General features: G+C 30.9%; 11 protein-coding genes and 1 pseudogene across 16 annotated transcripts in view; 2 read left to right on the top strand and 10 right to left on the bottom strand.

Annotated features, from left to right (window-relative positions):
• Window positions 1-2,490, bottom strand: part of LOC101260318 (SPX domain-containing membrane protein At4g22990) — a 12,341-nt gene extending 9,851 nt beyond the window's left edge. For 2 of the 4 annotated variants that reach the window (XM_010316181.4, XM_069292576.1), the window contains exons 1-5: window positions 2,224-2,490; window positions 1,801-1,881; window positions 1,242-1,362; window positions 426-737; window positions 1-84 (exon numbers count right to left, since the gene is read on the bottom strand). The exon at window positions 1-84 is cut by the window's left edge and continues 21 nt beyond it. In XM_010316181.4, the coding sequence (XP_010314483.1) occupies window positions 1-84; window positions 426-737; window positions 1,242-1,362; window positions 1,801-1,853 (570 nt within the window). In that variant the 5' untranslated portion in view covers window positions 1,854-1,881; window positions 2,224-2,490. The other 2 variants (XM_069292575.1, XM_010316182.4) reach the window with 1 other exon arrangement.
• A 5,934-nt stretch (window positions 2,491-8,424) lies between these two features.
• LOC101258539 (dehydration-responsive element-binding protein 1E-like) lies at window positions 8,425-9,483 on the bottom strand. Its single transcript, XM_026028642.2, has one exon. It carries the CDS (start codon window positions 9,046-9,048, stop codon window positions 8,437-8,439), a length of 612 nt encoding a protein of 203 aa, XP_025884427.2. The 5' UTR covers window positions 9,049-9,483; the 3' UTR covers window positions 8,425-8,436.
• A 4,421-nt stretch (window positions 9,484-13,904) lies between these two features.
• Window positions 13,905-18,615, bottom strand: LOC101262395 (lysophospholipid acyltransferase 1-like). Its single transcript, XM_004252530.5, has 8 exons — window positions 18,225-18,615; window positions 17,143-17,198; window positions 16,599-16,819; window positions 16,008-16,416; window positions 15,382-15,467; window positions 14,928-14,991; window positions 14,726-14,838; window positions 13,905-14,348 (listed from the first exon to the last, which is right to left on the bottom strand). Exons 1-8 carry the CDS (start codon window positions 18,512-18,514, stop codon window positions 14,208-14,210), a joined length of 1,380 nt encoding a protein of 459 aa, XP_004252578.2. The 5' UTR covers window positions 18,515-18,615; the 3' UTR covers window positions 13,905-14,207.
• A 1,359-nt stretch (window positions 18,616-19,974) lies between these two features.
• LOC101266314 (F-box protein PP2-A13-like) lies at window positions 19,975-22,480 on the bottom strand. Its single transcript, XM_004252544.5, has 3 exons — window positions 21,975-22,480; window positions 21,669-21,787; window positions 19,975-20,742 (listed from the first exon to the last, which is right to left on the bottom strand). Exons 1-3 carry the CDS (start codon window positions 22,302-22,304, stop codon window positions 20,322-20,324), a joined length of 870 nt encoding a protein of 289 aa, XP_004252592.2. The 5' UTR covers window positions 22,305-22,480; the 3' UTR covers window positions 19,975-20,321.
• Window positions 22,481-30,834: 8,354 nt separating this feature from the next.
• On the top strand, window positions 30,835-31,563 carry LOC138340520 (uncharacterized). Its single transcript, XM_069292247.1, has one exon. It carries the CDS (start codon window positions 30,835-30,837, stop codon window positions 31,561-31,563), a length of 729 nt encoding a protein of 242 aa, XP_069148348.1.
• Window positions 31,564-35,428: 3,865 nt separating this feature from the next.
• Window positions 35,429-39,206, bottom strand: LOC101263588 (E3 ubiquitin-protein ligase At1g63170-like). Its single transcript, XM_004252534.5, has 5 exons — window positions 38,164-39,206; window positions 37,387-37,509; window positions 37,146-37,278; window positions 35,973-36,140; window positions 35,429-35,870 (listed from the first exon to the last, which is right to left on the bottom strand). Exons 1-5 carry the CDS (start codon window positions 38,631-38,633, stop codon window positions 35,700-35,702), a joined length of 1,065 nt encoding a protein of 354 aa, XP_004252582.2. The 5' UTR covers window positions 38,634-39,206; the 3' UTR covers window positions 35,429-35,699.
• A 3,915-nt stretch (window positions 39,207-43,121) lies between these two features.
• Window positions 43,122-44,074, bottom strand: LOC104644305 (pathogenesis-related protein R major form). Its single transcript, XM_010316183.4, is given in 2 exon segments — window positions 43,122-43,865; window positions 43,868-44,074. Coding segments are annotated over 2 exon segments (681 nt in total). The 5' UTR covers window positions 43,956-44,074; the 3' UTR covers window positions 43,122-43,272.
• Window positions 44,075-46,450: 2,376 nt separating this feature from the next.
• Window positions 46,451-47,209, bottom strand: LOC101259133 (thaumatin-like protein). Its single transcript, XM_010316184.3, has one exon. The coding sequence runs from the start codon at window positions 47,181-47,183 to the stop codon at window positions 46,461-46,463; it is 723 nt and encodes a 240-aa protein (XP_010314486.2). The 5' UTR covers window positions 47,184-47,209; the 3' UTR covers window positions 46,451-46,460.
• Window positions 47,210-48,245: 1,036 nt separating this feature from the next.
• Window positions 48,246-49,430, bottom strand: LOC101259416 (thaumatin-like protein; annotated as a pseudogene).
• A 2,578-nt stretch (window positions 49,431-52,008) lies between these two features.
• Window positions 52,009-52,930, bottom strand: LOC104645134 (thaumatin-like protein). The gene has a single exon (XM_010316186.4). The coding sequence runs from the start codon at window positions 52,839-52,841 to the stop codon at window positions 52,155-52,157; it is 687 nt and encodes a 228-aa protein (XP_010314488.2). The 5' UTR covers window positions 52,842-52,930; the 3' UTR covers window positions 52,009-52,154.
• A 1,075-nt stretch (window positions 52,931-54,005) lies between these two features.
• Window positions 54,006-59,999, top strand: LOC101266005 (stress-response A/B barrel domain-containing protein UP3). 3 transcript variants are annotated; one of them, XM_010316188.4, is made up of 10 exons: window positions 54,006-54,175; window positions 54,268-54,385; window positions 55,425-55,552; window positions 56,081-56,220; window positions 56,334-56,402; window positions 56,774-56,912; window positions 57,254-57,316; window positions 57,392-57,435; window positions 57,837-58,056; window positions 59,669-59,999. In XM_010316188.4, exons 1-9 carry the CDS (start codon window positions 54,085-54,087, stop codon window positions 57,921-57,923), a joined length of 879 nt encoding a protein of 292 aa, XP_010314490.2. In that variant the 5' UTR covers window positions 54,006-54,084; the 3' UTR covers window positions 57,924-58,056; window positions 59,669-59,999. The 3 variants fall into 3 exon arrangements, with proteins under 3 accessions (XP_010314490.2, XP_004252591.2, XP_010314489.2); XM_004252543.5 differs by having other exon boundaries at window positions 59,240-59,999; XM_010316187.4 differs by lacking the exon at window positions 59,669-59,999 and adding an exon at window positions 58,523-58,832.
• Window positions 60,000-60,846: 847 nt separating this feature from the next.
• LOC101259722 (probable DEAD-box ATP-dependent RNA helicase 48) lies at window positions 60,847-67,066 on the bottom strand. The gene is made up of 10 exons (XM_004252597.5): window positions 65,969-67,066; window positions 65,772-65,878; window positions 65,456-65,511; window positions 65,138-65,362; window positions 63,353-63,559; window positions 63,055-63,138; window positions 62,794-62,889; window positions 62,444-62,659; window positions 61,746-61,928; window positions 60,847-61,334 (listed from the first exon to the last, which is right to left on the bottom strand). Exons 1-10 carry the CDS (start codon window positions 66,979-66,981, stop codon window positions 61,104-61,106), a joined length of 2,418 nt encoding a protein of 805 aa, XP_004252645.4. The 5' UTR covers window positions 66,982-67,066; the 3' UTR covers window positions 60,847-61,103.
• Window positions 67,067-70,962: the final 3,896 nt, after the last annotated feature.

The raw sequence follows: 70,962 nt of genomic DNA, 5'->3' as shown, positions 1-70,962 counted from the left end.
ATCATAAATTGACAAGTAGCTTCCCTCACGGTCTTGAAGGTCTGCAAGATTACGAGATATTGCACCAACAACTGCCCCTAATCCCTGCAATTATCATTGCTGGTCAGTGACACACGACTGACACAGTCGATAGACGACTTACTTTAGGCCAAAGAGAGCTATCAAATTGTCAAGGCAATCCACATTTTCTCATTTGTGTATAACATAATTACTACTGCTACACTCTACTCTAGATTTTTTTTCTATGAATTATGTTTTAATAACTAGAAACAATATAACTGAATCAACTGTAATATTGTTTTCAATTAAAACATAATTCATAAATAAAGAATCTAGACTAAAGTGTACTAGTAGTAATTATTTTTATTGTAGCAACAGAAGCTTTATTATTAGAGGAAGACACTAAATTGAATTTAGCATATTACCACATTGTTGAAGACTTGCTGAAGTTGGGAATATGGATGATTTGCCCGGGTTTTGACATAGTAATCAGTGAATTTATAGCCAAAACGTTTGTCAAATTTCTTAAGGATCTTCCTCAATCCAATGGCATTTATTTCAACAAAAAAGAGAAGCTTTAAAAGATCACGCCCTACATTTCTATAAGCTTCTCGTAGCTCAGTTACTTTGGATATATCAGGTTGTTCTTGAAGAGAATCTTGCTGTTCATTGAGTTGAGATATCCGTCTTGCAAATACCCCTTGTTGTTCCAGCAAAAATAGAACAACTTTTTCAATCTGCAATGTTACAAAGACAAAAAAAAAAGAGCTCTTATACATCAATACTACAAGCAATTAGATAAAATCAGACAAAGTCGAAGGACATCTTTTGCTCCAAGTCCCTATCCAAAATTCTACAACAACAAGATACCCAGTGAAATCCCACAAGCGGGGTTTGGGGAGGGTAGAGTGTACCCAGACCTTACCCCCTACCTCGTGGAGGTAGAGAGAGGTGAAAGGTTGTTTCTGAAGGACGCTCGGCTCAAATGCAGCAAATCAAAGTGGTCATGAAAAGGACAAACGACAGTGAAGAAAACATAGCAACTAATAATAAAGCAGTGCAGAGTATTCAGGAATGGAACATTAACAAAATTCTACTCGAGTGAAACAACTGATGTAAAAGAAAGAAGCAAAAATTAAATGTGGCAGTAGAGATCATCAATTGAACCATGATTCAACTCCCAAATAGTAATAGTATCAAACAGTTTAGGACTAACAGGTATGCACGTAACAAATGCCTACCTCCTTGTCCAGCATCCTTGAGAAATCCTTAAGTACATATCGCTGATTGAGCGCTCCATCCTGGATTTGATCAGCGTATTCCTTAACCTTCTTCTTCATTACTTTGTAATTGATATAGTATCTGAAAGTCCAAAACAATCCTTATCAATCAACATAAAAGGCCAAATCAATGCAATAAGCTCCCTCTATGTACAGGGTCCGAGGATCCATCACAAATGTAAATTAGTCCGACACTAATTCAAGATAGGAAATTAGACTCCTGCATAATCCCTACAGATGAATAAAAACTAATGCAATCTCTACTTGCCAACTATGTTACTAACACTCTTCAAAACCATCTCTATTCCGTGTTAGATCTTTCAAAAGTAGTCGATCCGACACATACATAAAACAACAATTTTGGAGAGTCTGAACAACAAAGGCGGGCGGATCCAAGCAAATAACTTTTGCACATACACTATACTTCAAATCCTAGATTCGCCTAACGTCGAGCAATATTATGTTCCAACAAGTTGAAATGAAATAAAAAAAATAAAAAAAAGATACAAAGAGTACATACCCTTGCCATTCTTGAATTTGTCTTTCCTTCAACTTCTTCCCAAAAGCAACCATTTTTCACTCTAGTTATCCCAAATCACAGCTGAGATGAATTGCAAATCACACAAATCCCAATTATCATATGATCTAGCAGAACACTATTAACACAAATAACAACTAAAATAAATTAATAGAGACGTGTTGGATTTTTGGGTGGAATTATCATGTCAAAAAAGTTGAACTAATTTACATAAAAAAAAAAAAAGGAATTATTAGTAGTCTCAACAGCTTTGTTGATAGTGACTAACAATAATGCACACATTCAATTAGATTAATCACTACATTTATAATTATTGTCACTTCAACTCTACCAAAAATTTATTTGAAAACCCTAAAATGATTTTTGACCCATATCTAGAAATTTTAAGCTGAAGAAAACACCTACCCAGATGGCAGAAATAGCAATGCATACATACATCAGTGCTAGAACTCTGATTACAGATCTGAAAACTCCACTTGTCTTCTTTTTTTTCACCTTTTAAGGTTCGATTAAATTTAAATTTAAATCGAAAAGTCTCATATTTATCTAACAAAGATAATTTTATATTCATGAATTTAAACCGAGACCTTTCGCTTAAAATATGCTCCATTTGGGGCAAAGTGCTTCCTATGGAAGGCTTTTCTATTTCATATGAATATAAGAACTGTGATTAACAGTATTGTACAAACCTTTGTACGTGCATTTTATGTAAATCGCATTAAACAAGTCATATGCGATGAATTAATCATGATTGAATAGCAAAATCATATTATTTATTCTTTGTCTAATGTATAGAAATTACAATAATATATTATGTATTAGCTTTTATGTCTAAGCGTTTATACATTTAACGTATATAGGTCATTTTTAATAGAAAAAATTATTTGGATGAATGTCTTTTAATAAATAATTATTAATTTTAGTGATATTTTTTTATTTATTATCATTTATAGCAATACTATGTTAAATCTGTAATATGTATTTAAAAGTTAATTAAGTATGCAATATATATGTATTATAAATATTTTTTAAAAATATATTATGCTTGTTTGGTAAGAAGTTGACACATTGTATTATAAGTGTATTAAAATGAGTGATAAATACATTATCCATCAATAAAACTTGTATTATATGTAAATAATAAATTGTTTTTTGTAATATGAATTAAAAATATATCATAAATGTATCAAAAGTGATAAAATCAAAAATAATATTATTACTATAATTGATAAATATTTCTTATTTATAGTATATTTACGTAAGTTTCCCTTTTTAATATGTTTAATGTATGTAAAAATACAAATATCTATGTTTTAGCTTTTGTGTAGGTGTCTTTACGTATTTAATGTATACAAGTCATGTTGTTGTATCATTTTTATTTTTAACGTTTAATATACTATGTATGGACTCACATTAATACTCCACATTTCTCCCCCACAAAAATAACAATAAGTAGAAAGAGAGAAAACTATTTTTACTTTTACTAGTAGAAAGAATTAAACATGTTGAGTAGCATGAGATGGAAAAAGAACATATATCAATAAAATATGAATTGATTCTACCTTTAACGGTGTTCTGTGTTCGTATTATTTCTGTAATTTTGATAATGAAAATAAGAAATTCTAAATGAAATAAATATCAATTATATATTATTTTATTTTATTATAGATAAATCACACTAAAATATTGAGTGTCCAGGAAATTCTTTTCATTACATTAGTACTCAGGAAGGTTGGGTTGGTTATGATGATGGATGAAAAGTTTGGGCTAAAACTCAAATACTCCCTTCGTTCTAAATTTATTGTCATGTTGCGTTTTTCGAAAGTCAATTTAATTAACTCTTGAAGTTAAATTAGATCACTTTAGTTCACTATTTTAAATTAAAAAAATAGATATTTTAAAACTATATGAAAAGTACTATAAATTTACAAATTTTTTTGCATATAATATGATGAAAAAAATACATTTTGAAATGTTAGTCAAGTTTGACTCAAAAATAGAAACTATGACAAACAATATCTGACGAGGAGGGTATCAAATTACAGTCTATCCCTAATAAGTTTCTAATTATGTTAATTCCTTAAAGATTAAAAAATTGGATGCAATAATTGAAGTTCGAAAGCATTAAAACTAGCTCAGATACACTGAATACTAGCTCAATACATTAATGTGTAGCTCGGATACATTAAATATTTGCTCTGATACATTAAAAAATAGGAAATTTTGGAGATTTGTAAAATTAATAGGAGATAATGGAAATAAATGAAGCAAAAGTTTTGTATTTCTATAATTTGTCCAGATAAGTAATGTTGAAACAAGAAGTATACTTCATACGTATATATCGTACGAAGAAAATTACATAAATAAAATTTCAGATATCATAATCTTAAAAATTCCTACCATCGAAAAGAATTACAAAAATACACTTTGGATACATCCATATACCCTCTAAGATAAGATACCATTGAAAAGAATTACAAAAATACACTTTGGATACATCCATATACCCTCTAAGATAAGATCCCATCTCAAATACATTTCTCTCATCTCGGATACATCTCTATCAATTCTTCTCGAATACATTCCTTCCATTAAGTAATGTATCATTTACAATATATAAGACAGTCAAGGAATGTATCCGAGAGCAATAAAAAATTCAAAGAAATTCGAGATAAGATACAATTCGCCTCAATTGTACGAGATTTTGTAAGTTTCCCAACTTTTTTTTTAGATAGATTGAATATATTGATAACCTTTTAAAATATTTTTCAGAGATACAGTACTCCAAATATATCAAATTTTTTCTAATAATTTTTTCAATTTTCATAAAAAGGTTTACTTTTTTCTACAAATAGTATTCAATATTTGTTAAAAAATAATAACTTATCACGTATTATAATTTAAAATGAGGCCCCTTAAATTTGGAAGTCTAAGACGCTTGTCTTTTTTTTTTAACATTGTCGAGTCACCCCTGCATATGCCAATACAGTACTAGAATTTGAATGCCCCTCAAATATTTGAATCGGTACAAAATTACCCTTCATCCACCTTTCTTCCCTAAAATATCTCAGGAGTTCACCTTTTGGCTCAAAAATACCCTCGATGTTAATCCTTTGATTCATATATGTCCTTGTTTTAGTAGCTCCCTTGAAGTATTTTAGTAGCTCCCTTAAAGTAAAATTATCAAAAACTTATTTATTGTGTTGCCTTATGTGATTGGTCCATATTGAAACCCATCTCAAATAAATAACAAAAACCAATTTATTTTTTTATATAAAACCACATATGATTCATTTTTGACCCGATATACTTGAAAATAATATATAAAAAAATAATTGATTTCATGATATCTTCCTATTGGCCTCTTTTAAATCAACACCCAATTTGTTATAACTCAACTCATAAATGGGGATCCAACTAAAACTCATATATACTTACCCCGTTTGTCTATGTAAAAAAAATTATTATGTTTTTTAATATAAAATTTTCATCAATTATCCAAATGTCTTATTCATTTTCTCTCATAATCTCTTATTCTTAAATTAATTAGGATGTCTGGAACTCAAACTTGAAATGAACTCACATGTTTATATTATTTTAAGACTTAAGACATCTATATTCATTCAAAGTTGTGTCCATAATTCACTTGAACACCTCAACTGAGGCTTATACCTATTGAACACCTGTCTTATTCAAAACATGTACGTGTTAAGTATTTTTTTATGATCTGGCATGAAAGGTGTATTACACCCTTCGAGAGGCGCGTGAAAAATAAAAAAATGGTACTAGTACAAGCCATTCACATATTGACATGTCCACATTTTAAAAGTTAAAAGCAAAAATCTAAAAAAAATAAAATTAAAAGAAAAACTTTCTTAACCAAAAGTTTCAAAAGAGTTAAAGTTGTGGAAGGAAATTTAATCAAGAAAATAAAATCAGATTGGGGCCAAAGTGGAAAAATCCGGTGAACCTCCATTTTTTCCGGCAAGAATAGCACAAATCTGTTTTTTTTCTTCTTGAAATTGTGAAAGATATCAACCTTAAAAGAATCCACAGTATAAAAAATATGACAAATTTTAATTGATGTTTGAGGAAGAGAATAAGATAGGGAGAAATAACAGCTATGCCAGTGATTCAGTGATGAAAATTGCAAATTGAAATAAGGCAATAATACATATATTTGACTTTAAACTTGGTTTCAAATTTTAACTTTGACCTTCAACTTTTATAATGCACTTTAACTATCCAACTTTTTAATGAATAAACACATGAGTTCTAAATGACACAATATACGTAGGACAAAACATGACATATAGAATGACATGTATGTTTATTTGTTCAATTTTATACAAGTTTAAGTGTCTATTTATGCACATCCAAAATTAAAAAGCATAAATATAATTTAAAACTAAATTAAATGACACATTTAAAATAAAAGGGAGAGAGTAGATGACATCTATGGTGGCGGGAGATTTCTGCCAGAAGGTTTTGGATTGGTGAGTGGGTTGTATAGGACTAATATTTATTTTTCTATTATTATTTTCTTTAAAAAAAATTATAATAATTTTCTTAAATAATGTTTTAAACTTGAATAACACATGTCACAATTTGATTCGTTATTGTGCCATGTCATTGCGAGTGTAACTTACACACTTTAAATTTTTTACTGATTATTAAAAAATATCAAAAAAGATATCAATTTCGAGAGATGGAAGTGTTAAATAGATACAAGCCTCAGTTAAGATGTTCAAGTAAATTATGAGGACAACTTTAAGTGATTGTTGATGACTTAAGCCTTCTTTTAATTTGTATTATTGTCATGATGGGATTGGGTACTGGGGATAGGATAATGATTATTTTATTCTTTTATTTTGTTTTGGGTACCACACAAATGAAGTAATTGTTTCTATACGAATGTCAATTGTTATTTTCTCCTTTTCTTCTCTCTCATTTGTCATAAATTGAAAAAAAAATTAAAATGGTGGTCCAAATCTAAATATATATATTTATTGAGATAGAAGTGAGGGAGAGGGGAGCGTAGAGAGAAATGTCCAATTATTTTAAAAAATATTAATATAAAATTCAAAATCAAGTCAATCACGTGAGCTCATATATTAAGTAACTTTAAATTATTTTAACGAAAAAGGACATAAAATACACTTAAATTATGAAATTTGTTATAATATTGTTCTCCGTCCTAATTATAAATATGATCCGTTAGACATAAGATTGACATTGAAAATATTTGAGGATCTAAAGATAGATGACGAATAATTTTGTACCAATTTAAATAATTAGAGTGACATTTTAGACCCTTTTCCATATAAAAATAAAATAATATTAATTTTCTAAAGAAATAAAAAAAATAACATAAATAAATTGCAACATATGAAATATAAATTAAACTGCAAAAAAAGGAAAGTTGACATTGTGAATGGAATATATTTTTTTGATAATGAAAGATTAAGTGTGTTGGTCGGTATTTTTGTACTACAAACTTACCAAACTAATATACCTTGATTTAGTCTAACATTAAACATTTGTCCAAAATTAAGAACAAAACAAAATAGGATTTAATTTATTTTATTTTGTCATTATATTATGTACCACGTGAACAAACTGTCCTAAATCATTGTATATATGATAGTACTTGACACAGTCAATTAAGCTTATTTGGCACCTTTAGCACACCTATCACCTTACCAACGAACAAGTCAATAACTAATTTATATAACTGGTATATAATCGGACAAGACTGAGTTGCTTCGATAGTAAATATTTTATGGTTGTAAATTTGAGTTATCGAGTAAATATATGATAACACTTGGGAAAATGTAACATTAAAAAAAGTTACTTTTTTTTTAACTTAATTACTTGTTTATTTTTGAGCTGACACGTCTATTAAGAAATCAATGATTGACATTATGAATTTACCATTTTATCTCTATTAATGATGAAGTGGATGAATTAAAAACTTAATATTTTCAAGAAATTATACTTTTTTAAAAAGTAATTAATTAAGTATATAATAGGTAAAAAAATTGTCAGCTATAAAAGGAATTGTGAATATGTAATTAGGGAAAGATGGAGTACTACTTTTGATAGATATAAAATTAATTCAAATATATAAATTAATTCACGAGAATTTAATAATTTTACAAAAATTATATACTTTTATTAGGAGATTCACAATATAGATAATATAGAGACTTTGATGTCATAAACTGATGGAATCTAACAACCTAACTACTAGAATATATTCCTCATGTCTTTTTGATAATATCAGTATTTTTAATAGACGTAGTATATAAATGGTCTCCTAAAATAGCCTTACTATTAAAAATGTGTGGCTAAGTGAAATATCGAGATTATACATTAGAAAGTCATTCACATATATATATATATATATATATATATATATTATGTGTTTTTATTATATCATGCTTAAAACAACTTGCTAATGGTTTGTGAGTTTTCAATATTGCAAGTTTTGAATTTTAAGCTAGATCATAACGACTTTGTATAAGCCACACCACACGCATACCACTAAACCATCTATTATTATGTTCAATTAAACTACGTATGACATTGTAGCTCCGCTCCTGATTGCATGTGAGATCAAATAGTATAATTCCACAAGGACACCTCAACATCACTTTCCACATGATCATCCCAATTGAAATGACTCCCAAATAAACATGGATTTGGTGAAAACAAACTTTCCTCTTCCATATTTGCAACCCATTCCTCTATCCCACATGAGTTACTCTTATCATTTTCATCGACCATCATATTACAATCTACTACGATATTATTCTCTTGTGGTGCTACTTCCCTCACATTCTCGAACGCCTCGACGGCTCTAGCAGCCGCTTGGCGTAACTCTTTCGGGTCCTTAGACACCGGAACTTGTAAACGCCAAGCCGAGTCCGCAAAATTCAGCTTGGCTAATTCTCCTTTAAGCGCTAATGCAGCTACGTCATGAGCACGTGCAGCCATTTCCGCGGTTAGGTACGTACCTAACCATATTCGCTTTTGTTTAGTGGGTTCGCGAATTTCGCAAACCCACTTGTCATTGTCTCTCTTTCTCACTCCTCGAAACACCGGGTGACGTGTTTCTTTGAACTTTTTCCTCCCGGCCGCTCGCTTCTTCGACTTGTTAGACGATTCTAATATAATACTTCCTTCATCTGAAGGTATCGAAGAACACGAATTACTCGAGTTATTCATTGTTATTAAAATTTCAGCTTCTGAATTTTGATTAATTGAATCTATCGAAATATTATTGATTTGTACGTTGTATGTTGTAAATAGTAAAGTGTTTCTTATATAGATTTTGGATTATAAAGAGAGGGGAACTAAATAAGGAACACGTATCTATAGGAAATGCATGTGAAAGTAACAGGAGAGAAAATGTGGGGCCTTCTTGACTATGTCAAATAATTTTTGAAACAAGAATAAGTTACTCCGTCCGTCCATTTTTTATGATAATATGGATTTTGAAATTCAGACGAATTTAATTTTGATAATAAGTTTTTTATAAATATTTTAAATTATAAATTATCACGACTTATAATATGAGAATCGTCATATAAATTGAGAAAGAAAAAATATTATTCAAACTAATTCACTAATATTATATGTTTTTCTCTAAAATTTGATAAAACTAATATAAAAGTATTTCCCATCTGTCTGTATCATTTATATGACATTATTTAACTTAGCATGATATTTATTGGATCATTGTTATCTATTGTTTGATAATGTATTGTATTGTATGGTAGATACAATGTTTGGTTAGACTATATTTCTTTGTTGTTGTTTACTACCATTTTAATAGTTTAATTTGATTGTATTGTAATTTATAAATTTATTAAAATATCCTTAATTATTCTAGGGTATGAGATTTGACTAGAATTAAATAATATGAGGTAAATGATAAAAAATATTATGTAAATATATAATTGAAAAAATCAATTAAATAACAATAGGAATACAGTAAATCCGTTGTTCTATAAAATAGGGTTTACATTATTACGTAACAATGAAATTTAACAAATACAATACTATACATTTTGAGTAACAATCAAAACAAACATTGTAAATATAGTAACAATATAATGTAATAGATAACAATCATCCAAATAGAATGTTAAAGAAAAAAAACTTTTGAAACGCAAATTTACGATCTAAAATAATGATTGAATAATCCGTATAAATTATTTCAGGAAAAAAATAAAATTATTTTTAATCATAATAGCATGACATTTTAAAAACAGAATTAAAAAAAGGGTCCACGTAAAATATGGGACGGGGGAGTAAATGAATTAAGAAAAAGAATGAGTCTCGTCTACCTGTCTTATCATTTGAGGAAAACAAGGTTTTATACATGTGTGTTATTCCACGTATAATATTAGTAACGATACGTTCAGATGTATGTATCTCACAATAGATTTAAATATAATTTATTTGACAAAAAAAAGGTTTGAAATATATTTGAGTTCTTATCAAAATTACTGTTACAATATTAAATTTTTTTTTTTTTATTTATACACTATTTAATATCATATTTTAGAGGTATATGTGTGTCTACGTAGACATAACAAATATTGCATAATTATAAATAATAATGTGTTCACGTGGGTACATATATATCTTTAGATACACCATGAAATAATTCAGGGGGTAAAAGATTCTCCACAAAATTTGGCCTCATAACAATAATTTCGGTCAAAGTTTAATTGAATTTATATGTATGAGATATATAGACAAACATTGCTTGCCTTTTTCTTATCTTGCTTGACATTTTTCTATGTATCTTGTATCTCACATAAATGAAATGAGAATCATATCAGATATATACAGATACGTTTATTAAGTGTGAATTCATATATCTGTGCCACATGATTATCTCACTTTGCATTTCGCTCGCCCCTCTCGATTTTATTGTATCGTATTGTAATAATATACGTATTTAGGTGTATCATTTTATGTGACAATGTGATGTAGAGATTTTTGGACATTAGTATTTGTAAAAGAATGGGTCTTGTTGGATAAGACGGAAACCTGTTTCAAATTTGAGGAAAGCAAGGTTTAGTACACGTTTTTTTTTTTTTATAAAAATAAAGTTTGATTCATATTCGATATTTATATTAGAGTTCGATTAAATTTAAATTTACATTAAAAAGTTTTACATTAAACTTTAAGGGTAAAGCTTTTCTTCACAAAAATAATTACGTATCCCCAAAATTCCCGATTTAAAATAAAAAATTACTTACCGCTTCATCATCTTAATTAATAATACACGTGTTATATTACACATAAAAGTAATCCCTTCAGGTACAAACAATTACTCCTCCATTTATTATTTTGTCTTTATTATTAAATATTTCATTCATTTCAATATTTTTGTTTTAAATTAATTTACGATATTAAATACAGAAAAAGACATTTTGTATTGGACAAACTAAAATAAAAAAACAAATTATGTCAATTTAATAAATAAAAAAAACGTTGTTGGGTTTTAGCGCGTAAAAGAATGAGTCTTGTTTCTCATTTGAGGAATAAAAGGTATAGTACACGTGTATTATTACACATATAGTAAAGTAAAATTTTAGGGACAAAAATTTACTGCTCCATGCATTTTTATTTATCCAAATTATAAAAAATAAATAATTTTTTTAGTATTTATTTTTATTTTTATGATTATATAATTTATTTATTTTAATTTAAATAACTCGCTTTGACTTTTGATAGATGTGTCTGATGTCATAATGTTCAATAATAGTTGTCCACTATTGATTTTTATATACCTTAAGAAACAATAAATCACATGATAATTATGATATATTACCTTTCGAATATATTAATTTAACGCTTTAAAAATGTATTAGATTATAGGTATTGGATAAGACTTAATAGCAAGAATTAAATAGACAAAAAATGATAAATTATCTCTTGATTTTTCAAATCGAATAAATATTATATGACAATTTTTAATATAATAAACAATAAAGATGGATAAAAAGAGTATCATGTAAAATAATGAAATTAAAAAACTTACTAAGATTGAAAGAAACACTTTTTTTTTAGACATATCAAAATTAAAAGTAAGACACTATAATAAAGACAGAAAGAGTACTATAATTTCTTTTTTTTGGTTTCCACTCGGTATTTGAATTTTATATTAGAACTCCGATTAAATTTAAATTGCGCACTGCAGAGCCCATTCGAAAGTGATGATCTTAACAAAATTTTCTTCCTACACGGGGCTCGAACCCGGGAAAAAGTACTATAATTGCTTTTAATACTATTAATGATTAATTGAGTCAAAATATCGTTGAAGTAAAATGATTCGATTCTAATTGATTACAAACTGACCGCAGATTTTATTAATTACATGCATGTGTAGATTTTATTGTATAATATTTAATTATATGATTTAATTCTTAACAAGAACAAATCAATCCGCTTAATTATATATTATACCCCACAATAAAGAAATCTTTTAATTAATAAATGACAGTGTTCAATTAATTATTTTTATGAATCATCAATGACTGATAAAATGTATATAGTTATATAAACTTTTTACGTATACTTACATATCTCTGATATATAATTATGTTATATATTATCTATAAGATTAAGAAGTATATCAAATCAAACATGAACGGATAAGATAAGAAGAGTAATTGATTTGTGGTGATATTAATATTTCATTCACGAGATGAAAAATACTCCTTTTATTTGTATACTATTTGTTGTCTTGATTATTCTTATAAACACAAAAAAATGTGTTTAATCATTTTATTTACGCCTTTTTGGAGTACATACAAATAGTTTATCATATGACGATCCGTAGGCCTTTAGCTAATTTAAAATTGACAAATCAATTGTTTGTCTCACCTCAAGTAATTATCAATGATGACACAGTCAATGATGGGCCTTTTAAGAAAATGAAATAAAATATATGTACAACGTCACAATTGGTTATCAAAATTTAGAGGTGTGAAAGTGGACGGTTGAGTTAAATTTGAATGGATTAAAATGGTTATAAGTGTCAAATGGATGGTTTAGTTGAATTTGAACAGGTCAAAATGAATTGAAATACTAATAAATTAATAAGTTATTGACCAGCCTAAAAGTTACTTGGGTTGAACTGAGCTAATATTATCGACTTATCGCTTTGTTTATATTATCCTTTTAGATAAAACCACGAAAAATGACAAAATACACAAGTTATTTATGGAAAATGGCTACCCCCCTCCCCCCTCTTTCTCTCTGTCCAAAATGTATTCTGTATCAATTATATTCAATCAAACAAATAGAGGTGGAGAGTATTGTATTTGAAAAGCTATATTTTGAATTTTTTTTATTTGTATTCATACGAGTGCAATATGTATTCATTCTCCTGGTCACATATATTTGTATCAGTGTTTCAAATCAAATAAAGGATAAATACTGTTGTATTCATTGTGTTTCAAATACAATGGATACAAAATACAATTGATTCAAAATAAATACATAAAACAATGCAAATAAATATAAAATATAATCCTTTCTCCTCCCTCTCTCGATCTCGCTCACCTCTTTTCTCCCTCTCTCGATCTACCTCGCCCCTCTTCTCCCTCTCTTAATCTACCTCGCCCATTTCCTCTCTCTCCCCTCCCCCAAACGTTTTGCTATTATTCGTAATTAAACAAAGTATAACTATTGAGTCCTGTTTAAGAACTAATGTTTGCTATTTTTGAAAGTTTTCACTTTTCTAATAAATTTTAGTACCTAATAAATCATTAATTTTTCTTATATTATCATCGTATGTATATATATATAACATATCAAATAAATATTATTTTTTTTAACAAGCCTAAATCATCAATTTGTCAAAATAATAAACTCCAACAAACTCGCATTTTAAACTTTTGATTTTTCATGTTGTCTACACTCATTCATATTTAACTGAAATACATATTTAAATGACTGAAATTTCAAGTGTATGTGTCGTCTGAACTCTGAACGCATAATAAAAAAAAAAAAAAAGAAACAACATATAACATATATTAGTTATATTGGACCAACCAAAATAGGGAACCCCGTGAATTTTTTACTTTTTCTAAATAACTTATGCCTCACTAAACATACGTTCAATTGTTAACGGACAAAAATTAAAGATCATAATTTCTAACTGTTGCCTAGAGACATAAAACATAATTGTGCCTCTCTAAGTAACAGGCTTGTTCATATGAATGGACCAAATGAACTCCAACAGCTACACTAACTACTCTACATCTATCAAAATTGATGATTTCTACAAATCAAAAAATAATAATAAATAGAGTAATAGGAAAAACACCTCTTAACTCTTCCACCAAAAGTCAGATTCTGACTCATTCATCCTTTTTTGCCTTAGATCTTACTGGTTTTGCTGGCTGAATCATTTTACCAAGCAGGATCACTAGAATTGGTATAATAGTTCCAATATAGTATACACTTCCATAAGCTGTAACTGTTTCATGCAGACTTAGTACCTGTAAAAACATAAACAAAAAAACTAATGTTAATTTATGTCAAGGATTTTATCTTATATTCCTTCTGTTTTCATTTTATATGACAATGTTTGATCCGATACGATATTAAAGAATGAGATCATTGCTGTCCAATGCCTTTCAGTGATCTAATATATACACACACACAAATACATGCATAATCAGTGTATAGTATAGCTATTGTATATTTTTGGCTAGCGCCTCTGATTATGTATGGCCGATGGGCCAAAAATGAAAGAAGCCCTATCAAATGTGGTTTTAAACATGTCATGATATTAAAAAACGTGTCATTAAAAAACACCAATTTTATAGAAAATATGTCGTGTAATAAACATCATTTCGAGAAATAGGCAACTAACCATGAATCCAACAGCAGAGTAGTTGAGAACTGGCAGTGTATATACAAAGTTCATGAATACCAGCGTCTTCTGAAACTGAATATTGCTTGTAGCTTGCTGCCATCTATAAATGACTGCTCATAATCATAGACAAATTAAGATTACAATTAGAGCATATTAGAAGTAGAGCGTATAAGTAAAACAAAACAAGATTTGTTAGTACCTCTTGATCCAGCAATCATCAAAGCAGACTGAACAAAGAATATGATGTACCCGGGATATAGCCCCTGCAGTGTAACAAAATAATCTTAAGTTAGACAAAATATTTCTTAAAGAATTCGATATCAATAGCTCTATGTATCATAAATGAATTTGTAGAGGAGTACATTATATTAAAAGATAAAAGTGTGACACCTTGTATTTCTAAAGTTAGAAAACATTTATAAGCAAGAGTTCAACTTCAGAAAGAAAAACAGAATTTCATAGAGTTTAAAGTGTATTTTAGTGAGATTCTGATGCCACCATAGGCAAAGTAATTTTTTTGATGCTGATTGATAAATGTTTTGTGGATACATGTTATAGTTCCATGAAATTTCATCTGGATACGATTATACGTTATTGTAGAAATCTTTCAGCAGATAGATTGCAGAACACATTGTGTAAAAATATTTCCTTACATGCCATACAGCACTAACAGTCTGTGTGACTAACAACTGGATGAAACTAGGCTTCTTTCCCTTCCGTATAAGTCTCTCATATACATCTGCAGAGAAAACGACAGAAAAGAGGAGAAATTTGATCATAAAATAATCACACATCATGCTTAGCTTTGTCACAAAGTTAATTACACATTCATTAAAATATGATGGACAAAGAAATCTAAGGCACATGTCCCTTATTTGATAACGCATAAAAGTTTGTATACGATCAGTTTCCTGGAAATACAACTCATGCAACATAACAAGTAGTCCCCGAGTCTCATTTTATATGCAGTGTTTGAATAAACACACTGTTTAAGGAGAGAAAACAAAGACTTCTGGGAAATATCACAATTCACAAGTGCCTTTTGACATTTTGATCTTGAAAATTTTATGACATCGCTTAAGCTATAAAAGCAGGTCAAGATAAAATGAGATGTTTAAAGTCAAAAGTGTCTAAATATAGAAATGTGTTATCCATTTTATAACAGGCTAGGCAAATGAGAGTGTCGTATAAATTTAAAATGGAGTAGGATATAGCTCACCAATTGTTCTTCTGAAAGTATCACAACATACAAAATGGATTAAAAGAGAGATATTCTTACAGTGCCTCAGCCATGTGCTAACTTGAATATTCCATGCAAGAGGTATTTGAACTGAGCTCTTTGCAAGCTCAACACCCAATATGTCGACATTTATAGCACGGTCCCATTGTGCTTTTGGTGGATTAGTCATGTCTGCCCAACCACTGAAACCGAAGCCAGATATGATGATAGCAACTTCCGAGATTGACCATATGAAATAATATTTACACCGTGCAGTAAAGCTAGCCATATATTGGTAACCCAACCGCGTCCAGAAACCCCATTCTTTGTACATTGGGTCCAAGAACATGGAAATTGGGAAAAGAGGCACCAAATACATGTACAATCCCATACAGAGAGCTGCTTGAAGAAAAGCTCTTAACGCTGCCCCAAAAGGCGATGGCTGTCCTTTGTCTGAAGGTTTCCAAATCTGAAAAGCACTTAGTTTAGTTATTGTAATGAGATGCAAAGGGATTCAGTCAATGCCAACATTTGGTATATATACATATATTTTTCAGAAACATATAATTCACACACATAAAAGAAAGATACGAAACAGTGTTGGATAGTACCCTTTGGCAGAACAACAATACAATGATGATATGAACTTACACCATTTCTCTCTGTCCATTCAAGATAATCCTTCATTTCATAAACTGGACCAGCAAAATGACTTCCACAACAGAGACAATAACCAAAGTACTCAAGTAATGATGGCAACTTTAGCAAACGATTTTTCTTTTGCGCCTCACTTAAATCTTCCACCTTCAATAATCCATCTTGGTAATTGATCACACTTGAAATTATTTTCAGCGAAATAACCATTAAAGCTCCTAAAATTTTAGAAGAGGGAGCCAATTAAAAAAAATACGTACATTGAACCGATCATAATGCTGAATCCATAATTTTGTTTCTTGTTTCTAAATCAGTAGATTTTTACATATAATGTCTGAACTCATCATGAACTGTGGTTTTATTCTATTTCTATTTACAAGAAATATTTTTTATCTAAAGAAGTATCATATGCTTCATTTGCCTCAAATGCCAAGTGGATTGAACATATTGACAAAAATGAAAAGAGTTTGAGACTGTGATTTGTTTTGTTATGTTTTAAAAAAGAAACCAAGTCTAGGACAAAGAGGAAGTTTGTTCTTACCTGTAGCATCCATTCCTCCCTTTTTCCATGCATCCCCGCTCATGTAGTATACATGGCTGCACCGAAATGTTTGACTATTATCATGGAGTTCAAAAGGTTTTCATTTATAGAGTTATAAAAATTGTAACCAGCTTAGCAAGGAAACGGTTCAAGAGGGAATGATTTTTTTCCTATTGGGGGAGATTCACCTTGCAAACAGTTCACAAAGCAATAAATAACATCAAATGTCTGCTAAAAAACTAAGCTTTTCCTCATTAGCACAAGATCAACATAAAAATACAGCTCAAAATGGTTTGTTCAGGTGGTAAGAGCTCACTGATGCACGGATTAAGCTCATGTCATGGGTTTGACTATCTTTAAGTGGAGAAGGATAAAGGGGAGTACCCATGGACAGGAGCTAGGGGGTGAAAGTGCGTTCATGCGTATTGTCCTTCATGAAAAAATACATTGTATCTATACACATAGAGTTAATGGTTAAAAATACAGCTAAACTATCTCTTTTTTGCAAGTTTTATACCTAAACTATCTATTATTCTCTTTACCTATCTAAACTATCATGAACACATATGCTGAGTTGGCTAAACATTTGTTCTCAGTCGACAACAGGCGCACGTAAGCCAACTCAGTATTAAGATATCAACTACAACAAAACTCAGTTTTTAGCAGCAATAGATATGCACATTAACAAAGAGTGCTAAAACAACATTAGTTATTGTCATTGGATCCAATATCATTGTAGGCTTTAAAGACATTTGCAAAGAGTGCTAATTTCCATTAAAAATATACACTTATCTGCAATTAAGTTATTGACGTTAATAAATTGCCGCTAAAAAAAGTAATAGTTTAGGTAGGTAAATAGAAAAATGAATAGTTGAGATATGAAACTCGCAAAAAAGTGATAGTCTGGGTATATATTTTTTACCATTAACTCATCCTTACCACTAGAATTTCAAAATTAAATTGTATAGGTCACCATCAAATTGAAGACATCGAAGATCGATAATGGAGTTTTACTGTAATTCTAAAATCAAAAACAGAGATCTGAAATGAAAATAATTTTAGGAGAGAATTAATGAATGTACCATCCAATTAGATATCCGAATGCGAGGAAGAAAGTGATGATCCCGCAATAATGTCGACATAAAACCATTGAAGCATAACCCAGAAGCATCGGCACCAAAAAATGCAAATTCGAAGAGAACCCAAACGACAAATAGGATAAAACAGCACCAGATAGGGCAGCGTAGAAATGCCTACCACTGACACAAGGAACAAATCGATGAAGAAAACTCACAGGAATAGTACCGACGAAACAGAGTAAGAAACGGAGCACCGGAATCGATACTCCGATCGCCGACGCCATTGATTCCATCTCCGGCAAACTCAAAATTTTCGAAAGTCAATAAGGAACAAAAAAAGAAAAAAAATGAAGTTAGTTATTTTGCTTTCTGTTTTTTCATTCTCCAGTTAGTTAGTTAGAGATTACATTTAATTTTCCTATTATACCCTCGTTCCTCAAATTATTTTTTAACGACAATAATTTTTTTTATAAAATTAGAAAAACGATAATAATATACTTATTAAAATTCTACAACTGAAGTTTGATAGAATATACTATATTCTAACCTTGTCACTGTCTTATGAAAATAAAGAACTTATTTTCTCGAGTCTAATTTCTTATATATCCCTTTAAATTGGGATGTTTTAATGATAATGTTTTTAACAAATCAATTGCATAGCTAAGATATTTCACAAACAAACAAGTGATAAAAAAGTTGGTTGTAGCTCATTGCAATACACTTGGACCCAATTATTTTCAACCAAAAATGGAATGATTGGTGTCAAATAGGCGGGTTAAACTGAATTTAAGAATGTTAAAATGAATTTGAGATAATATATAGGTAGGCTAATACTTAAATATTACTTGGACTGAAGCTGGTTGAGATGAAATAAGTTAAAATCCGAGTCATAGCTCTTTCTAAGTTTTAAATTAAGAGTTTGCTTTCTAACGATTTTTCTAAGCACCTAATAATATTTTCCCTTGATCGAACAAGAAGTTATTTTTTAAGAATATTTAGAGGCCGAACTAAACGGGTCAGAATGAGCCACAATTAATAATGGAAAAACTAAGTAAATACAACCATAATAAACATATACTCCTTTACATTCATATCACACTAAATAACTGTACTGCAATCATTAAGGTTAATACTGATTTAATATCAGTTAAGCAAAAATTATCAGCCTTAATAAATGGAGGGGATATGGGGCTATAACTTTTTTTTTTTTAGCATGAGTATTCCTTGAATTACTTTGATTGGTATGAACATGTAATTATTTTGAGTTTTATGACCCATTTATGTAGTTTTTCCTACTAACATGGTGGAAATTTTATGATTCGTACCGACCTGTTCCAAATCCACTTGCTGACCTCATATGAGGATGAAAAACTAAGACATCTTATCCATCGGTGAATGAAGAATCGCGAACATAATAATTTGTGATTGACTAATACTTTCGAAAAAGGACGAGAGAAGAAGAGGCAATACACAATGAAAGTTTTAACAATTTGAGGAAGCACTTGTGAGTTTACCATATTGAGGCCTTCCTGTAACAATAACTGCAAGAAGTTCTTTATAAACAAAAGAACGAGCTTAGCTTCCAATCTAAGTTACATGACTCTTCACTTTCAATATCGCACCCGTATCAGATTCTTCAAAAATACACTATTTTTGAAAAATTCAGAACGCACCTATTGACATTTTTAAAAATCCGAACAACATAGCTTCCAATCCAATTACAATCATTCAATGCAGGAAGAAGAATCCAATATTTCAATCAAACCCAGAGAATATTTGCTTCCACTCGTTTGTTAACATCAAACTTCAAAGTACACATGAACAAAGTAGTTTCATTTAACATACACTAAGAACTCGGTCCAACAACCACCTCGCGTGAGGGACATATCGTCAACTTCAAAGATAAAAGCCCTACGATACCTATTACCACGTGTAGTTGGGATTTAAAAAGCCCGCCATACGCGTGTACACACACATTGACTCGATCTAATATAAATCTGATCGCCGTTCCTTACTAACTTCTCCAGAACTATGGATGGATACTGCTAACTCTTGATTACTTTATAAACTCTTTCCTAAAGAGAAGGCTAACAAAGCAAACTAAAAACGCTTTAACCTCTTCGTAAACTCGCTCGGGCATATTAACACAGAATCTACACAAAGTCCACCTTTGGTATGGGTGCAATCGATTTGGGTCATGGAGAACTTAACTTTCGTATTTGCTGCAGACCCTGTAACTGTAAAGTCTCCTACATGGTGGTATTTCCATTTTCCAGGCTCTTTCATGTAACACTGGGTTGTAGCTTGCTGACCATCGGAAGTTGAGAGCTGGAACTGCACTGGCTTTTTATCCCATCCGTGAACATGTTCGGAGTTGCAAATTCGCCGTCCAAATCTCCGAGAGGAACGTCCAACTTGCAGTCTGTAGAAAATGCTATAGGACCCAGCTGGGAATGGGAAATCAACCTCTCCACCCACTTCAACCCACCATATCTGTTGGAGATACGCAATGGACTGGAATCTGCAGATAAGGAAATGAAAGAAATCCTTAAGTATTGGTATGTCTTAAGATTTAGTATGTTCAATGTGTACAACAAATAGCAGTATCATACTCGAAAAGCCACCGCTAGAAGGCAATTTTTCAACCAACAGAGATCAGTTCTTTAAACCATCTCTTTGGAGGCCAAGTAAAAGGCGTATTCTTGACTAATTTACTGGTCATAAGATGCCATACTATGAAGAGAGTAACGATTGATAACTGATAACCACACCAAAGCCCTTTATGCATCTAAAACACATAACTATCAATCAATATTTCTACGGATGTGTCAAATAGTTCGTATTACTTCTCAAGTACCAAAACTCTCAATACAATTCTACAAAGCTATTCCACTAGATTTATACTATAGCAAGAAGGCAAAATGAGAAATTGCTAAATGAATTAAGGTATCGAGTACCTGAATTGCATAGAAAGAATCACTTTACTACTCATGTTTCAATTTCCAATAATCATACAATTTCCCTTACAGAGGAAACAAGGAGACATAGAGGACCAAACTAAACAATCTCAACACATACAGTCGACTACGATGTAAAAAGGAACCTCTTTTTTTAATGACCAGGTAGACCAACTCATGTGGCAAGCCTCATGAGACGAGCTTGACCAAGAAGGCCAACCCCTGCTGTCACAAGCAAGGGGTTTCGAACTTCAAACATCCATTATGGAACGAACCTGAGACCTCCATCACGAAAGTCCCAAGCCAAACCATCTGGGCCACCCCGAAGGATTGTAAAAAGGAACCTTTTTACAGGAAGATTCATCAAAAATGCCTGAAGAATTGGATTCGATCAGCCGATCTTAAAAACATATGGATCAATACACACACATACAAATATACATTCTGCTATAACTTGATAACAATAATAGAAACATTTTTCACCCCTCACCTCGATTCGTCAGTTTCGATACGACTCCAATATCTCCTGTCATCAATGCCTGTTATCGCTAATCCATTTGCAGATATTGATAAACAAACCCTTCCTGTACCCTTATCTAACCAAACCTTCTGCATAAATCCCAATCAATAAAAACCCATCAGAACAAAATCTCATTTTTAACAACCCCAATTCACCAAATTCAAAATTTCTACAGATTTAATGAATTTATTAACGCAAATATACTAATTGAACAAAATCTATACAACCTCTAGAATTTATACAAAAAAAAATGGATAAAAAGGATAAAGATTTTACCTTTAACCCATCATCAAAATAACTAGGTCGACAAAGCCTAGCATAAATATCCCTTTTGCACAAATTATTAGAAAAATCATCAACCCCACCAAAAACCCTATCAATAAGCAATTCATAATTAATCGGCAATTTCGATTCCCATACAAAATCAGCAGAAGAAGCAGCCCTAAAACCACGACTAAGCACCGAAAGACTACAGATCTCCGATGGATTTAAATAAACCATAACTGAAGCGACACAACTCTCCGGCAAGTCACCCAAACCAGGATTCGCCGGCGGTACATCAACGGAACCATGTGGATTCAAGAAAAAGGATAAAGAAGAACCCATTTTGAGAATTTGATAGATTTTTAGAAGAAAATTGTTTGATATGAGACCATTAATGGAGGATAATAAAGAGGGAAGAAGACAATTTTGAAGAGGTGGAGGTATAATTGGCGTATATATAGAGAAAAAAATAAATAAATTGACGCGTACATTTTGTTTGTTCTAATCTCGGATTTTGCGGGATATAAACAAGGAAAAAATCTATATACGTATAGACATAATTTTTAGATTATGTTAATACGTATGGTTTAACTTGATACGAAATCTAGAAATAAGTAAAAAAAAATATTGTAATTTAAAAGTTACTCAATATAGAAAATATTACTCTCTTGTTCAATAATATTTATTTATTATGTTTTTTTGTCTATTTTATTTTTATTGTTAAATGATAAATTTTTAAGTTTAATTAGGTTTTATGATAAAATTATTGTTGGATAGTAGAAGTATTTTTTTTTATAGTGATCACAAAAGAAGGTCCGTCACATAAATTGAGATTAGGTTTCATTCAAATTTATTTGTCAAAAAAGTATATTATTTATATATGGTTAAAATAATTTTGTATGTATGTATGGTAGATGTCAAACCTCTTTAGACTACTTTATGTGTCTATTTCTTTAGATTTTGAACCATCTTATTAAAAGTTTTGATTCTATCACTAATTGAGATATATATATACAACAAAAATAACTACGTAATTGATGAAATTCCACAAGTGAAGTGGAGGATTGAGCATATACAGACTTTACAATACTTCTCGAAGGTGAAAGCCGAAAGGTAAAATGATTATTTTCAAAAGATTAACGGCTCAAGAACAACAAATCCAAATATAAGGAAGAAGAAAGCAATGGAAACAAAACTTAACAACTAACCGGGGGACAATGTAAATCCTACAAGAATTAAAGTATCAAGAAAAATAAAATATTGCGATCGTCTAAGCACAATAAACAATAAATGGTGGTAAATGACACAATCAAAGAAGTATGATAACAAGTCGCTAGTACAACGATGAAACACTAATATGCCTAAATTTTTGGGGAGCAAGACAACACTCTACTATCTACTGATCTTTCTTTTCGTGAGCCAAGTGGCGTTGATATTCGATTTCAAAAATTTTACCTTCTCGAATACCATGTTAAAGTTTGTCATCATCTAGTCTAAAAATTTAAACTTTTAAAGAGAGCACACTTTTATTAAACGCAAAACATCTCAATCTCACTTTTCTCATCTTATCCTCTATGAAGGTTACTCTCACCATATCTCGATTAATCTCACGTCTGATCTTATCACTCCTTTTATGCTCATACATTCACCTTAATTAGCATTCTCATTTCTGCTACATGCATCTTATGATTATATAACTTTTGCTCCTTAAAAGCTATTAATAATTCTTTTATAATTCCTATGATATATGATTTAGTATACTCAATTTTTAATTAAATAAAATACTTTTTGGGTCTGCTAATGAGAAAGTATGTAATATTGTCTATTTCAAAAAATATAATATTGTTAAAATATTGGGTAACAATATAAATTAACATGTTATTCTATAAATAATTTAGTAGTGAATGATGTAGACAATTGTGTATATTTATAAGTGAATGAATTAAAAGTGCACAATTTAATCCATTAACAAAAGTTTAATATACTTAATTTGTTATTATAACAATTTTTTTTAATGATTATGAAATCTAAATCAGCTATCGCACATTTTAATTAATTTTATAGAATATTTTTCACTTTTCATCTGTAACAAATACTAGTTAAAATTTTATTTATCCACGTTAATATTTCTCTTGACTTAATATTGTTATCATATATTTTTCTTCCCTTTTTGTAGCAATAATTATATTTTTTTCCTTTTCAAGTTATGTATCCATTGACATGTGATACATCATACACGTACAATGCCCTTGATCAAAGAATTATATTACACATAAAATGTATAGTTTAGGGCTTAAGGCTCAAACTAATAATGTGATTAACAATTGTTTCCATTAAATATATAAGAGAAGGAAAATTATCATTTTATGTTGAGAGTAAATTAAGAATTTTAATATCATGAATTTTAAAAAATAAAAGATACATACCATGTAATTTCTTGATTTATTATTATAAAAAATAGATAAAATAAGTGTAAAATTCAAATTACGTACATATTGAAACATAATTTCAATTTTATATCAATTTTTACTCAGATGAGTAATTTCAAATCATGGTTGCAAGTTTGTGTCTTATTTAATTGTAAATTTAGAATTTTTTTCTCTTTAATTTATTGTCTAGTCATAACTATTCAAAGCATAATCAAACTTTTGAAATGTCCATGGATTAGCTTTTAATGATATTTTTCTTTAAAACCAAACTAGTATTCTTCTTGGTTGACTTTTTTTTTCTTTTCCTTTTTTCTACTTTTCCAATTTTGTTATTAATTATGCTATCTAGAATATTCAAAAGTCTTGTTGAATAAATTAGTTACTTGTCAGGAAACTTCTTTTTTACTAGAAATTTCTTTTATTATTTTTTTCTAGTATTAATAAGAAATACTAAGCAGATACATTATCTTTTTTTCTAATTAAACATCTAATATTTAGTTATAGGAGTATTCAGATTAACATTTACAACCACCAAAATCTTTGTAATAATTGATCATTACTAACAGATAACTATCTTACACATATATATGTCTGAAAAATGACCAATTATTTTTTAAAATTCATTATTTTATGAAAAAATGCATAAGTATTCCCTTAATTTATGTTCAAAATTTCAGAGACACATTTATAATATACTAAGATTCTATTATCCTCTTGAACTTATTTATAAATAATTTTATACCCCTTTTCGACCTACGTGACACTAACTTAAAAAAAAATCAACAGCGTTGAACCCACAGAATAGTGCCACGTAGGTCGAAAAATGCTAGAAAATAGTTTAAGAGGTTATAGGACCTTAGTATAATGTAAGTGTATCTCTGAGATTTGAGACATATGTTGAGAGGGTACTTGTGCATTATCTCTTTTTTTATGCTAAAGTTGGTCGGTCAAATCTGATTTTTTTTATCAACATGTTTAGCAAAATAATTAATAAACATATGTGTAGTGTATTAGACTAATAATTCACACACTAGAACATATTTTTGTAGCCTTTCTGTTTGCTGAATTATTAATTTGTCCTACTTGCTGTTGTTCATGATGAAACTGATTCCACGTTGGATTAATTGGAATGCGATTTCAGACATGTTATAAAGTTTTGACAATTTTTTTTTTTAAAATTTATTTTCGAAGCGTGAGTTAATTATAAGATGTAATTTAATATGATATTAGAGTTAGATCCACTGAGGATCTGGCATGAAGCCGACCCTCGAATTGTATGGGAATTAACTTGTCAATATACTTTCGGTCTTTGAATATCACACTCTAGATCAGATAATGAAATTTTAAAAAAATAACTGAATTCATCTACGAGAGCAGGTGTTGATGAGAACAATTTCATTAGTATATATTAAGATAAGATTTCTGAACTTTTTAAAAGGCTCGAGCAATTTTTGAATCGAAATAGCTTTTTTCGGGTGAGTTAGACTTAAAAACAAGTTGACTACCATTACCTTTTAACATTTTATATATTCATATATAATATATAATACTAAGTTTTATAGACTTCCCTTTTGTGCACTTTTCAATTCAATTAGTGTGAAACCATGAATGATGTTTGATGGTCCTCTTAAAACCACTAGCTATAAAATAAAAATTAATTATATAAAGCCAAAAGATCTTGTTATAACGCTATCATTAAACTTACATATAAATAAATTGAATATATATATATATAGTAGGTTTGTATAGAAAAGTATTAGTTTTGTTGTTTATTTAATTATCAATTTAAAATAATAAAATAATTTAACGTGTATCCAAGTCAGCATTTCCTAGTCAAACAATTTGACGTGTTTTCCAGCCAAAATTTGTATGACTGCATGGCTAAATTCACCACGTGGAAAAAAAACTAAACAAAAAGTAATATTAATTTAATAATACGACTAGTAAAAATCGTCAATACGTCTTTTATCTTATATTAGTTGATTATTATAATATCGTTATCAAACCTAATTACTCCTTACATTCTTGGTACTAAGACTGGTAAAACTTACTCGCACATGGTGTTTATATCAGGTGAATACATGCATGATACGTATTGAAATTTATAGTTCATTTTATTCAATCATAATTAATTGATATGTGTTTTACTTTATTAAATCACGTAATAATAAAAATTATATTGACTTAATCTGAATCCCAATAGGGATAAATTTTTTCCCCACTTGGACTATAGTGCAAAATGAAAAGTCTATTTTACCTTGAGAATGCATGTGAAGCTAAAATTAATTGGTTTTATAGTTTAAGACAATATACATTCTTATACACTAATATTATTGCTTTAAACCAAATTCCAACTAGGTTAATTTGGTTTGTTTTTCATTAGAAAGTAGATTATAATTCTAAAGAATCAAAAGAAAAAAAATTGAAAATTATAAATTAATTTAACAAATACTTACAAAGCATATTACAATTTAAATAATAATTATGCATTTAAAAATGGACGACTTTCACATATAGCAAATAAAAAATTTATATTTGTACGTTATAACAAAGTTTGCATAATTGCGCTCCATAGCAAACATAGAAACTGTATAATTCACTATACATATACAGTTGAAGCAAATTGTATAAAACGAAGTGTATGAAACAAGAAAGAGAAAGACACTTGGACAGAGAACTTATAAAAACGAAGTGTATAATCAAATTGTGTTATTATAAGTGTATAGAAGATTATATACAATTGAATTTGTATAAAATGAGAAAGAGAGAAAGACAAAAGAGACTTGACAAGGAATATACAATTGAATCGAATTGTATAAAACGAGAAAGAGAGAAATTAGATACAATATGAAAATTGTATAAAACGAAAAAGAGAAAAAAGGCAAAAGAAATTGTGCAGGGGAGTATTTTTATTGTATAATTATAAGTGTATATGACGAAAATATATGTACTTGCATGTGCATATATAATTTTCTCATGCTTTTTACAAATAGAAACGTAATTTATACATTTCGCTTGTTTGTATAAGTGAGAAAGGCGAGGGTGGCGAGCGAGATCTGGGAGAGTGGCGAGCGAGATCTGGAAGAGGGAAGAGAGGGGAACAAAAATATATGTATTTATACAATTTTCTCGGCTTTATACAATTAGATACAATTTTTACACACTTGTGTTTGTATAAAAAGTGAGGAAGCAAGCTAGAGATTGGAGGAGAGTGGCGAGGGAGATATTTGGGAGAGAGGCGCCTAACAATTTTTTGCAAACGTTTGCTATAGAACACAATTAAATCGAACCCTAGCTACTCAATTTATTTTAGATTATTAGTTTGCTATTTATATATAATTTTTCCTTTAAAATTACAACCCTATTTGTATAGTCATTTGGTTTGTAATTGATTTAATTTTCTATCGTAAGTTATCAAATCACATAAAAAGATCTTTTCTTTCTAATGTCAAATCAATCAAATCAAATCATAAATCGATTTATTTATTAATTTGATTAAACCTGATGATTTAACCTATTCGCCCTTAATTCCAATACTTACTAAGGTCTAAGAAATCCATATCCTAAGCTTCAAAAAGCCCAACTAATTTTTGGGTAAGATTTATGATGGTATAATTTGTACTCAAAATATATGGCCATATACATTGAACTAGTCCATTTATAATGTATAATTTAATGGGACCAAAATGAAAAATATCAGAAAAAAGGTAGGGGAGCCTAACAACAACAAAAATATTAAAGTTACAATCATTTATATATATATATATATATATGAAATTTGAAAGCTTGCTTTTTCATAGAACTGACACTACCTGTCTAGTCTTTTTTGTTCTACTTTTGTTGTTGTTGAAATTACAACTGGATTGATAATGATATTTTCACTCAATTTAAGCCGTTTATTTTTTTTTTTGTCTAAATAAAACGATAGAATTCAAATAAAAACAAAGTTTAAAAGAGAATGTAGTTATTGAATATTGATACAATTTAAAATATCTAAAAGAGATTGTGGTTATTTATTTATTTATTTTCTGATGATTTTGACGTTACATCAAAGTTGTGGTTGCTATTTATGAACTATTGGTTTTATTTGTGATTTTAACACTTTCAACTCTTTTTAGGATTAAAGTTTAATATTTCTTTGTCTCAAAATAATTGATATTTTAACAAAAATTACCTTATTCAAAAACAAGACGAGAGAAAGTTATTCGAATGGTAAGCACTCCTTATTTTCAACTCAAAAATTGCGAGTTCGAATCACCAAAAGAGCAAAATTGGGTGAAAGCTTCTGAATTAAAAAAAAAAAACTTATTAGAAAACAATAAAGAAAATATGTAATTTATTAAACTATCTTGTTTGATATATATTTCTTAAAAAGTGAACATTTGAAATCGATGAAGTATAAATAAATAATTGAAAAAACATAATAATTTTTATCTTGAATTTTTAAGGTAATACTTAATTTGAGATAGAGACTAGAGAGAGTAATAGCGAAAGAAATATAATATAATATAATATAAATATCTTATAAACAATACAAAAAACACGTCACTCGTTTGATAGTGAGAAATGGGAAAAATGTACTTGCTCTGTTTTAATTTATTTGTTGTACTTTTCTTATTTTAGTCTCTTTAGAAAGAACATTTCTTTTCATTTCTAACAATTCTTTTAGTTTTAATTTTTCGCGTGATATATTAAAAATTAAGACTATCAAAAAAATATTTTAATATATTTGACATTTATTTATTTATTAATATTAAACAATATAATCGAAAAGTCATTTTTTAAAAAAAGAAAAATAATGTCAAATCAATATATAACAAAAACGAAAATAAGATAAAATTTGTTAAAAGCTGCATAAAGCAAAAACGTTTCAGAAAATGACCAAAATATATAAGGTCATATTGTAATTGATTTGTCATTTGATGTTGTAAACATATTATTGTTTTAATTATGTAAGCTGCAAATATCATTTCAGACCAAATATCATTGCAAATATCTAAAAAAAAAAAAGATCTTTCTTTAACCACAATTAATTAATAATAATAATTTAACTATTATTAAATATATATTTTAATAGTAATTAACACATTTTATAAATGTCCTTAAAATTTATAACCAGAGACTGAATCAGAATTAGAAGTTTGAGGATTCTAAAATTCCTTTTAAAAGATTAGAAGATTGGGGGCTTTGAATTTTCTTTTTTTTTAAAAAAAGAAAACTTCTTTTTGATAGTGGAAAGAAAAAGTCCACAAGTTTATATATATATATATATATATATATATATATATATATATATATATATATTTATTTTTAAAAAATAGCCCCTATGTTAGCGAGGAAACATTTACACAATCATTTCATTACTACTAAAAATTACTAGTCGGTTTTGACATTTTCACAATCATTTCATTACTACTAAGTTACTAGTTGGTTTTGTTAGGGGTTTATGAATTAATACACGCACGCGCTGATGCATGCGCACACATTTTTAAAAGGACAGAGCGTGAAGCGAGACATTTTGTATAGTATGGGGCGAGGCGTAAGCCTCGAGATTCGGGTGTAAGTCCCGTGGATCTACGGAGCGTAGTCTCATGTATATTCAATGTTATAATTTTATTACTAATAAAATAAGTAAATGTAAACCTCTCAATGATTTATTATTTCTATTTGGGATAAGTATTAACAATCAGAAATGAAGAAAAAAATATTATGATTACTATTTGAGAAATATCATTACACCAATAGTAAAAGTATGATCCAAAGCAAAAAAGTTCTAAAAAATAAATTAAAATTTCTCGGTGTGCGTTTTTATGTCCAGGACTTACGTTTTTATGCTCGAGGCTTACGCCTCAAATTTTAGGCGCCTTATGGATCTACATCTTCATTTACGCCCCTAAAAACATTTTCTAAAACAATATATATATATATACACACACACACACACACACACCTCTTATGCCTATAAAGACATTGTAATCACTATGGAAAACACACCAAAAATAAAGAAGATTCAAGTTTCCTATTTTATCTTTCTTCTCTCTTTAATTGCTATTAGTTCAATTTTAGTATTTAGTCTTTATTTTATAACATGTTATCAGCACGAGACTCTGTCATCTCAAAGTTTGAAGACTAAATTTGAAGGCTATGGTATTATTATTTTTCTTCTTTTTATTATGGCTAATCTTACTAAACTTGAGTTCGTTGCCCTTCAAAGTTCGGCAAGAACTACCTTTCATGGATATTGGATGCTGAAATCCATTTGGATGCCATGGGTCTTGGAGACACCATTAAAATTGAAAATAAAGCATCAAAATAAGACTGTGCTAAAGCAATGATATTCTTACGTCATCATATTGACGAAATTTCGAAAATTGAATATCTCACAGTCAAAGATCCACTCGTTCTGTGGGATAATCTAAACGAAAGGTATGACCATTTGAAAAATGGTCATACATCCAAAGGCACAATATGATTGGATGAATTTAAGACTACAAGACTTTAAGACTATTCATGAGTACAATTCTGCCATGTTCAGAATTACTTCTCAATTGAAACTATGTGGAGATACAGTTAATGATGTTGACATGCTGAAAAAAACGTTCTCCACATTTCATGCCTCGAATGTGCTTTTACAGCAACAATATCGAGAAAAGGATTTCAAGAATTATTCTGAACTGATTTCTCATCTTCTCGTGATTGAACCAAATAATGAGTTGTTAATGAAAAATCACGAGAATCGTCCCGTTGGATCTACACCACTTCCTGAAGTGAATGAGGTGTACGTCCACCAAGCTAGGTATAAAAAAAGACGCCATGGACGTGGACGTGGTCGAAATTACGACCAAGAGCGAAATCCTTTTCCCGGTGTTAACCATCCACCAAAGAAAAATAGTCATCAAAGGGAAAAAGGAAAAGATGAGAAACGTGAAACAATTAAAATAAATTGCTTCCGATATGGTAGAAGGGGTCATTATGTACGTGATTGTCGTACTCCTAAGCACTTGGTTGAATTTTATCAAGCATCACTAAAAGGAAAGGATAAAAATCTCGAAATCAATTTTATCACTGATCATGTTGACATCACACGCTTGGATGTGACAGATTCCTTCACATACCCTGTAGGAAAAATAGATCACTTAATTGGTGACGGTTTTGTGGATATGAAAAAATAATCCTGATTGATATTTACTAATGTTATTAATATTTGTTGTTTTGTATTGATCATAATGTGAAAAATAAATAGCTAAAGTGCTCATATTTGTCCATGCATATTCATTAAGTCCATTCTTTTAGAAACACCCAATGGAAAGTGAGTTGGAATGTTATGATTTAAAAAGGAATTGAAAAATATTAAAATTATACTTTCCTTTAACTTTGTGGCCATAAATGGAAAAATGTATACGTAAGACCACTACCTAAATTTGTAAGTGGAAAACACCTTTTCCTTTTTGTCATTCAAATGTCTTTTCAAGATATTAAAATTATTATTATATTAATACTTATATTATAGATGCTAAACTAAATCAAATTTAGTATTAAAGGTTTGAGTGATAAAAATCATATGCATTATTAATGATTCAAATATCATTTTAATACTTATACTATTTCTTAAATTATTTAATAGAATATAATTAATCATTTAATATAAATTTATTTTATTACTTTTGAAGATATGGATAATTCTCCAAGCAAATTATCAAATTATGAAGACATTTGCTTGAATTGATTTTGGTACAATACACACGATATTCAAAAATAAAAAATATTTTTCTCATTTAAGTATGTGCAATATAAATGTTACTACAGTATTTGGTAGTACTAATTTGATTTAGGGCTCCGGAAGAGTTATTATAATTTTGCCCAAGGAAACTAAACTCAAAATAAATAATGCCATGTTTTCTCCTTAATCTCGGAGAAACTTATTGAGTTTCAAAGATATTCGTGAAAATGGTATCATATTAAGACAATTGATGAAATGAATCTTGAATATCTTGGTATAACCAAAAATGTCTCCGGGCAGACATATGTTGTAGAAAAATTCACGGCCTTATCTTCTAGATTGTATTGGACAAAAATTAGTGCAATTGAGGCACACTCTATGGTGAACCGGGGGTTTACTGATTCCAATACTTTCGTACTTTGGCATGATCTTCTGGGACATCTTGGGTCTATAATGATGAGACGAATTATACAAAATTCAAATGGGCATCCATTAAGAAGTTGAAAATTCTTTTAAATGGTGAATTTTCTTGTAATGCATGTTATCAAGGCAAGTTAATTGTGAGACCTCACCAACAAAGTTCAAAATTGAGTTCCCTGCATTTTAGGAACGTATACATGCGGACATTTGTGGGTCAATTCACCCACCGAGTGGGCCATTTAGATTTTTTATGGTCCTGATAGATGTTTTCTCTAAATGATCTCACGTATGCCTATTGTCATCTCGCAATTTGACATTTACAAAATTGTTGGCATAAATAATACGATTACGGACACAGTTCCCTGATAATGAGTCAAAAGCACGCCTGAAGTGTGGGGGACCATTAGGATCAAAGGATCAAAATCCTAGAAAAAGAAAATTAAAAGATCAAAATGACACTATGAAAAAACCTCATGTAGAAAGTCAAGATGTGAGTCTGATATCCTTGGAGGAACCAATGAGCTTGAGACTCAAGGAAATAATGATCTATCCATAAAATCAAACGATCATGAAATAAATCTGAATCGCTCAGAAATAGCGGTGGATTATGTTTTTGCATACAATGTTGCATAAAAAATTATGCAAAATTGTGAGGACCTTGAACCTCACAGAGAAATGATTGACAAAAATGGCAAGAAGCAATTCAATCAGAATTGAATTCACTTGTCAAGCGTGAAATTTTTGGGCCTATAGTACAAACACCTAATGGTGTTAAACCTATTGGCTATAAATGGGTTTTTATGCGGAAAAGAAACGAAAAAAATGAAATACAAAGGTATAAAGCATGTTTTGTTGCACAAGGATTTTCTCAAAGGTCCGACGTCAATTATGAAGAAACATACTCACCCGTTATGGATGCAATAACATTGAGTTATCTCATTAGTTTGACGATCCATGAGAAACTTGAAATGCATTTGATGGATGTGGTTACAACCTACCTTTGTGGATCACTCGATAATGAGATATACATGAAAATTTCTGAAGCACTCAAAATTCCCAAAGCATACAGTTCAAAGCCTCGGAAAATGTACTTAATTAGATTGCAAAGATCATTGTATGGTTTAAAACAATTTGGACGCATGTGGTATAACCGTCTTAGTGAGTATTTATCGAAGGAAGGTTATATAAATGATGCGATTTGCCCACGTGTGTTTATAAAGAAATTAATATCAGGGTTTGTTATACTTGCTATTATATCGATGACATAAACCTTATTGCAACTCCAATGGAACTTCACAGGGCAATCGATTATTTAAAGAATGAATTTGAGATGAAAGATCTCGAAAAGACAAAATTATGTCTTGGTTTGCAAATAGAGCATTTGACAAACGGTATTTTTGTTCATCAATCTGCATACCAGAAGGTGTTGAAAAGATTTTATATGGATAAAGCACATCCATTAAGTACTTTAATGGTTGTCCGATCACTTGATGCAAATAAAGATCCATTTCGACCTCAAGAAAAGGATGAGAAAATTCTCGGTCATGAAGTACCGTATCTCAGTGCAATTGGTGCACTAATGTACCTTGCTAACACTAGTAGTCCAGATCTTGTTGGCTATGCTGATGCATGATATTTATCTGACCCACACAAAGCTAGATCTCAAACAGGTTATGTATTCACATGTGGGGGTACTGTTATAGCTTGGAGATCTACGAAACAGTCCATCGTGTCCACTTCATCAAATCATGCTGAGATAATAGCTATTCATGAGGCAAGCCGAGAATGTGTGTGGTTAAGGTCCATTATATACCTTATTCGAGAAAAATGTGGTTTGAAATGCGACAAAGTACCACAACCTTGTATGAAGACAATGCAACATGCATAGCACAACTCGGGGGAGGATTCATAAAAGGCGATAGAATGAAACACATTTCACCAAAGTTTTTCTACATACATGAGCTCTAGAAGAATGGTGATATCAACCTACATCGATTCGTTCGAGTACATCAAACACACACACACACACACGCACGCACGCGCGCGCGCGCACACACACACACACATAATTTTTTCTAATATAAACATGTTATCTACGAAAAATTTACTGAGTTCGTCCATATCCATGAACCTCCACCTAGCTTCGCCTCTGCATATAACTACATTAGATTCATTGACAATTAACTAATGTTGATAAATGCTTTAACAATCTTTGTTAACATATATATTTATTGCCACTAAAAACTATTTTTATTATATGGTATATAATAATACGCTTACCATTCACTTAGTTATTACCAAAAATATTAATATAAAAATTACGAAAACAAACCACTATGTACGTTAATATTCATTAAAAGTAGGAAATTAGGAGTAGCAAATTGGATTAAGGTATGTTGTTTGGAGTAAAAAATTATTTGGATCATTTTCCAACAAGCCCAACCAATTGAATATCATACACAATTTATTAGGAAGCTAAGCTTCAAATGTTATAATGTATGTGACCAAGTAATTATAATAGTGACTATGGGATTGCACATCAAAATTTCACCTAAGGTCACATTGCAAGTCCAAAATTTACCTTAGAATATGGTAAGATTGATGGTTAATGTAGCGTTATGAGAATATTGCAAGGCGAGAAATCAAATCCCTATTAACAAAATAAACATTCATGTAATCAATAAATTGAGAAACGAAGATTCTCCGTATTACGAGTCACGGAGTATCAGATAGATAAATATTTACATCCAGTTGAATGCCTCTTTTGTTGTATTCCTAAGATATAAAATCTTATCGGTAAAATATTTAAAGGACAATGTCATTGACACACCTCAAACTAGGAGAATTTCCAATGAATATTAATAACTTCAAGCCTCAAAGTTGATCTATGCACTAGATTTATACACAATATACCACTTTATTAAATACACTACATCTGGCTCTTTTTGCTACACTGGAAGATAACAAAAAATCATAGATCCTTATTACAAACAAATAGAATAAAAGAATAAAAATAAATATGAATATCCAGTGAGACAAATGACATAAGCCTAGAGAAATATGTGTATTTATCCAGCAGAAGCATATGTGTGTGTCTAAACATATGCTATAAAGAGTTGTATGTACAAACTCGCAACGAACACCTAATGTCTTGTCGAAGACACTCTCCTAAACTCTTCCACAGCAACTGCTAGCCCCAAAGACGTTGCGTTTGCAAAGAGGGCAGGTCGCGCTCATATATAGCCATTTGTCGATACAAGGACAGTGAAAAAGGTGACCACAGGGAAGTTCTCGGAGTTCATCTCCATCATCATAAGTAGACAGACATATGGAACATTCCTATTCACGATATATGGACGTGATATAAGCACGTTTTGCCAGAAGCAAATAACACATTGCGGTGAAAAAAGGCAAGGAAAAAAGAAAAGCAAGGCTACGTACAGAATCATCTACGGAAACTGCGTGTTCATCTGTTGGTGTATTCCCCCCACACAGGGTCATGAATCCAGCAATTCCTTGGTTCTCACTAGTACATTTCTTCTCAGTAAAATCATTGCGTTGGAATATGTACTTTGACAGTTTTTCAACGTCTTCTTTGGTTGCTCCTTTCTGCAGAAAATATCGAAAGAATCATTTACAAAATGTTGCATAAACATTACTATAGTTATAGAATGCGAAAAAAGGAAATTCCTTGATCCACGATTTCCATATATGTTTGCTTGTGAAGAGAATACAATGGGAGAAACCCAGACATGATGTTAATCATCAATTAACACGTGTGTTTACAAACAACGAATACCTTCTACGGAATGAGCTGCTGAAACTTGGAGCCCATTCATGTTCTTGAAATAGGTAGATTGATCTTGTTCTGCGATTCTACATCAACCTAATTACCCGACATAATGACAGTCTGCCACTATCGACACCAAGAATGAAGATCAAGCACTTCATTGAATTGCCAATTATCTTAATTAACTAAAATGTGCATTCCAGTTTCTTCATGAAAGAGCATCCCGAGGATCTCCTTTCAGAGAACGGAAAACATATATCTTCAGGGAAATGAAAGTCTATCGACCACTTCTTTAATACTCCTAAAGGAAACGTTGAATTCTAAGTTTCCAGTCTACCAATGGCAGCTTTAATGTTTCAACAACGTAATAAGCTGTTGTGAGCAGCCGAATTCATCTTAAACTTATCAATAGCAGGAACAAGTCAAATCTACATTTCACGACATTAACCTAGTCTAATTACGCAGGTTACTCATGCAACCTTACTTTTTTGCACGACTATTTCTTCTGCTTCATCCCAGTAGCTCTCGAATGCGTTAAGGGCATCATAAAACACAATCAATCTACAGACTGAATAAGAAATTTCATTAAGTTCAACTAAGATAAACAGGTGGATAGGCAGAGCACTTTCACATGGCATTCATAAGAGTCAGCACTCCAGTGGATCGAACCACAACAAGCTAATTACATAAGATTATCAATCATCTTATCGTACCTATATGGCAGAGATCTAGTTCAAATACAGATTCCCCAAAAAAGAATTACTCGTAGAGAAAATGATACAAAAATAAAGTTAAAGAAACTAGAAAAATCACGAGACCATTACCTTATCAGCTACAATGTATAGAACAGCAATAATACATGGAAAGCAACAGCAAATTCCGAGACCAATAGCACAAGCCAGCACAAGTAAGAAGATCACAAAGAATACATCAAAAGCCAAGAAAACAATGCAAAGCCTGCAGCATTCAGATTAAGTTATTAAAGATGACATCTTTGATTTGATAAATAAACAGAAAATAAAGGCCATACATTTTGCTTAGATAACGAAAGTTTTCCATGCATACCAGTACAATTGAGGGGATTCATCCACAATTCGCTGACCACCAGCACATACCCAATAAAATCCAATGACCCACCAGAATGACGATATCAATGTATTTGCAGTATCCATATACTTCGTCACATTACTGTACCATTTTTTCCCGAAAACAAAAATGTTATACACACCAGCATTATAACTAAAATCACTGCAGTTTCTCAGCTTACAACAACAACAACAACATACCCAATGAAATCCCACAAGTGGAGTCTGGAGAGGGTAGAATGTAAGCATTACCTTACCACTATCTCGTGGAGGTAGAGAGGTTGTTTCTCAACTTAAAACACATAAACAATCCTACCAACTACGACGGGATAAAAAGACATAGAAAATAGAAACAAGCAACATTACAAGGTAAAGAACTTCACTTTAGCTTCCAAATGTAACAAAAATACATTCCTATTCATGAAAAATCCGTTGTCTCCAGCTTTGAAACTCAGTGAATAATGGGTCGTTCCCTCTACCCTTCTTTACCTGGCTCACCAAGTGCTATCAACCAAAGCCAAGAGCAATGCATATATAAAAACTACACGGAGGCACATTCAGAATTTAAAGTTCATTTGGAACCCTCATCAAAGAGGGTAACAAAGCTTCAGCAAGTTCTATTTCTATAAGAAAACGAATAAACTACTTTGTTTATTTCTTCTAAATTCCTCGATATAAACACAAATATGCATGACTTTCAGTATATATTTGAAAAACTTAAGTAGCAATTCCAAATTCTTTGAGAATATAAATATACCTTGTTCTATCCGGGGTTAAATCAGCCAAAGTAATATAACTCGAATCTACAGTAGGTCTCAAAACCCCATCTCCAGTAAACAACGATTGCCCATAACCTCTTCTCTGAAACTCCAAATAAACACTAACAACATGAATCATACAAAGAAAACAATACCCAATAATCCAAACCCTTAAAGGCATTTCCAATTTTTCATTTCTACTCAACACCAAAACCACAACAGCAGCAATAATATACATGAAATTCCACAATAGATCAATAATCACAACAGGTTTTGAATATGCCCAATTACTCTGTCGATCATCAATTTGCTCGGACGGTTCATGCATCATCAATGCCCTTCGATTGCTAGCTCTTTGCATAAATCTAATCGTTTCACGAACACTGTAACGATTCGTCGATCGAAAAAGAGACAATCCGTCATTGCTTGATCTTAATAATGGTGAACTCGATGGACTTGGTAAAAACATATTTTTTCATATGATTTGAGAGAAATATTGTTGAATCAATAATAATAATTTATTTATTTATTTTTGTATAATTGTTAAGAAGAAGCAAAATGTTCAAAGGGACCAAATAATTGGATATGGTTTATGAAAAAAATCTAAGTGATAATTTATATAGACTTATTTAACAGTATTTCAAAAATTGGAAATTTCCTATTCTCCTTACTTTGTTGTCCCATGTGGCAACTTTATTTTTTCCGTTAGTTACTCGAACTCATAGTTTCAAGATTTAAAAGATTGTTTACTGAGTAATTTTTTTATTTTATGTGATAATTTATTTTTAGTGTGTTCTAAATAAATATTATGAATGTAAAGTTTGAAAGTTTTTTATTTTTAACATTGATTTTTTTAAACATTAAATTTAATAATATCACTTAAATTAAATAACGAAATATTGGATATAACAAGTGTGATGGTTTAGGAGTTAGGATTGATAAAGTTAATTTTTTTTTTTAATTTTTAAGATTGATTTTTTCTGAAAACATTAAATTAAATAGTATCACTTAAATTAAATAACGAAATATTGGATATAACAAGTGGTGGTTTAGGAGTTAGGGCTATTTTTCTAAAAGTTGAAGAAAAAAAAAGTGAGTGGAAATTATCATTTATTTAAAATGTTTCTTTTTTCTCAAAAATATTTTAAAATTTCAAAAATAAACAATTAATAAAGTAATAGAGGTATAAACCTAAATTACAAAAAAAAAAAGGTTTAAGTATGGACTATTTTATTTTCCACATATAACGCATTTATTTAGTGCGATAAATAAGTTTATTGATTATAACGATTATTAAGAATGATCCATAAATATATTTTATATTACACATTTTTCTCATATAACGCAATTATTTAGTGCGATAAATAAGTTTATTGATCATAATAATTACCTAGCTTGTTACGTACGTAGAACTTATATTTCGCATTGAATAAGTGTTTTATATGTAGATTTTATCAAACTTTAATGATTTTAATTACTTTTTATCTTTTAAATTACGACACTACTAAAGTGATCCCACCTAAATTCCATTTCAAAGGTTTATTTGGCTAAAAAAAAGTGTTAAAAGTACTCTTTAACTAACATATTAACGAGATTAATTTAAAAATTATGTACATTAAATGTCCTCTTTGATGTTGAGGGCGTTCAAGAAACAAAGCTAATTAATCATATCTACAAGGAAAGAGAAAAATAATTGTTAGGAATAAAGGTTGGAAAAATACTTTAATTTTAGTCGAAATTACTGTTATGAAATTAAATTTTATGAAGGACTTTATACCTCCTATACTATTTAAAAGTGTATTTTAAAGGTATATATGTGCTCACGTGGACATATTCTATGTAATAATGCATTATTTTAATGTCCATATGACACATATATATCTTTAAAATACACTATTAAATAGTGCGAGGGTGAAAAATATTTTCTAAAATTTGATATTGTTACATCAATTTTGATTAAAATATAAAATATACTATTAAATAGTGTAGGGATATAATTTTTTTTCTAAAATTTGATATTATTACAATAATTTCGATCAAAATTCAAATATATTTCTAATTGTCCCCTTGAATAAAAGCAGCTTTAAAAAAGTACTTTTGAAAATGCTGAAACTTATTTCTAAAATAAGCAGTTATGCGTTTGGATAAAAGTGCTGAAGTTGTTATGCCAAACGTGAAAAGGGGAAAATAGAAGAAAGAGATGTTAGGGTTATATGGGTAATTTGAAGATTGTATAAAAATATTAAGGGTAAAAACATAAAAATGTGGTCAACTTAAAACAGCTTATAAGCTAAAAAAAAACACCCCTACCCCAGTTTTTAACTTTTGGGTTAAAATAAGTTTTTTTTTAACTTAAAATAAGTTATTTTGAGTATTGTCAAACAGTTAAATAAGTCAAAAACCAGCTTTTAAGTCAGTTTGACCAGCTTTTAAGCTGAGCCAAAAAGGAATGATTGATTTGCTTATATCAACTTACAAAAAGTTGGATATATCTCTTAACAAAAATGATTATTTTGGTGAAAGAAATTATCATTTTTACCTATAATGTAAAAAAAATTCAAAACAGGACGAACTTAGAATTCTTAAAAAAAAAAGAGTAAATCTAACTCTTTTTTTTTACGAGAAGTGATAGGTTATAAGAAATATATTATATGCTTAAACTTCGACCGAATTATACAAATCTTAGTCTCATGATGAATGGAACTTGATTAAGCTAATTTAACATATATATTGAACTTAAATATCAAATATATCGTGAACGAAGTTTGAAATTATGTAAGGAACACGAAAAGTTAAATTTATGATTACTTAATAATCAGCTCAAACTTAAACGAATCGAACATGCCACGTCTTATACAAAACAATTTCATCCCTTTTCAATAACTTCAATAGACAAGTCTTTGTTAATCGATGCAGAGCCAGAAGTCTAAAATTTAATTTTTCCAAATTGTTGAATTCTAAATTAATAACATTCACATATTTAATTGAGATAAATATAAGATTTGATCCAAAATCATTACTAAGTTCGATCAAATCCATATATAATCTATACTCTAGCTCCGTCCCTGCTTGATGTAGCTTTATTCGAGCCAAATACGCAATTTGTTTGCGTGGTTAATTTTTGCTCCTAACTTCTCTTGACTACTTAATCTAGCCTTCTCTATTCACTAATTGTATTTTATTAGGCATGCTAATTCATTGACTTGAAAATAATAACTTAGCAAAGAATTATAAGAAATTTGAGGTACTAAAATGTAAGAACTAGGGCAAAAAGATACTTATGAATAATAAGAAGTTACTGGAGGCTTCGTTGGTATTAGGTTTCTATTTTCAGCCCATGTATCCAGATTAGTAAATCAGAAATAATAAAAGATGAAAGAAAAAAAACTCTTTGAATCCACAAAATTCACTGTATTCTTATAATTTTTAATACCTTCAAGCAATCGATGTTGTAGATTAATTCTTCCAAAGATAAAACAGATTAACTATTAAAGAAGTGGCGGTATCTCAAACTTCGATAATTTCATCGAACTCTAAAGGACAACAAAACGAGATCACACACAGACACAATTGATTGATCTTGTTTTCTAAGAAATTTATACAAAAGAAAGGAAAAATTCGATGCAGAAAAATGAGAGAAAGTCTTCCTATTAATGACCAACAACCAACAGAGATGATAAAAGTCACAACTTTTTCGGAAAAAGACAATCTTTCAAAAAGGTCGATCACAATCCTTTAAAAAAGGCATAACCTTTCGTAAAGTCAAGATCCTTTAAAACCCCACACATATTATCATGTGTCAAATCTTGATTGGTCCTACTTTTTAGCTCGGTTTTTATCCAATAACAAAATGACACCTCATATTCTTTCATTTCCAATAATAATGAAGTACTTCTCAATGATTTTTTAGCTCAATAGATAGTAATAATGATGTAAACCAAACTTACATTGAAATTTCAAACATCCTAATTTAGAAGTAGCAATTCAAGAAAATTATGTGTTTATTCATTTGTAAATTTATGGACAAAATTCCACTGGGATGTTGAAACCATCCTAATGTGTTGAAATTGCAATTAGTTCGGCCCCAAATACAAGCGTTTTTAGTTGTGTTTACCTCGATTTTCCATGTTCCATCGTACTCGAATTTGTTTGCCTCTGCTTGCGTTGTGAAGAGATGAGAAGTCACAACATAGAAAAATATGAAAAGGATTTTTGACCATACGATTACTCATATTTTCTTTGAATTACTTGTGACTATCTTTGGACTAGATATTTTTAAGAATGAATATATAGTCAATAGTGTTTACTCAATTAGTCAATTAAAATGGTGCTTAACTTTGTAATAGAGAGGAGAGGAAGACTTTGACTTCATTACTGAGAATTTATAGTAACCTTAAGACGTGTGGTAGGTAGAAAATAGACATAATGCATGGTGTGATTAGTATATGTCGCGTAGTTTACGTGTGTCAGTTTGTACACATTTAAAATTTGGATGTTAGTTAAGACTAAGCTAAATCATACATTTTTATAATATGTCTAGGAAATAGTTATAATAACTACATTCTCCGTCCACTTTTATTTGTCCACTATACTTAGATTGTCCATCTTTTTACTTGTCCAGGTTAGAAAACTAAGCCAATACTTGTAACAATAACTACCCCCCCTCTCTCTTACTAGATTTCACATATGTGCTTTTACTTATTCGATATTAATGGCGTGACATGATCTTGAAGAAATAATAGATAAAATGACAATTTTACTTGAGTATTAGTAAAGAGAGGCATGTTCACTCCATTTCCTATATTTTAAGATCATATTTGACTCTTTTTTTTTGGTTATTAATAAGGTATGTGCATCAACTAAGTTAAAAACATATTTTAACTAACCATATATATGATGTTTTATGAGCTAAACTAGTAGAACCATATTTAAAAAAACCATTGAACGACCAGGCATATAATTGTAAATATAATTTAAATAGTCGTGTATTTGTATTTTGCCTTATAAATAGCACATATTCTGACCCTTGCTATGTACAAAGGCCTTTTTTATTCAAATAGATATAATATGTAGTTCTTAGTACTATATAGTTCTAATTTTTGTAGCTTTCAAGGGCAAAAGACAACCTTGTAATTTGTTCCAGCAGGACATGTAAACAAACTTGTTGGATCATCTTGTGGATAACTATAAGCATCTGGGCATCTTTGTTTGAAAAATCTCGAAAAATCAGTAGGACCACATGACCCTGGCCCATTTGTACAACAAAATTCATTCGTCTTGAAAACCGTGCACGGGTTGTTACACCCGCCGGGTGCCCGTAATTCGTTTGGACATTGATCATTAATAGGTGCGTTGCATAGGAGATTACGACACCCACCGTTGATTGGGCTGAATTCCATAGGAATATTGAATCCATCGACTAGAGAAATATCGACAAAATCCAAGTTATTGGGCTGATTTAGAGCAAATTCGGCTAAAGTATTGGGTGGACTACCATAACCTTGACATTCTAACAGCCCATTACAATCTCCAGTCTCGCATTTGCCTCGGCCACTACCATCAAAGTTACAATTGGTTCGGCCCCAAATGCGAGCCTGGGTTGTTCCTGGATTCACATTAATGTTCCAAGTTTGACCCGAGTCAAGTCGTCTACCTCCCCCAGGGGAGGCACCGGCCCAGACCGGGTAGGTGCATCGATTGTAATGTCAAAAGTGGCAGCATGAGTGACATACAAATTGTATTGACCAAAGTAAAGGAAGACAAAAAGGGGGAAAAACTTGAGAAAATGCATACTTTAAAAAAAAAAAAAACAATAATAGTGTGTTCTAAACTTGAGAATGTGTTTATTTTGAGACACAATCTATGGGTTTAAATAGCTGATTTAATGTCCTAGTATGATGAACTTTCATAGATTCTAACTTCTAAGAGCCTTTGAAATTTCAAACAACTCAATTTTCTTGTGGAAAATTGTATAATAGTCCTTGATTTATTGAAATTTTAATGTTGGTCCTTGTGTTATCTACATAGGCTTAGATAGAAATTTCTTTTAGGTGGAAAATGGAATTTATCATGAAGACATAGACTCATTGTGTGAAAGAGGTAAGAGCGTGTGATATGCTATTGTAGGTTCGAGCCCCCTATCATATCTGTCATTTCCATCTCTTCACCTGATAAAAGGTTGTCGAAATATTTGACACCCTACAGATCTCAACCTAACTAACTTCAATCGATTTTTCAAAAGTTATTTAAAATGTGCAACGTTATACCATGCGATAGTGATTCTTCATAAATTTGACAAATTGTTGATTTATCATATATTATGGTAACTTTGTATTGTCGCTCCGCAATTAAAGGTTCTGTGGGTCTAATAATAATGATAATCCAAATATAATAAACTTTCTGTGTAAATGGACTGAAAATACAAATTCCAATTAATTTAAGATTAAATATTACAAGGATAATAATTACTAGAATTTACCAATAACTGATGTATTAAATTCTAATTATCCCTATTTTTGTCCTTGTTATTGTGATTGCAAAGTATATCTCTTGTTTATTTCGTATCATACATACAATTTGTCTGACTAACTTTTATTTGTAATTCTCTTGAAATATCTATTTATTTTTGTGACCAAGTTTTTTTGCTTGTTAAATCGTCTTATTTGTTGATGTGTTTAATCAATCATGTATTATATTAAATTTGTATTGTTTCTTTGTAATCCGAAGTACCATAAGCCTAGTATATATATATATATATATATATATATAATTTTATTTTTTTTTGATTGCAAAGTCCGTTTCTATCGTCCATTTCGTGCCAAATGGGCAATTGTTTTGTGTGGCTAATTTTTATTAGGCCTCATAATTTCATTGACTAGGAAATTCTTCACTAAGCAAAAAATAAGAAATTTGAGTACTAAAATGTAAGAAATAGGGGGAAAATAGGAACATCTTCATATTATTAGGGCCCACTTAGTTAGGCGAAATGAAATCATTATTACTTTTATGTGTTTAAAAAAGATTGACATAGTTTGACTTGAAATGAAGTTTAAGAAAAGAAAGAAAACTTTTTAATTTTAAGATTCTAAACTAAAGTTATGTCAAATGTATCAAAATGTCATTTAATATTGTGGTGTTAAACATGCCACGTAGAAAACTAAAGTTAAAGTGTTGTCAAAAAAGAAAATGAGTCATTTTTTTTAAATAGACTAAAAAGAAAATAGGATCATTATTTTTTAAACGAAAGAAGTATATAATTTCATATAAGATAAAGTTGATATTTTATTTGAACATATAATATAAATTTTTTAAGTTATAATTTTTTGCTTATAAACATAAGATGAGAACTATTGAAATTATCCAATTTCTTTGTACAGTCTTACCAAATAAGCAACATAAAAGAATTTATTGATGAAATTAGTCCAATAAAAAGATAAAATCGAACATGAATTATATTGTATTATTCTTTATTTTAAGCCCTTTGTTAGTCAATGCGATTAGTAATTATATATCATCATGTTCATATTTCATAAATTTTTCATCATGCATTTGTTATTCTCGCAAAAAATATTACATAGATATAAAATGGTGAGTGTTTTTTTTTTTAATAAAAATGTAACTTGTGGGGAATTTCTATATTTAAGTAGCGATAATAATGTAAACCAAACTTACATAGAAATTTCAAACCTATTAAAAGAAGCAACAATTAAAGAAAAAAGATATGTCACAGAAATTTCAAACGACTTTAAGAAGCAACAAATATGGAAAAAATTATCATAGAAATTTCAACCATTTAATTTAGACATAATACATAAACATGATCCTTAACTTCGCGTTATTTGGCAATTATGACTCCTAACTTTAGATGTGCACAACGTAGACTTAAACTTGTATAAAATTTTCATGTAGAGTGTCATGCATGACGAATGTGTCAATTTGTTCAATATTATACAAGTTTAAGTGTTTGTTTGTGCACATCTAAAGTTAGGGGTCGTAGTTGTCAAATGACGTCAAGTTAAGGGTCATGTTTATGTATTATGTCATACATAAATATATATGTTCTTTTACTTGACCTTTTCTCATATTTATACTTTCAATTTTGGTGGTACACAATCAGGCATTTAACTTGTATAAAGTTGAACAAATAAACACACGAGTCTTACGTGACGTAATACACATAGAACACAATGTAGAATGAAAATTACCTTGTAGGATGCCAGATAGGACGTGTGTGTACTTTCAGTGTATCTACCTGTGCTGCACATCTAAGGTTGGAGGACATAAATATGAATTGAAATCAAGTTAAAAAAATATATTTATGTATTATGCATAACGGACAAAAGACAATTTTATAGATAGTTCCGCTAGGACAAGTAAAAAGACTACTTAAATCATCAGAAGGATAACTATAAGAAGTTGAACATCTATCCTTAAAAAACTTCGAATAATTAGTCGGACCACAATTTCCAAACGTACAACAATATTCGCCAGTCTTGAAAATCGTACAAGGATTGTTACATCCTCCAGGTGTCCTTAATTCATTTGGACATTGTCCTATGATGTCCGCGGTGCATCTGATCCTAGTAGAGCACTCATCCGCGAACACAGGACTAAATTCCATTGGGATATTGAAACCATTAACAAGAGATATGCCTATAAAATCAGCATCATTGAATTGATTCAAAGCGTATTCAGCCAAAGTGTTTGGGGGTGTACTACTAAAAGTTTGACATTCGAGTAGTCCATTGCAATCCCCCGTCTGACATTGCCCGCGCCTTAATGAGTCAAAATTACAATTGGTACGACCCCAAATACGACCTTTTTTAGTTGAGCTTGTGGTCATGTCTGGCTCGATTTTCCATGTATCACCATACTCGAGTCGTCGTCCCCCACCGGGGACGGCTGCTGCCCATATGGTAAAAGGACAATTATTTTGTATGTCGATTATTGCGTTTGCTTGATTTAAGAAATGAGAATTCATAATATAGAAGGATATGAAGAAGGATTTAATGAAGCTCATGTTTGCTATAAGAATAAATGTGATAAAAAAATAACAAATGAAATTTGTAATTAAGTCTAGCTAAGGACAATTAGTCAATAGATTAGTTAAATATTTGGTGACACACGAAAGAGAGGGAAGACTTTAATTTTGACTTTATTACAATGAAATTATAAAAATATCTAGTGATGCGTAATATATAGATTTTCTGTGTTAACATATCAAGAATACTCTCATTATATTGGTCACGGCCTCTCGGGATATTACCTCACTAGAAAAAAATACTTGTCATTGAATTGTTTGCCTGAAAATATTAGTTACTTTATTTATTTTTATTTATTCATTATTTTAAACATAAATTTTCGTTTTTACTTGTCATGGCTTTAACATATCAAGAATAATCTCATTATATTGATTACGAGATATTGGTCACTGAATTGTTTGTACGAAAATTAAAAGTGAGTGCGTAAATGAGGTAAAAGTTTATGGAAATAAGGGTTAAAAGCAAGTGAATTAGGTTCGATCAAATTCCCTTTTTTTTGGGTGGGGGGTGGGGGGGGCTAAGTCAAGAAAACAAGAATAAATTATCTATAATATCTATTTTGCTTTAAAGAATAAAGAGCAAGTCAGCAAACTCAAAAAAACTGAAAAGTATAAAATAACTTATCGAGTCATTAACAAAGATACTTCTATTAGACAATGAAAATGAAATAATCAATTGAAAAGTTGGATCAATTTATCCATTTGATATTGTTACTGTTTGAAAGTCATCTTTTCTGCAAGGTACATTCATAAAAAAATAAAATGATTATAAGTTAGTCAATAACCGCACGATAATTGCTAATTTATTACCAAACAACTGATATTTTATAGGTTGACTATCGGATTAGTAAATTTAAAAATCGATATTCAATAGACCAAATCGTTAAGTAAAATTATCCATCCGATCTATTCGATAAGCAGCCCTACTAAACTGTAAGAATTGAGGCAATAAAAATAAGAAAACCAAACTTACATGGTAGAAATTTCAAACGTTCTAAGAAACAACATTTAAAAGAAAATATGTTTGATCAATTTAAAGACAAAAATACGACTCTATAGCTAGTTCCACTAGGACAAAGAAAGGCACTAGTTGAATTATCCGCGGATGCATAACTAAATTCCATAGGGATGTTGAAACCATCTAACAAGAGATATGCACAAGAAATCATTATTGTTGAATTGGTTCAACGCGTATTCAGCTAAAATGTTTGGGGGCGTACCATAATCTTGAAATTCAAGTAGTCCATTACAATCCCCCGTTTGACATTGACCGCGCCCTAATTTGTTGAAATTGCAATTGGTTCGGCCCCAGAGTCGTCGACTATTTATAGTTGTGTTTACCTTAATTTTCCATGTTTCACCGTACTCAAGTTGTCGTCCCCCACCAGGGACGACTTCTGCCCATACCGTGAAGGGACAATTAATTTGTATGTCGATTATTTTTCAAATCATTTATTTTCTTAATTGATTTTTTAAATTCAAATATGACAAGTAAACGAAATTGAATAGAGTACTTGTAATAACCTGGGTAGAAGACAACCTTGTAATTTGTACCAACAGGACATGTAAACATACTTGTTGGATCATCCAGTGGATAACTATAAGCATCTGGACATCTTTGTTTGAAAAATTTCGAAAAATCAGTAGGACCACATGACCCTCCACCATTTGTACAACAAAATTCATTCGTCTTGAAAACTCTTCACGAGTTGTTACACCTACCGGGTGCCCGTAATTCGTTTGGACGTTGATCATTAATAGGTGCTTTGCATAGGAGATTACGACACACTCCGTTGATTGGGCTGAATTCCATAGGAAGTTGAATCCATCGACTAGAGATATATCGAAAAAGTCGAGGTTATTGGGTTGGTTAAGTGCAAATTCAGCTAAAGTATTGGGTGGACTACCAAAACCTTGACATTTTAACCGCCCATTACAATCTCTAGTCTGGCATTTGCCTCGACCATTACCATCAAAGTTACAATTGGTTCTACTCCAAATGCGACCCATGGTTGTTCCTGGATTCACATTAATGTTCCAAGTTTGGCCCGAGTCAAGTCGTCTGCCTCTCCCAGGAGAGGCAGCGGCCTAGACCGTGTAGGTGCACCGATTGACTTGAGGAAATGCATATTACTTTTCGATTTGAGAATGTGTTTATTTGAAGACACTTTCAAATGGGTTATTCATTTAGTCTAGTGTAATGAGTTTCATAGAAATTCTCTTGTGGAAATTAGTGGCTTTTAGTATGTGAATTATTTGAAAATTTCATTACTGCTATTCACGTTATTTATTCCTTTCATTCAATAATAGTTATCCACTATACTATTTTAAAATGTTTCTAACAATGAGAGTAGTAATTTATATTTAATCTTCAATTAATTAAAATATTAAATCTCTGTTATTGTTCGTGTCATATACGCAACCTATTTGTTGGTTCTTCTCTTCAAAAATCTTGCCTCTTGACTTGTAAGCCCCCTTTACTAAGGGAGTTCATCCGAAACTCTTTTGGTGAAAAATTATATTATTTATATATGCTTAAAATATTTTTATATGTGTATATAGTAAATGTTGAATCTCCTTCGACTACTTCATATGTCTATTTCTACAGATTTTGAATCCGCTTATTGAAAAATTATGATTCCGTCTCTGCTGATAAGTCAAGCCATCACTATAATTGAACTTTTATAGGCTTGGTAATTTGAAAAACATTTATAATGGACGTGACCATAAATTTAAGAAGAATCATATATTACTAAAAGCATGAACAAAAAAGTTGAAAGTTGAATTACGGTTTTACCCCTTCTATAAATTAAATTGTTATAAAATATTTCAATATTTGATTGTATAAATTTAGTTAAATGTTAATGACTTTTAGACTTCCTAAGATTAATTCCTAATTAAATATCTAATTTATTGATATTATATTGAAATATTTTATAACAATTTAATTTATAGAAGGGGTAAAACCGTAATTCAACTTTCAACTTTTTTGTTCATGCTTTTAGTAATATATGATAATCTATATGTATATAATAATTATTTTTTTTTAAAAAAATCTTTACCTAAATTTCTTTACTTTTCCTCTTTTTATAACTTTTTTCTTAACCACTCTCATGAATAATATAATTGATGTGGATAAAGTATTATCCTTTATGATAAATAATGAAATTTAATAATTTAAAGGGTGCAAATCTACAAAATGGAGACACACATTGATAATGTCCTCTTGATTATTATTAAAGAATAGCTTCACAAATTTAAATTCATTGATGCTTAATTACATGATAAGAACTTTAGTTGTTCTTTCTATATGATTTGCTAACTTTAATTTTTTTTCATATTCTTCGTCTATTTATTATTATTTTGTAATTACTTATTCAACTTTTATACTCTTAATATTCATAACTCTCATCTTTTCATATTCATAACCTCCAAATATTTAAACTAAAACTTTAAGATATCTTTTGATATTCCTTCAATTCTATTTATATAAATTCAACTTCTTTATCTCATGAAATCCCTACCAAGATTATTAGGCTATTATTTTTATTCTATAGTAAAAGTAGATGATGAAGACTCTTGAGTTTTGATAGGATATGAAAGGAGTCAATAAGAACTCAAAGAGTTATGTACTAATTTTGTACTTATTTTTTCAATCTAATAAGAATAATGTCTATATTGTATATTTTCTTAAATATTCTATTTCTTTTTGTCTTTTTTTTCTCTCTGTTAGACTTCTTAATTTAGTTTTCTATGAATGTTTCATTGCCGTAAGTCTTTATTCTTATTTTGTAATTGTTACATTTTATTATTCATTACAATTTACATATACATTTCCATAAAATTTTAGTCATTCGTATCTATACAAATTCACATGAAACATACGCTCGAAGCACGTGCTCAGAAACTAGTATATAAATAGGAACGGAGAAAGTAAAGTTTAAGTCAATAAATGGTGCTTAACTTGTAATGGCGAGGAGATTAAAAAGAGAGAGGGAGACTTCTGACTTTATGTACCATGAAATTATAAATATCTAAGCGGAATATATAGAAAATGAAATCTCTTTGGTTTATTTTTACTTGTTCATAAAAGACTTAAATATGTTATTGAATATTGAGAAAAAATTTATTTATGTCATTCGTTTTAAGTTTTGACTTATTTATATCATTTCTATTTGAGAAAAACTCATTCATGTCATTATTTGTTAACTAAAAAAGTTTCAATTTTACAAAATTATTTTTTAAACGTGATCAATTATGAATCGGCTGCATTATTGATCAAGTCATTTTTTTAAAAGGAAAAAACTCAAATATGTTAGTTGAACTTTAAGAAAAACTCATCTTTGTCAATCGTTTAAGTTTTGACTCATCTTTGTTATTTCAGTTAATAAATAATGACATGAATAAACCTTTTCTCAAACGGAATGACTTTAATGAACCAAATTTTTAACACATGACATAAATAATTTTTTTTTTCACAAAATATGATGTCATATTTGAGTCTTTTTCACTTTTAAATATAGATTTTCATGACTTTTACTTGTCGTTTTTAACATATCAAAAAAAAAATACTCTCATTTTATTTGTCACCAAGATATTACTTCCGTTGGAAAAAGATACTGATCACTGAATTGTTTGCTTAAAAAATCATGAATATGTAAACAAGGTAAATTAGGTTTGATCAAACAAACTTGTTCTTTTTTTCTTTTGGCTAAGTAAAGAAAACAAGAACAAATAGGCTGAATAATTAACTAACCAAAAAATAAGAAAATTTGAGTACTAAAATGTAAAAATTAGAGCAACATAAATAAGATGTTCATATTCTCATAGCTCAATCAAGGAATTGTGTATTACAAGTGAGAAATAAGATGCCCTATAACAATATTGATTTACTAATTGCATAGAAATTTCAAATGTAAAGAAACAACAATTAAAGAATATATTTTTAATTTATGGACAAAATACGACTTTATAGCTAGTTCCATTAGGACAAGTAAATGTACTACTTGAATCATCTCTAGAATAACTATAAGAAGTTAAACATCTATCCTTAAAAAACCTCGAATAGTTGGTCGGACCACAATTTCCAGACGTACAACAATAAACATTCATCTTGAAAACAGTACAAGGGTTGTTGCATCCTCCAGGTGTCCTTAATTCATTCGGACATTGTCCTATGATGTCCGCAGTGCATCTGATCCTGACAGAACACTCGTCCGCGGACATAGGACTAAATTCCATTGGGATGTTGAAACCATCAAGAAGAGATATATCCAAGAAATCATTATTGTTGAATTGGTTTAAAGTGTATTCAGCTAAAGTTGTTGGGGGTTTACCATTACCTTCACATTCGAGTAGTCCATTGCAATCCCCCGTTTGACATTGACCCTTGCCTAATGAGTCAAAATTACAATTGGTTCGGCCCCAAATACGACCGTTATTAGTTGTGTTTACCTCGATTTTCCATGTTTCACCGTACTCTAGTTGTCGTCCCCCGCGGCTGTGGGGGACGGCTGCTGCCCATACCGTGAAGGGACAATTGTTATGTATGTCGATTGTTGAGTCTGCTTGTATTGAGAAGAGATGAAAAATTATAACATAGAAAAATATGAAGAAATTGATGATACGATTACTCATATTTGATTTGAGAATTAATTAATGCGATGATAACAATGAATAAGAAAGATTGAATTTGTAAATAAGGCTAAAGATAAGAACGACTTGTCAATATAGTTTACTCATTAGTCAATAAATGGGGCTTTAACTTGTAAAAGAGAGGAAGACTTTGACTTAGGAAAAAGCTATGAAGAATCGTATAGAAAATAGAGGTAGTATATATTGTGTATTTTAATTTGATATTTACTGATATTTGTAATTTTTAATTTTGGATTTGAACAAGTAAACACTTGAATTTGTATAGAGTTGAACAAGTAGATACGTGTGCTTTATATGATGTTCTATAAGACAATTCATGTGAGATATGCTAGAACAAATTTATTTACCATATATATAAGATATTATTGTGTATATTTATGCACACCGAAATACTGAAAGTCATATAGTAGAGTTTGCTTATAGTTATTCAAGTACAAATACCTTCGACCCCTTTGTAAATTACTTTTTTTAAAAAAATATTTTAAATTTTTTTTCTAATCTTACCTTTTCTTATTATTTTCCCAAGATAAATTTAAACGGAGCTAATTTTTGATGCTTTGACATATTCGGACTCATACTTTGTGAAATGGTTCATGCATGTTTGTTGCCAAGAACAGCAAGATCAAGTTGGTAAGAATTAACGCTTAATATCTATTTCTATGATCGATGATCATAGAAACCCCTTTACCATTCTGTATAAATGGTTTATTTTATTTGTATAGATAGAACAGAGGAACACATTTAATATTTGTTTATCTATTAGCTTTCAATTCTTATCTTTAGTGCGGGGTAGACCAATTTCCTATCTCACAAGGCTCGTAGTGTATTATGCATATTTATACCCTCCGTCCATTTTATTTAGATGTCCATTATGAACTTTTTTTATATTGAAAAATTAAGTCAATACTAAACAAGTAAAAATGAACAAATACCAATAATATAGTGCATCGAATGATTAATTTTACCCGACCATCATAACATACCTTATCTTTCTTTATTTATTTTTATTTGTTCAGTATTAGTCACGCACACATAAAATGCTTAACTATTAACCATATAGGCTTAATTTCAAAAATACAAATATTTTCCGTTAAAACAACAAAATAAACAAGTATATTTAGCGCCATTCCATTTTTTCCTAGTCCACCCATTTAACTACTAAAGTATCTCAATTTTAAAAAAAAAATAAATGTAGCTATTGGCTTCTACTCCACACAAAATCAAAATGCAGATTCATCATACTCAAACCCTAATTTCTTCCCCTAAACCCTTCAATTTAATTCCCTTTTCAGTTAACAAAACCCCCAAATTGAATGGTAATTTTATATTAATGGATTGTTCAAGTTTCAGTTTTTTAAAACTGCAATTTTCTATGGTTTTCCATATTAACTGTTAATTTTCTCTGCAGTTGCAGGTTTGGGTAGTCGTGTTTTGAAGGTAAATCGCGGTTTGCGAAGTAAGAATCGCAATGTGATATGCGCAGCTGCTGATCGATGGAGTTTTGATGATGATGCGAAACGGAAAAGGTTGGTGTACTTTTACTCTTTTTAAAGTTTATATTGATGCTGAATTTTGAATTGGATTCGGTAAGCGTTTGATGATTTAGGAATGTAGTTTTATTGTTTGAGTATTTTAATATATGACTTCAGTAGTTTAAATTTTACTTAATCAAGGATAAGTTGTGGTGCTAATGTAAAATAAAATGTTTAAGGGGAAAAGGATCCTCAGTATCATCCTACATTTAATTCGATAGAATACAAGTACCATGTGGCCTAGTCGTCAATGAAGTGGGTTGAGAACATGAGGTATCGTGTTCAAATCCCAGCATAAACAAAAAATCTACCAAGTGATGTGATTTCTTCTCATTTGTTCTAGCATTGGTGGACAGAGTTACTTGGTGTCTGTTACTAGTGGGAAGTGGCAGGTATCCTGTGGATTTAGTTGAGTGCGCGAAAGCTGGCCCCAACACCATGGTTAATAAAAATAAAAATTGATAAAAGTGGAAAGATTCTACCTTTCTCTTTTGTCTTGCAGCATGCATTGTTTTATACTTATCTTGAATCTTTAGATCTTAATGAGTCTGCATTAGTTATCTTTAGCTTGAAAATTCTAGATTGTGATATCACTCTCCACATATCTAGTTTATAATTTGCTTTCCTTTGCTTTTTGTTCATATTTGTCATGGGGATGACATTTAAGAACGATTGCAGTGAAAGATGAGGATAATTAAAAGGGAAGCACGGATCCGATGTATCCTGTGTTCACATAGTGTCCGAAGAAGGGTTACACCCCAAGGAGTTGTAATGTAGGCAGCCAACCCAGACACAAGCATTAGCAACTAATTCCACAATTCGAACCTGTTATCTATATTTCATGAAGATTACTTTACATTGCTCCTATGCTCCCCTTCCAAAGATAAGGATAATTATAAGAGAATTTTCATGAGAGAGGAACTTCCTGCATTATCTCAATTTTGAATGTAGTTGATATCTTGTTATTGTTTCTTTTTTGTATTATGTTTTTTTAAGTTGTTCTTGAAGAAACAACTTGCTTTGTTGCTTGCAGAAAAGTAGTTGAACACGTGAGTCTGATCAAAGGAAAGGAGGACTTATCTGTAGAACAAGAGAAAGATATGCTGGATTACCTTTATACAACCCAATATCAAATGGGTGGCATTGTTTCCATCTCATTAGGTCAAAGTTACTTCTTGTTTGACTTGTACATTGATATAATAAGGAGCTGTGAGTTTTCGCTTTAATTGTGCTCAATGAAATATTACTCGAGTTCTTTAATTTGTTGTACTTATGTCTGGTGACCACAATATGAGATCTATCAACAATTTAGTCAAGTCCTAGGCTGAAAAACGAGGAGTCCAAAATTTTTTCTTAAGGAAAATATTAAAATTTCTCCAATGTCGAGTTGCAAAGTGAAGAAAGAGATCTGCATGTACTATGTAGGAAAATAAAATATCCACTTTATTCAGAGCAAATACAGAAGTACTGCATATTTTCTTGGAGACATTCTTTATGTTATTTGACTTCAATTGTTTGGGTCAAATCCCTATGCTTCTCATCCTGAACAATCTATAAAGCTTGTTTTATTCACAGAGAAGCTTCACTTCAGTCTTCGTTTCAAGTTTGTTTTGCATGAAGTCGGGAAATGATGCCGTTTGTGGTGTCTATATTGTAAATGTTTGTTTTATATTTTGTTTCCTTCTGTAGGACGTGTCGCTGGTGGGAATGATGATAAGTATAGCCATGGTATCTACATGCGCTTTCAAACAAAGGAGGATCTAATGAAGTTTTATGAGAATCAATTCTATGTCGGTGTCCTTAGGGACCATGTTGTGCCTTACTGCCATGTATGCCCTAACATGTAAAGAACAAAATCCTCTGTGCCATTTGATTTGTATACTTTAGTTGCTTTGCAGATGAAATCCATATCCTGAAACTTTTCAAGTTTACATGTTGACAGGAGATTATCAATGCCGACTTTGAGTCCGAAGTAGAAGATGACATGCTGTCAATATTTCGAAAAGGGGAGGTTGAAACATATCCATTTATTTGAATCTCACTGGATGTTTGAACTTTTTAACTAAAGTTGTTATTCCTTTTGGCCATCCAATTGACTTATGTTCTAATATACTTAATGCGGAATAGGTTAATCACCAGACTTCTTGTGAAAATAGGTTAATTATTGATTCCCAACAGCAAGGCTTACCCTCATACCTATAGTTTTTCACTCTTTAATGTCTACTATTTGGTGGTTTTCAAATTTAACAAGAGAGAATTCTCAAACAATCCTACCTATCTTTCTCTTGCCCGTCTTTCAGTAGTTTTAGTAATTTGCAGAAAGCATTACTGTGCGGGTAGGTTCTTGGTATCATGAGACATTTGATAGCCTTTGGGTGGCAGGAGTTCAACTATGGTGTGGAGCTTGTACTTCTCATAGAATTTGGTAAGAGTTCTTTGGATGGTCCTGCCGAAGATGCTTTGCTCGCTCTGTCAAAGCTGACAATGGATTTCCCCTCCTTGATCGTTCAGGCTACTATCGGTATTCATGGAATATTTTACTTATGACATTCTTATCTGTAGATTTTCCCCAATTGCCATGCTTTATTTTCTTGTTTAGTTAGAACTTAGAAGCCATATGGAAGCATAGTTTTTAAATTTAAGATGGAGATCAGATACACTTCATAACCTAATGGAAATTTTATTAATCCGTTTACATTTCATTATTCTGTCACTGATCAGATCAGCATTTCCTGTCCATTACATTTCATTATTCTGTCACTGATCAGATCAGCATTTCCTGTGCACAACACTTGTTTCCCTGGTTCTAATTTCTCTGCCAGTTCCCTAGCACCTCATAGAAATATTACTTCACATTTTCAGGTTCAAATTTTAACATTTCCAGTGCGGAATATACTCATGGTGTAGTAATACGGTTTCGGTCTAGTGAGCTCTCATCTTTTTCCTTTTAACTTGCAATTTGAAATGTTTCCAACATCTAACTGTATATTTATTAATCAGCGGAGGCCTTCCAGATGTTCATGAACAGTTCTGAATATAATAATGTAAGTGCGCTCAATCAATGGCAGGTTTTCCACTCTTGGAATCACTAGCATATTACATTATTTGTCAGTTTCCACAAAAGATATTCCAACTAAATCACTCTCTAACTTAGTTGTTCTTTAGCAGATAAGTTGAGATTATCTTTTAGAGGTTTAACATACATGGTTCTGATGTTTATATTATTTTTAAAGCCTCTTAAATATTTAGGTTATAAGATAGATTAAGTTTGAAAATCACACTTCCTATAACATGGCTAGATTTACTATTATGATAAACATGCCGAGATCATTGGTTTAATTATTTGAAGTTTAAGGAAGCTAGAAGTAGCTTTGGCCTAAATTTCATGACTTGATGATGATGAATCTAGTTGCCAAAATCTGAACGCTTTGTTTATTGAAAACAGATGTGGAGATCTAAGTTTCAGCCAAATGTCCAAAAACTTCTTTCTGTTCATTTTTCGATTGATCCAGTGGGCACAGAGCTTATGTAGCAAAACTTTCGCCCAATTGCTGGTTCACTTGAGCTCCTTTGACCTGAGATACATATAAAGCATTTAAACATCTTACTTTTTTATCTTGACCAACCACGGTGATTTTGAGAAGCTTCTTCCGGAGAATCAGCAGGTTAGCTTCTAAATCAGTACATTATTTAAATTGCATTATTTTCAGCTTTGCCTCATCAACTACATTATTTAGTGATTATGTAGTATCTTTTTATGACTTTTGCATCAATTTCTGCTTTAACTTAACAGGAATTAGTAAATACACTGTAATGCAACATTTTCAGACATACATGCTATGTATAGGGTAGTATGTTAATTCAATGTGTGTGTGTAATCTTGTGGTCGTTAGGCTCTCGTTACTTACTTGAAGATCTCGTGGGAAAGCAAAATGAGTTTACTTATTCAGACATTCTACTAAAGATACTTTCCAGAATGTTGGAAATAAGCCTCGTTGAAAACCCATCTTTTTAGTTTTTATCCAGGAGCAAACTAGCAAAACCATGCAGCTGGCTTATAATTTTGAGGATCGAAGAAGCTATTTTTTCATGTCCGCTAAATAATTTTGCATCTTGTGTTTCTCATGGCAGACATAATTCTCACAGGATAGGGAAAAAGTTAAATCTTTCGGTTGCCTCATATCAAGATAGTTATCAAGAATTCACCTCGAAATACTTCAAAATGAAATGTTGGACTGCTTGGAGAACTTAATAATAGAATCTTCCTATGTGGATGTACAAATTACTATAGACTATAGTACTCACTTGTTTCTTTATTCTAATTTGTATCATAATATATCCGATGGATCGAAAAGCTAACTGGCTTCTCCACCAGTAAGGCTATTCTTGCTTAAATATTTATTAACCCGTCTTAGAAAATGAGGAAGAAATATTTAGCTTACTGTATGCTTTTGAATCTAGCTAGTTGACTTCTTTGCATCAGCTGCAGCTTTTGTTTTGAATGGACATACTTTAATCGAAGCTTCATTCAATCGGTCCGTCTTACTTTCCCTTTTAGTCTCTTTAAAAAGGGATGTCTCTTCTTTTTCTTGGCAAACACATGACATATTTAAGATCACGAGATTAAAGTACATTTTGATATATTCTGCCTATCTTTAGTTTAAGAGCACAAGACTCAAAAATCTTATTTACTGTCTTAAACTGTGTGTCAAGTCAAAACCAGACAAATTGAAACGGAGGGACTGCTATAAAATTTATCTTTTGGCATGTTTCTCTCTTTTCATTATCTTTGGCCTTGTATTATTATCTTAAAGTTGTGTAAGTTACAAAAGATGTATATTTTTGAAGATCACATGATAACTGGATCAAGATCCCCTGCCAGAAAAGAGCAACTGCTGCAGACTGCAGTGTATAACTGAGAAGAAAGTACAAAGGCAACTTTGTACATTTAGTTAATGAATACATAAAAAACTTCAAAAAAAAAAAAACAAAAGGCAAAAGCAAGAAGAACAAAAAACTTCCCTCTATACAGTATTTCTTGGAACAATATGACATAACTGCAGAACCTGTGATTTTGTAGAGACACTAAGATGAGAGTGAAGAATACAATGAAATCAATTCAATTGTGTAAAGGGTTTGGTCCTCCCGGAACGGCGTGATTTGAAACTCTGTAGCTTTGTTCAATATCTTCATTCCTTGATGTTTTAGGATCTGATGCAGAGAGATGCCATGAGTACCTGGAATCTAAGTCTTTGTATGTTTGTTTTGTTCTTGTAGTGGTCATTTTTTGGATGTTATGGCAACTTGAGAATTGGCTCATAATGAGTATCACCATGATTAGTAGTAAAAATGGAAGAGAAGGATACTGAGCTTTCATGAGTATAATGATGATTGGAAGTAGAAGAAGATTTAGAAGAAAAAAAAAGTGAGATTATTCAATTGTGTAGACTGATGAGTTGTCTTATTAATATGCATTGAAAAACATATGGTGTAGACAAGAGTTGAATTAAAAAAACACACTAGCTAATCTTGGCTTGTATAAAATGACATTTGTACCCTCAAAAGAGTTTCATTGTTCATGGTCAACAAGTTAATGCACCTTTTTTTTAATTTCATTTCCAGTGTTACCAACATTGAAGCCCGACTAAATCTGAATTCATGTCGGGAAGTTTCACATTTGCTTCCTAAAGGCGACTATGTACCTAGGGATCATACCATTCAAGCCTGGGTCTCTTAACGTCTTCTTTTTTCTTCTCATCAGAGTTACTTCACCAAAGACTTGTCAGGAACTCTGGTTAAGGATGAAAAATTAAACAGTACATCTTGTTCTGTAAATGCGGAAAAGAGGGTTCAATTTACGATATGGTGCAATGCAAGTAGTATTAGGGTCTTCGAGTTGGAATTTCCGAATATGAACAGGTCTAACAAATTATTATTGATGAATTCAATAGATATTCTATCTCAATTATATATGCCAGCACACTATTAGCCTATTAGGAGAGTCAATAATACTATCTGTAACTGCGATTTTCACATATTTTCTTTAATTCAATTCATCAGAATTCTTTTTGTCTAATCTTGAAGAAAGAAAAAAAAAAGGAAGTTTATTAATATGAATTCTATCTACTCGTAAGGATGACTGAGTTGATACAATGGATTGCTCAATGTATATCCAAAGAATAGCAACTCCGAATATCCGATGGTTCCAAAAAAAAAGAAATTGTCTAAAGAAAGAGGATATGAAATGAATTTTCATTTTTTTGTGGGATATTGCATGTTTGAGAAGACATAACATCCATATGAAAACAACATTTCATTTTCAATTTTTGTTACTTCTGTAACATGACATCATCTTTGAGCCCATTGGGGCCCTTCTTCATAGTCAAATTATCAGTAGGGCCCACTTAAATAAACTCAGAACAGTATAAGGTTTGGTTCTTTTCGAGCAAAACGAATTCGAAATTTAAAGTTTATAAATTCTTATAGCAACTTTAAGTTAACAATGTACTGAATAAACAAATTCCGCACTCAAATATTTACATTTCATTTTTCAAGAAGATTTAACACATTAGTTCCATTAGGCGCTAATCAGCGGAACTAATGTTTTTTCCTGACGCCAAATCAATGCACGTTCAGTCACCAGAACTGTGGATGCTACTACTGTCCTCTAACATCATATAATCTCTTTAGACGTAAGATCAAAAATTCCGAGCTACTTACGTATTCGGATGCCAGGAATATCTTTCAATCCCATCTTTAGAGCTGTTCTACGGAACAGTGAAGGAGGCTTGTCCAAACCAATAGACTCGCTAAACTGGTTAGCTAACTCGACAAGTGTTGTCTTGTCTCTGCCTACTTCCCTTACCGAGTTGTAATAACCAAGCCAAGCGTGATAAGCTGATTCTTTGACACTAGTATCCATCTTTTCCATTGCTTCTTCCATCTGCAATTATCATATCATCAAAAATCTAATTGCTAAAAACGATTTCCAGAAGTGAATGAAACAGTTAGTTTTCCAGTGGGTGTGGGGGCGGGCTACAGGGTGACATCCTTGTTCAGTTTGTTTGTGATGACAGGTGGAAGTGTTTAAGAAACTCGGAAAATAATTCATTTACAATACCGAATTCAGGTTGCCTGGCACAAGAAATAAAATCAAGGGACTTTTCAAAAATCCCGGTCATTTAAAAACAAAAAAATTACCTCGTAGAAGTTTAGCATAGCAATCAGAGATCTTATTATAATCCTTTAACTAGTGAATTTCCTTTAATTTCCTAAAGTGAATGGGGGGAGCATTTTGTGTTCTATGGCCTATCAGTGCATAGAAACAAGAATGAGTGTGTACAAAGCAGCTAACCTTGACTTTAACACGAGGATCAAGACGTGGAACTGGCCAGTTTTCCATGGGGAGGTCTTTTATGTCATCCAAGAAATATTGTTCCCAAGGTGCAAGCAACAGGATACCTTCTCCTTCTTTGCCTTCTCGCCCAGTTCTTCCAAGCCGGTGTATATACTGCTCTCGATCAACAGGAAGACCAACCTGATAAACAGAGACATCCCCAAGTAAGGGAAAGAGGAAGGAGAAGGAAACAGCCCCACAATTAAAAGAAAACAAACTGAGTTTCCACATAATGCACACTCCTTGATTATCGACCACCAAATTGATCATCAGTTCACAAATAGGAGAAAACACTTTAGATGAGAAGTGATGTGAATAAGTGACACTAATAATTTGAAGGATGGCAAAGTTGGAGAGGAAAGAGCCCAAATAACTTGAGCCTTCGGATTATTCTTTGGTTGACTACTTCAGGTTTGTGAAAGAAGTTTTAATAAAGAACATCCTTCAACAAATTGGAGAAGTACTTTAATTGACTGTTCATTTTTTCCAAGGTCAATTTAGGAAGATATTGAACCCAAAATTATTTAACCACTCCAAGAACAAGAAGTTTTAGCATTTAAAAGGAAACAGACTATTCAAAAGAAAAGAGTAAAAAGTAATGTTTATATTTCTAGAAACATCAATGCTCATTATAAGCTCTCTAAATTGCCATATACCTGAATAACAAGTGTAACATCAGGATAATTCATCCCCCGAGCTGACACATCAGAGGTTATAAGAATTACACGTTTCGTTTCCTTGAATTCATCAGAGATTCGAGTACGATAAAGTTGAGGTTTTCTGGAATGGATCTCTCTCACATTCATTTTCATCTCATGGAAAAGGGAAAACATGAGGGATGTCATCATAGCTGTTGTACAAAAAACAATGACCTGTATGACATTTAAAGTTGCAAGAAAATAAAAAAAAATAGATATGAGAAAATGAACATCACAACCAAAAAAGCAGATGGTATTACGAAAAGCTTCAAAAGTACAAATAAATTCTAACATTAAGAACTAGTTACCTTGTAATCGGGCACTTCTGAGATATGGCTTGACAAAAGATGGTGCACAACTTGAAAGTGTTGTTCATGCGGTGCAACTAGATAAAATTGCTTAACCTGCTTATGAGCCCATGTATTTAGGATAGATATTACTGAACTCAAAAAAAAAAACCATATTGCATAGAAAGAAATTACACTGAATCCAAAAAAAAAAGACTAAATTTCTGTAAAGAAGCAGGAACTATTCCGTATCTTTAAGCAAAAACCATAATCAGCGGATACCTTTGGATTTGTTTCCAGTCCAAGGCCCACTGTATCAACATAGTCATATTCTCTTTTCAGAACAAGTTGAGATATGCGACGAACCTGCATTTTCAAACATTTTTTTCAACCAGCAGGAATTTTACAAGTTCCAACACACCAGAAAGACCTAAGCTCTTGGATTACATAACATCAGTCAAATTCTTTTATTATAATGGTGTTGCACCAGATTGCACACTTCAACTATCTAGTGGACAGCCTGCTATAGCCCACGGTGAACATTTTACAATATTAACAAGAGGAAATAAGGAAAACTAACCTCCTTTGGGACAGTAGCTGAAAAGAGTAGGGACTGCCTTCGTCGAGGCAAGCAATCAACAAGTTTCTCTATGTCTTTCCGGAACCCAAGGTCCAGTAAGTGGTCAGCTTCATCAAGTATTAACATCTTCAATCCCATTATTCGTGTAGATAAGCCAGACTTGTTCTCAATGTGATCTAATAATCTACCAGGTGTTGCAACTATAATCTACAGAAATAGCAAAAGCAACAGCCAATTTAGATGCAGCTAAATACACAATAAAAGACAGAATCATGCACAAACTCTTTGAGAGGTCAGCTCAATGATAGAGAAAAGAAACATTCACAAAGCTTTAGCAGCTTTGAACCTGAAATATAAATATTACTGCATGAAAGATAAATTTTGATCTGGTAGTAAGATTCTCGCTTAGGTTGAAATATGTTAAGTTCAATTCTCAGGATTGCCCCTTTGATTATCTAGCCCCAGTGTCGCATGGAGGAAAATTGTTTTAATGTGAATTTGGTACAACAGAATTGCAGATGAGAAACAAAAGCTTCATAAATGTGATACCAACTACTGAGATTTATACATGGTTGTGTTCTTACATTTACATTAAATCTGGTGATGATTTGTCTATATTATGACCAAGAATAATAGATTGATTGGGTATTTGATCTGTTTCTAAGTTTATGTTTCACACACACGCACACGCGCCTACACACACACACACTTTTATATATACATGCAAAGTATAAGAATGCTTTATTATTACACGAGATATCTTATACAACAACATATCCAATATAGACCCACAAAGTAAGGACCGAGGAGGATAGAGTGTATGCACACATTACCTCTACCTCACGATAGAGAGGTTGTTTCTGATAGACCTTCGGCTCAAGAGAAACAATCCACAACAATACCAAAATAAAAAGTAACGGGAGTACAAGAAGCAATAGATAGTAACAGAACAGAAACTAAAACAAAACAATACACTATCGGAGTACAAGAAACAACATACAATAACAAAAATTGAAAGAAAAGATACTACAAGAGCAATACTAAAACTAATTATAAACTGACAGCAAGACAGCACACGACTACCTACCAACCTTCTATCGTAATTTGTGTCCTCCACACCCTCCTATCTAAGGTCATGTCCTCGATAAGCTGAAATTGCTCCATGTCCTATCTAATCACCTCTATCCAATACTTCTTCGATCTACCTCTTTGATCTACCTCTCCATGTCTTGAATCATTCATAGCCTACCTCTCACACATCTGCACTGGGGTATCCATGCATCTTCTCTTCACACAAGATATCTTATGAATAAAATAGAGTGTTGATGAGTTCAATACTTTCATTTAATATATATTTATATATGTCATAATATACATTTATTGGCCGTATCAGCAATTGGGTCCTAACACTAGTACTAACAGCTTGACAATCCAGCTAGGGGTAGGACCATTATACTGTATTTTCTAGTCAAACGGCAGGTCCAGGCCAAGTTTGATAACACTGGTACTAAGATGCCGCCCATAGCTAGACTATCTAGTCTCAGTTTCTAAACCTCATAAGCAACTACAACTAATGAGTCGAGATAATAGACTTGCTATACTACACATCATTAAAATATTTTGCAGAACTTGCACATATCTTTTGTTGTACCCCTGTTTAACAGAAACATGTGTACATTTCTCAATTTGTCATTCTCAAAATGCAAGGAAAGCAAATCATCCACATTGAATTCATCTTTTACCATACAATGAAAAAATCCCAATACAGATAAAATGCATATATACCTGGCATGGATCACACTCTAGGCGTTTCTGATCTTCTTTGAACCTTGTCCCTCCAACTAGTGTCTGCACACCAATGCCTTCATGGTACTTTAACAACACATTAGCTTCAGCAGCTATCTGACTAGCAAGTTCTCGCGTGGGACAGAGAATGAGTACATCTATTGGCGGGACCCTTTGGGCACTCTTTTTACGTGAGGCCTTCAGAACTGTTTCAATGGCTGGAAGCTGTTGGCCTTTAATAGAAGTAATAAAAGAACAAGGAAGTGAAATATGCAAATAACCAGCAGGGAATCACATAAAAGAGAAGAAATAATTTACCAAAAACGCAGCACTTTTGCCTGTGCCTGTCCTTGCTTTAACTAAAGCATCCTTTCCTGTATTTGACAAAAGCAAAAGTGAGAACTAGTTCATTCATAAGAGATACTAGAGGTCCATTCTTGAACCTGCTCATCAGTTAAACTTGTTCAAAACATACATCCTACACACACTGGATTCATTTTTTCAGACAGCACAAGACTAGAAAAATCAAGGAATGAAACATGACACTCAGTTATCAAGACTGTTCATATGATGAAAAGCTAAATGTTTACAGCAAATTCATATCTAAAATATTTTAGTATTAGTAATAACATACCCTCAAGACAAGCAGAAAGTGTTGCCTCTTGCACTTTAGTCATTTGCACATAACCTGCTGCAGTAAGGGCCTTGACTGTCAAAGGAGATACATCATATTCATCAAACCTAATCGATCATACACCACATTGTCACTGAAATATCATAAATATGAACATTTTGCAATGTCTAGCGGCACACTGAAAAATCATTTCTTACCTTTTAGAGCTAAGTATTGTTTCCTTCTCGTCTTCTTCGGTTTCAATTTTCTGCATACTCCGCCCTTTAACCTCCTTCCTTATCGCCGCGACATGCAGTGATAAATCATCTTCATCTTCCACAAACTTCAATGGAACTCTCTTCTTTGTCTTCATATCATACTTCCCTAGAGCAGCACTACTCATCATCTTCACACTCCCTCTACTCCGTCTTTCCTCCTCGTCCTCATCCACCTCAGTATCTTCGTCATCGTCTTCATCAGTTGACTCCTCAGGTTTCGGTCTAAACCTCGGCCATTTTGCTTTTCGCTCACCCTTCACCACCAATCCCACTGATCTCAATTTATCCTCACTTTGCGAACTCTCATTTCTAGTAAAATCCAATTTCCTCAACTTATTCCCATTCATCCTATCTACTGAGTAGCATCTATAATTCAAAAATCCATTCAAATTATTCACATTTCTATTCTCAATATTAACCAACCTCCATCCAAACATTAAAAACTTGTTCTGTCTTGACCAACTATCCGAAAAAGTTGGATTTCTAGTTCTACAATTTTCAGCGAAAACATCACTAATATTCGTACAAAAATTTCTAGCTTTCTGAAAACTATAACTTCGAGGAACATCATTAAACTTAGTATCTCTCAATTTGCGCAAATCAATTGACTCACTAATACCTCCGCTTTGTTGATTTATCTGTGGAGTATTAACCGGTCCATCATCTCCATTCCACAAATCCTCAGCACCTTCCTTCATGAACCGATCAGCTAGACCTCTAATATGGTCTTGTGGTGAAACAGGGCTATAATTAGGCTGTTGTTCATTGCTAAAATCGGATTGTTCACCGGAAGAAGTGAGTTTAGCTCGGATTTGAGATCGGATTCGAGCCTGATAAAGCTGTTTCTCTTGATCAAGGAGCCGGTTTTCCTTGTCCCGAGCTTTCTTCTCGTGGAGGCGCTTCCATTGCCATTTGTTGAGACCGCCGGGGAAAGTACGGGGACCGCCGCCCATTGAACGGAAAATAGTGAAACTGTGATAAAGAAATTTGAAAGCTTTTTGATGAAGAAGGAAATGGTGATAGAGAATTGGGGATTTTGGGTTTTAGTTAGGGTTTAAGCATTACGGAGGATTTGTACATTGACCCCTTACTTTTGGTATAATTACATTGACACCCTTAATTTATTTATTATTTTCCTCGTTTTAGAAAGGATCAATAGTGTTCTCACTTACCTTACCGAGTGACTCGAATTTTTAGGATCGTTTGCTTCATGGATAAGGAAAATAATATAGAGATGAAGTTTTGAGATAAACTTTATCTCATGTTTAGTTTGAGGTATTAATAATACGTGAGAGTTATTTTTTTAGGATTGTGGTGTACAATCTTGTTCTCGCGCATCTCGACTAGCTTCACGGGTTATTTGTCATCTCTTAATAGCAACATGTATCAAGTAACTTTGTTTACTAAGGCTAGGACATATAAGAAGAAACCATCCAATATTTTTGTCTCCGAGCAAATTTAAACATGAGATTTTCATTGCTCTTAATCACTTTATTGACTATTACATAGTACTACGTCACACCTTTGAATTCAGTAGGTTACACTCTTGAGTGCTAATTTGAAATTATATGATCCCGCTATTTATTTTTAAAAAATTAAAATTATTATCTCATATATTTCATGAATATCTCATCTAAAGAAATATCCTTATTTATCTCATTCAGCATATAAAGCGACTCTTGTCGTATTTTAAATTAAGTAAACATGCTATTAATTACAGTTCAACTTTTTATGTTCTTACCATTCTTACCATTCAATAATTAATTCAAATGTCTTTAATTTAGGGATAATTACTAAACCCTTTGATGATCTAACTTACAAATATAGCCAAACGAAAATGTATTTTGTTACTATTTTTCTTTCATTTATAAAAATTGATCTTTGAACCTAATATAATGACATTGATCTTAATAATACTTTCTTATGCGGATTTGGGTTTTTTTTTCTTCTTCTGTATTTTGTTGTAGTAAGAAGAATGCGGGTGCAAAATAAAATCTATTATCAAATCGAATCAAAAAGAATTCAATATTATCGATTTATTGTTATTGGATGAATAATTTTTAGTCATTTTGTTTTTTAAAAAAATTAACTAGGTTATCCATTTGGTTTTGATTTTTTAACATTGAATTATTAAATAAATCGATAACTCCTTAAGACTATACTAATATACGCATTTACCTCTATAGTACCTAGTAGCTGCTATATTTATCCTTTAACATCCATTTCACATTATTGTCCTAGTTCTTATATTTGTGTTGGGAAAAAGGGTCAAATACACCCCTAAACTATTCGAAATGATCTAGATATACCATTCGTTTAAAGTTTGGCTCACTCATGCCCTCACCGTCCAACTTTTGGTCCGAATATGCCCTTATGGGCGTTAGTTGACATGTTGGATATATCCAACTCATTTTTTTATTTCTTTAAATGTCACATGGAATTGTCATGTCATTTTGACCTTACCACATGTCATTTATATGAAAATGGAAAGATATTCGGACTCATAAACACTTAATCCGACCATAAATCAACCCACTTTTAAATAAATTATCTGATCGATTTTCAACAATTTGGGCATAGGTTGAGGAGGTACTTGTGCATTTTCCCTTTTTTATCGTGATCTAGTTTTAGTTAATGTGTCAAAACAAAAATGTAAGCCAATAATTATTGAATTTGAAAACCACAATTTTATTGAATGAAGTTCATTCTAAATTTTGAATACAATCTTACTTGAATCAATCATTCTGTTCTTTAATTAGCATGGTCTCAATAATTAGAGATGTACAATCAATAAAATCAATTTTTATATTATCAAGTCGTTTTCACGTTTTACGTATTGTAATAGGTAATATATTTATTTTAAAATTCAAATTTTACATTTAAAATATACTAACATATGTAGATTTTCTCTATACGACGATTGGATATAGTGTAAATCATCATTTACACTAAACACTAATATATAATATATGGTGTATAAATTGCTCATACAAAAAACATCTACATGTTTTAGGTCTTCTTTAAATGTAAAATTTGAAAATCTTAAAAATAATTATGTTATTTATTACAACAAGTAAAGATAATCTAATAATAAAAATTTTGTTTATGTTAACAATACATTTTATTTAAATTGATTAATTAATGAAGATTACGTTGATTAAGGAAAAAAAATGTTTGAGTCAAGTAAGATCGTATTCATAATTTATAATAAACTTATGGAGAATATAACTCAATTCAAAAAATTAACAGATCAATTTTGTATGTAACACATTTTTATAAATAACTTTTAACTTTAAAATTCTCTTTTCATTTATCTACCTATTATTTTTCTTTTTTAAAAACTTTTTGAATGTGAAAAAATTAATGTCAATTTTTTTTATGAAAAAAGAAACTTTATTCGAAATTAAACTATCACCAACAACATACATGACTTGCAGAATATTGAAATGTAGATAAATTACAATTATAACCCTTTAGCCTTGTTTGATTTTGACAGTTATAGGTGATCAAAATTCAGCTTAACTTTGCAACTAGGTTCACTTAAGGCCTTCACTTTTGCGCGTTCATCATCTATAGCTTTGGCTTTAGCACGATTAATCATACCCCGAGTGAGAACACCAGAACGAATGTTTTCACAACTCTTCAATTTTTCGTTGCCTTTTTTTGGTGGTGATTTGGTTTTCTCATTCTCAGTGATAGCAACAGGCAATTTGAGTATTTCTTTGCCATCAGAGGTGTTTGTTTTTGCCTTATTTGCCCTTGTCTTGGGAGCCATGGAGAAAGAACTAAGATTTTTTTTTTGTGTGTGTGTGTTTTTGTGATTCAATTGATAGTACTCACCCAAATATATGTTATGTATATATAGAGAGTGAAAATTGTTTGTGCAAAATCTATCCTTTCAAATGGTCAAAACGAAATTTAATGTGTTAGACTTTTGTTTTGATTTTATGTAGTCTCGACACTCCAAAAATTAAAATCAGTCAAATTTTTTTATAACAAATTATTAATTTTAAGATTGGTAAAATATTTTCATGTTGACTTTGTTCAACCTGTGAAAAAATGTAATTAAAAATGAATAATTACTAAATTAATCTTATTAATGATGTTTTGAAATTCTGAATTGGATTATTACTACATTAGATAGTTATTTGAATTTAAGGGAATAAAGGGTAAAATGTAATAAAAATAGTATGTGACAATTTAAATAAGAAAAAGATAATTCTACTGTTTTTACTTTCACATTACAATTACTTATATTTCTTCCTTTTTAAGAACATCGAAAATTCAAAATCAATTCATTTAAATGGAGAAAAAAAATTAAGGTGTTATCTTTTGTTTTGATTAAAAGTAGCATTTTTAGACTTTCAAAATTGTTAGTGAAAAAACTTACAAGAAAATAAAATTGCAAGATTACAATTGAAAATAAAATGAAGAAAGTAATCTCTTCAGGCTGAGGCGCGGATATCTCGCTCTCTTTAAGGAGATTCAAGCCCACTGCAGCAAATGTTTTCACCGGTCTAGCAGTAGTCCTCTTTGACTTGTCCCCTCCAGGATACAACAGTCTTTACAAAGTATAACTCAACAACTCTGGACAAGAGTTGAGTCCAAAGCTCCACAAAAAAGAACACCTCCCTTCAACTAATAAGAACTCTCTTTAGACTAACTCTTTCACTCTTTGTTTTCTCTTATGTTTTGTGTGTTTCTAAAACCAAATGAAGACTACCACTATTTATACTACAAGAAGTCTTCCTAGCAATGAATAGGAAGATAATGGAGGTAGTAAATAGTGAAGATAATGGCCTTAGGAGTTACATAGGTTACAATGGGAGTTACATAGGTTACATAAGTTACAATGGGAATTACATATGTTACATATGTTACAAAGGGAGTTACATATGTTATATAGGTTACAAAGGGAGTAATGGAGGAATTAA

Source organism: Solanum lycopersicum, chromosome 12 (genome assembly GCF_036512215.1).
Source record: "Solanum lycopersicum chromosome 12, SLM_r2.1".
Taxonomy (NCBI): domain Eukaryota; kingdom Viridiplantae; phylum Streptophyta; class Magnoliopsida; order Solanales; family Solanaceae; genus Solanum; species Solanum lycopersicum.
This window is presented reverse-complemented; position numbering and strand designations above follow the sequence as displayed.

What these genes read in the sequence shown, in the direction of transcription:
- LOC101258539 (XM_026028642.2), bottom strand. Translation starts at nt 9,048, where the DNA reads ATGAATAACTCGAGTAATTCGTGTTCTTCGATACCTTCAGATGAAGGA.
- LOC101262395 (XM_004252530.5), bottom strand. Translation starts at nt 18,514, where the DNA reads ATGGAATCAATGGCGTCGGCGATCGGAGTATCGATTCCGGTGCTCCGT. An exon ending in TTCGGATATCTAATTGGATG is followed by an intron (nt 17,199 to 18,224) that starts GTACATTCATTA and finishes ATTTCGGTGCAG; the next exon opens with CCATGTATACTACATGAGCG. An exon ending in CTGTTAGTGCTGTATGGCAT is followed by an intron (nt 14,992 to 15,381) that starts GTAAGGAAATAT and finishes GTTACACTGCAG; the next exon opens with GGGCTATATCCCGGGTACAT.
- LOC101266314 (XM_004252544.5), bottom strand. Translation starts at nt 22,304, where the DNA reads ATGGGTTCTTCTTTATCCTTTTTCTTGAATCCACATGGTTCCGTTGAT. An exon ending in ATTTTGATGATGGGTTAAAG is followed by an intron (nt 21,788 to 21,974) that starts GTAAAATCTTTA and finishes GGATTTATGCAG; the next exon opens with AAGGTTTGGTTAGATAAGGG. An exon ending in ATCGAAACTGACGAATCGAG is followed by an intron (nt 20,743 to 21,668) that starts GTGAGGGGTGAA and finishes CCTTATCTGCAG; the next exon opens with ATTCCAGTCCATTGCGTATC.
- LOC138340520 (XM_069292247.1), top strand. Translation starts at nt 30,835, where the DNA reads ATGGTCATACATCCAAAGGCACAATATGATTGGATGAATTTAAGACTA.
- LOC101263588 (XM_004252534.5), bottom strand. Translation starts at nt 38,633, where the DNA reads ATGTTTTTACCAAGTCCATCGAGTTCACCATTATTAAGATCAAGCAAT. An exon ending in TTAACCCCGGATAGAACAAG is followed by an intron (nt 37,510 to 38,163) that starts GTATATTTATAT and finishes AAAATGGTACAG; the next exon opens with TAATGTGACGAAGTATATGG. An exon ending in GAATCCCCTCAATTGTACTG is followed by an intron (nt 37,279 to 37,386) that starts GTATGCATGGAA and finishes TGAATGCTGCAG; the next exon opens with GCTTTGCATTGTTTTCTTGG.
- LOC101259133 (XM_010316184.3), bottom strand. Translation starts at nt 47,183, where the DNA reads ATGAGCTTCATTAAATCCTTCTTCATATCCTTCTATATTATGAATTCT.
- LOC104645134 (XM_010316186.4), bottom strand. Translation starts at nt 52,841, where the DNA reads ATGAGTAATCGTATCATCAATTTCTTCATATTTTTCTATGTTATAATT.
- LOC101266005 (XM_010316188.4), top strand. Translation starts at nt 54,085, where the DNA reads ATGCAGATTCATCATACTCAAACCCTAATTTCTTCCCCTAAACCCTTC. An exon ending in CAAAACCCCCAAATTGAATG is followed by an intron (nt 54,176 to 54,267) that starts GTAATTTTATAT and finishes TTTTCTCTGCAG; the next exon opens with TTGCAGGTTTGGGTAGTCGT. An exon ending in AGTAATACGGTTTCGGTCTA is followed by an intron (nt 57,317 to 57,391) that starts GTGAGCTCTCAT and finishes TTTATTAATCAG; the next exon opens with CGGAGGCCTTCCAGATGTTC.
- LOC101259722 (XM_004252597.5), bottom strand. Translation starts at nt 66,981, where the DNA reads ATGGGCGGCGGTCCCCGTACTTTCCCCGGCGGTCTCAACAAATGGCAA. An exon ending in ACAATACTTAGCTCTAAAAG is followed by an intron (nt 65,879 to 65,968) that starts GTAAGAAATGAT and finishes ATGATCGATTAG; the next exon opens with GTTTGATGAATATGATGTAT. An exon ending in ATGTTACACTTGTTATTCAG is followed by an intron (nt 61,929 to 62,443) that starts GTATATGGCAAT and finishes TCTGTTTATCAG; the next exon opens with GTTGGTCTTCCTGTTGATCG.